General features: G+C 32.7%; 2 protein-coding genes across 2 annotated transcripts; both read right to left on the reverse strand.

The window, feature by feature from the left end:
* Positions 1-20,815: 20,815 nt before the first annotated feature.
* LOC139902085 (uncharacterized) lies at positions 20,816-22,721 on the reverse strand. The gene is made up of 5 exons (XM_071884741.1): positions 22,647-22,721; positions 22,324-22,560; positions 21,943-22,074; positions 21,288-21,392; positions 20,816-21,163 (listed from the first exon to the last, which is right to left on the reverse strand). The coding sequence occupies exons 1-5, from the start codon at positions 22,719-22,721 to the stop codon at positions 20,816-20,818; spliced, it is 897 nt and encodes a 298-aa protein (XP_071740842.1).
* Positions 22,722-23,148: 427 nt separating this feature from the next.
* Positions 23,149-58,083, reverse strand: LOC139898609 (uncharacterized). Its single transcript, XM_071881365.1, has 5 exons — positions 57,731-58,083; positions 57,491-57,624; positions 24,283-24,430; positions 24,060-24,166; positions 23,149-23,590 (listed from the first exon to the last, which is right to left on the reverse strand). Exons 1-5 carry the CDS (start codon positions 57,975-57,977, stop codon positions 23,549-23,551), a joined length of 678 nt encoding a protein of 225 aa, XP_071737466.1. The 5' UTR covers positions 57,978-58,083; the 3' UTR covers positions 23,149-23,548.
* Between the last annotated feature and the right edge of the window lie 14,006 nt (positions 58,084-72,089).

Here is a 72,089-nt window from a genome sequence, read left to right on the forward strand (position 1 = left end):
AGCAAACATCACTAACCAGTAAACATAACATGCTTCTTTAAGTTGCATGTTTGAAGCTCTTTCTAAAGAACGAAGTCCTATGTTGGGATATGTGGAGTCAAAATAGGCTCTCAACCCGTAGCGGAAAATTGCATTAGGGTTTCCCGCACACAATGCCTTAAAGAAAACATGGCATAACTTAAGGTCTCCCCAATGCGATATACCCCATCTATCGAAGGAAAGCCTTTTATAAACCAAGGCATGCCTAGAACGTCTGTCAAATTTCCTACAAACTAATCTCGCCATAAACAATTGAGCCGATGAATTCTGACCAACTTTAGACAAGATTTCACCAATCATATCCCCTGGTAGGTCTTCTAAAATATTCGGTAGTCTATCCTTAACATCCATTTTGTATTTTTATACTGTAAAATAGACGAGGATTAGATTCGTAAAAGATAATTAACAAACAATACAAGCAATTTTTACATATAACATAAAAGTACAAGCACACTTCAATACATATATTACACATCATGATTACTACTCTTCATTCCGACTCACTTGTTTCTTCCTCTTCGGACTTGGTTCGTTTCGCTAATTTCCTAGGGATATATGGTGCTCCCCTAATACGAGCTGTTGTTTTCACAAATGGTTTAAAAAACCTGGTGGTTTAGATGTCCCCGGGTTATAGTTAAAACTTAAGAAATACGGGTGTTGACGGTATTTCCCATCGAGATATTTCATGTTAACATAAAGTTCATCGGGGTTGGAATTAGGTTTCTCTATTTTGATGCCTTTTCCTTTATTGTTTTCTTTTGTTTTTTCAAATTGGGTCGGGTTAATTTCTATAACATCATCGGAATCCCCGGGATCCGATTCATCAGAAAATTGGTAATTTTCCCAATATTTTTCTTCCTCGGCGGAAACACCATTGACGATTTTTAACTTTGGTCCATTGGTTGAGGATTTTTTTTTATTTATCTGTTTTTCTGTGGTTCCTAATATTTCCTCCTCCGGAACCTCTTCTTCTGGTTCCTCTTCTTCCGGTTCCTCTTCCTCCGGTTCCTCTTCTTCCGGTTCCTCTTCGGGAATTTGTGAATCTTCCCAAAATATATTCGACTCTTCATTATTATTAGGTGAGTCGATGGGATTTGTACTAGAGGTAGACATCTATAACACAATATCAAACATGTTAAGAGATTAATATATCACATAATATTTACATGTTAACAATATATAGTTTCCAACAAAAAATGTTAAGCAATCGTTTTTAAAGAAAACACGGTCGAAGTCCAGACTCACTAATGCATCCTAACAAACTCGATAAGACACACTAATACAATTTCTGGTTCTCTAAGACCAACGCTCGGATATCAACTGAGATGTCCCGTTCATATCGATTATAAACGTTTCATATTAATTGATTTCCTTGCGAGGTATTGACCTCTATATGAGACGTTTTTCAGAGACTGCATTCGTTTTTAAAACAAACCATAACCTTATTTTATCGATAAAGGTTTTAAAACCATAACATAGATTATCAAGTAATGATAATCTAAAAGATAACATTTTTCACACGATCATTACATAATGGTTTACAATATTATTACACATCGATTTAAATCTCCGAATGCAGTTTTTAAACAATATATTACAAGCATGCTGACTCCAATTCTTGTCCTTAAATTAGCATGCAACAGCGGAAGCTTTTAATAATCACCTGAGAATAAACATGCTTAACACGTCAACAAAAATGTTGGTGAGTTATAGATTTAACCTATATCATAATAATTATAATATACCACAAGATTTCATTTCCATTTCTCACAAATATATATCCCATACATAGAGATAAAAATCATTCATATGGTGAACACCTAGTAACCGACATTAACAAAATGCATATAGAATATCCCCATCATTCCGGGACTCCCTTTGGACATGATAAAATCGAAGTACTAAAGCAGTTCAAATTCTCTGACTGGGGCTTGTTAGTGCCCATAGATCTATCTTTAGGATTCGCGTCAATTAGGGGCCAGTTCCCTAATTCTTAGGCTACCAAGCTAACAGGGGCATATTCGATTTCGATAATTCAACCATAGAATGTAGTTTCAAGTACTTGTGTCTATTTTGTAAAAAAATTATAAAACTGCATGTATTCTCATCCCAAAAATATTAGATTTTAAAAAGTGGGACTATAACTCACTTTCACGTATTTTCACTTCGTCGGAAAATAAGACTTGGCCACGGGTCGATTCACGAACCTATAACAAATATATACATACATATCAAAGTATGATCGAAATATATTCACAATATATTTTTTTACATTTTATCGATTTAAATTTGTTTAGTTAACAGTCCAACGTTAGTAGTCCACAATTAGTTATCCACAGTTAGTAGTACAGAAATAAATCAATATATTATCTCGAATCAATCCATGACCCAGTGTATACAAGTCTCAGACTCGATCACAACTCAAAGTACATATATTATTTTGGAATCAACCTCAACCCTGCATAGCTAACTCGAACATTACCGCATATAGAGTGTCTATGGTTGTTCCAAATAATATATATAGATGATGTCGATATGATATGTCAAAACATTGTATACGTGTCTATGGTCTATCAAGGTTACATAATATATGTTAGACTACATGTATAATACAATATAAGTTAGTTAAGTTATGGTTAGTATAGATTTTTGTAAATTCATCCCGTAGTCAAATTAACCATTTTTAACCAATTTTGTTTTACCCACCATTTCTTCGTTTTAAATCCGTTTTGAGTGAATCAAATTGCTATGGTTTCATATTGAACTGAAATTTATGAAACTAAACAGAAAAAGTATAAGTTTATAATCGGAAATATAAGTTACAAGTCATTTTTGTAAGAGGTAGTCATTTCAGTCGAAATAACGACGTCTTGATGACTATTTTGAAAAACATACTTCCACTTTGAGTTTAATCATGATTTTTGGATATAGTTTCATGTTCATAAGAAAAATCATTTTCTCAGAAGAACAACTTTTAAATCAAAGTTTATCATAGTTTTTAATTATCTAACCCAAAACAGCTCCTGGTTTAACTACGACGGCGTATGACCGGTTTTACGGTGTTCTTCGTGTTTCCAGGTTTTAAATCATTAAGTTAGCATATCATATAGATATAGAACATGTGCTTAGTTGATTTTAAAAGTTAAGTTAGAAGGATTAACTTTGTTTGCAAACAAGTTTAGAATTAACTAAACTATGTTCTAGTGATTACAAGTTTAAATCTTCGAATAAGATAGTTATATATATACATGAATCGAATGATGTTATGAACATGATCACTACATCAAGTATAGTAGGTAAACCTACTGGAAATGATGAAGAAATAACTTGAGCTTCAAAGGATCTTTGAGGGCTTGGAAGTTCTTGAAGTAGAATCATGACACGAAAACAAGTTCAAGTAAGATTACTACTTGAATTAAAATAATTATAGTTGTAGAAATTGGATCAAAGTTTGAATATGAGTATTACCTTGAATTAAAATGATAACCTACTGTAAATAACAAAGATTTAGTGAGGTTGGATGATCACTTGAAATAGATTTGCAAGATTGAAAGTGAACTAGCAAACTTGAAAGTATTTTTGATTTTATGAAACTAGAACTTATAGAATTTATGAAGAACACTTAGAAATTGAAGATAGAACTTGAGAGAGATCAATTAGATGAAGAAAATTGAAGAATGAAAGTGTTTTTATGTATTTTTGGTCGTGACTCATGGATTAGATATAAAGGATATGTAAGTTTGTTTTCTTGTAAATAATTCATGAATGATTTATAATATTTTTGTAATTTTGTGAGATATTTCATGCTAGTTGCCAAATGATGGTTCCCACATATTTGATGATTCACTAAGGGCTACTAAGACCTGATCATTGAGTGTATATACCCATAGTATGTACATCTAGGAGTTGTGTATTGTACGAGTACGAATACGGGTGCATACGAGTAGAATTGTTGATGAAAATGAATGAGAATGTAATTGTAAGCATTTTTGTTAAGTAGAAGTACTTGGTATACATCATGAAGTCTTTCAAAAGTGTAACAATACATCTTAATACACTACATGTATATACATTTTAACTAAGTCGTTAAGTCATCGTTAGTCGTTACATGTAAGTGTTGTTTTGAAACCTTTAAGTTAATGATTTCGTTAAATATAATTAATCCCATTATTATTATATCTAATGAGATGTTAAATTATTACATTATAATGATAACATTATGTACTAATATATCTTAATATGATATATAAATATTAAGACGTTATTACAACGATAATCGTTACGTATAGATAGCGTTTTGAATTTCTTAAGTTAGTAGTCTTGTTTTATGTATAAGGTTCATTGTTAATATACATAATGAGATACTTACTTATAATTTCATTACGTTAAACATATATATATGTTAATATATATAATATCATATCATATACAAGTTATAACGTTCGTGAATCATCGGACAAACTGGGTGGTCAAACGTTAACACAAAATCCGTTTCAATTAATCAAGTCTTAACAAGTTTGATTGCTCAACATGTTGGAAACATTTATTCATGTAAATATTAATCTCATATAATATATAATCATGGAAAAGTTCGGGTCACTACAAAGGTTGATTCATACGAAAAGTCGAAGTTGACTTGCTGGAGCTGTGACAAAACTGGCTATCTCGAACAGGAGTTGCAAAGTTATTTTCGGTAATAATAACGCTAAAGGAATTAGCACAAATACGTGTTAAACGTTTACTCAGTTTCCGAGAGTTTTTCAGGTGCATAACTATATGCATAAATCTTTCCTTCCGTAGATGAAGTGCGTTTGGTTCATCCTATCGATTGAGGTATTTTCAAGAATCATGAAAGGTTTGAAGGCAGATTGTAATCGTCAAGATACAAATGAGGTTTAAGATGAAATCAAGTGGCAAACTTGAAGAAATGTTTAGTTTCATATGTTATAATCAATATTTTAATTCATTTTAATTATCCAATGTTGGCAGTCCACTATTAGTAGTCCACAGTTAGTAATTCAATAATTCATATGTAGTTTAATATATAATATTCGAATTAATTAATACGTATCGTGACCCATTGTATACATGTCTCAGACTAAATCACAACTCAAAGTATATATATTATTTTAGAATCAACCTCAACCATGTATAGCTAACTCGAGCATTACTGCATATAGAGTGTCTATGGTTATTTCAAATAATATATATTGATGACGTCGATATGATATATCAAAACATTGTATACGTGTCCCGATTTATTCGACGATATTTAAAGTGCGCAAAATAAATAACAGAAATTAAATGACGAGAATTAAAATTGCGAGAATTAAAATTGCGATAAATAAATTGCGATAAATAAATGTAATAAAGAATTAACAGTTAGCTAGGAACAGTTAGCTAGGATTTTGTTAGCGTGAATTCTTAACAAAATTTCTCATGGTTAATTTGTTTGTTTCTAACAAATTTTATTTTTGTCTAATGTTTTCTTCATTATGCCACTTGTTGGATTCTGATAGGTAAAAATCCAAATATGAAATTGAATGAAAATGGTTATTCTGCGGTGAACGGATACTTATATCTGTGGATGTAAGTAGAATAGTAAATGACTGTTGAATCAAATTGAAAGAATGTACAATGTAACTTATTAATGTGAAATCTAAATATTTCTCGGGTATTACCTACCCGTTAAAATATTCTTATCATTAACAGTTTGTACGAAAGAATTTTCAATTACAATCTTTATGAAAACATATATACATATATATTTTCTTCAGATGTAATCATGGATTTAATAAGTTAATATGATATTAATCTCATTTGGTTTTCGATTTGAACTAGAATGAATAATCTCCAAAACTTTAGAGATTACATAATCGCCGCCTAATATTTCTCCAATGAAGTTATGAATCAATACTTCATCGTTGATTTTTATTAGTACTCCTTGGTATCTATGGTGCGTACGACGTTTATGCTCGAGGTACAGATTGTGATGTCGAGGTGTGGGATACGGATGTTGTTATTGGTGGTAATGGTACTATTAGTGTTGTTGTCGGTGGTATAGTTGGCGTTTGTGGGGCTTCTGATGCTTGTAAGTTGTGTATCATATTCTCCAAAGTCACCACTCGAGCGCGAAGCTCATTGACTTCTTCTATTATTCCAGGATTATTGGCGGTTCGGACGAGTGGATGAATAAGATCTAGAACAGTAGATATTACGTAATCGCTGCGAGATATTCCGGGAAATGAGAGTGAAAATGGTGTTTCGGACTGGTTTGTCGGTAAGTGCTTCAGGTTCTTCGTCAAGAGGTGAATTCAGTTGGTGGAAAGGGACTTATTCTCGTCTCCATTGATTAAGTCGACTACGAATACATCCCCAATTCATCCAGAATTGATGATGGCTGATTGGTTGATCCATTCCGATTACACTGCTTTCGGAGCTCGAGTGGAAATCTATATCGGAATAGCTGTCGAAATTTGAGGAATTTGAACTAGTTGCGAGTTCCATCTTGCACGGTTAGATAAAGGATTTTTCGATATGAAATGATTTCCGGCTATCGGATGGTATTCTAATTACATAGAATATCTATATATATATATATATATATATATATATATATATATATATATATATATATATATATATATATATATAGAACAAAAGATTTCGTAGATTACAGAGGGATTTATAGAATATGCCAGGCAAAGTTTACAGTAACAGATACGCTAAGATATGAATTAGCAGATATGCTAAGATATGAATTTTTGTCTATACACTATTCATGCAATCAATGCAGAAAGATGTGTCTAGACTAAGAATGATAAGCGGGTAATTTTCGACACGAAATGATAAGCAAAACTTTTGACATGCAAACACGGTCGAAGTCCAGACCCACTAATGCATCTAAACAACTACTAGTTAGACACACTAATGCAAGACCTAGTTCACTAAGACCACCGCTCTGATACCAACTTTAACGACCCATTCATATCAATTGTAAACGATTCATCTCAATTGATTTCATTGCGAGGTATTGACTTCTATATGATACGTTTTACAAACATTGCATTAGTTGAAAGACAATTCATTTCAAAATATAACCTTTTGATACAAATGATATATGATTCTCCTAATATGAATGACTAATCTTTTATAACAGTTTTTTTGAACTCAATGACTTGAATGCAGCATCTTTTGAAATATGTCATGAATGACTCCAAGTAATATTGCTAAAATGAGCAAATGCACAGCGGAAGATTTCTTTCATACCTGAGAATAAACATGCTTAAAAGTGTCAGCCAAAATGTTGGTGAGTTCATAGGTTTATCATAACAATAATTTCAATATTTTAATAGACCACAAGATTTTAGATATTTAATTGTACATGTAACCCGAGTACAAAATAGTACGCATAACCTACGAATTAAAAATCATTCATATGGTGAACACCTGGTAACCGACATTAACAAAATGCATCTAGAATATCCCCAATATACAGGTACACTCATCTGTATATAAAAAATCGAAGTATTAAAGCATCCATAACCTGGATGGGGTTCGTTAGGCCCATAGATCTATCTTCAGGATTCGCGTCAATTTGGGGGTCTGTTCCCAAATTCTTAGGCTACCAAGCTAAAAAGGGTGATATCCGGTATAATAATTCAACCATAGAATGTAGTTTCAAGTACTTGTGTCTATTTCATAAAACAGTTATAAAAGCAGCGCATGTATTCTCAGTCCCAAAATATATATTGCAAAAGCATTTAAAAGGGGAGCAAATGAAACTCACAATACAATATTTTGTAGTAAAAATATTCATACTACGATACGGAACAATGCAGGGTTGGCCTTGAATTCACGAACCTATATCATTTGTATATATATTAACACACATAATTGTAATCGAATAAATGTATATATTATTATTATTAATGATGTAATTTATAAGTTTTATTATTTATTTATATTTTCATTTTATATACATAAATATTGATATAGTTAAGTTATGCTTATTAAATATATTCATATATATATCTATGCAATCTTTATTTTTATACTTACAACCTTAATAACGTCATCAAAACTTTTATTTTCAAAATCAATATTATTTTAATAATAATGATATAGATAATAATTGATAATAATAATAATGATAGTTTCGATGATAACAAAATAATAATTTTAGTAAAAATGATAATAATTTTTGATAATAACAATACTAATAGTGATAATTATACTAATAACAATAATGATAATAGTATTTATGATAGTAATAATAATTCTAATATTTATGAAAATAATAATTAATTATTTTATTTTCATAATAATAATAATAATAATACTAAAATGGTAAAATTAATAGTAATAATAATATTAGTAATACTTATAATAATACTAATGATAATATTAATAATAATAATAATACTTAATAATAATACTAGTAATGATAATAATATTAGTAATAGCAATATTAATAATAATAATAATCATAATTGTAATTATAATTATGATAATAATAATAAATGGTAACTAATACTTTCATTGGTAATAACAATAATAATAACAACTATAATACTAGTGATAATTATAATACTTAGTAGTAATAGCAATAATTAATAATCAATAATAATAATAACAATAACAACAACAACAACAACAACAACAACAACAATAATAATAATAATAATAATAATAATAATAATAATAATAATAATAATAATAATAATAATAATAATAATAATAATAATAATAATAATAATAATAATAATAATAATAATAATAATAATAATAATAATAATAGAAATAAAAAGAAATAAATGAGTATACCCTTTAAAATCTCCTCTAAAAAGAATTGCCCAAGACGGGCTCGTACCCGAGACCTCCCGCTCCCCAACACAACACTCAAACCATCCGAACCCATCTGCTTTTCTGACTATATACAAACCTTTTATTTATTTACCCCTATGTATCTGTTTTCCCTACTTCTTCTTCTTCCCCAAAAACTAGTCGACCAGTGAAATCAATTTTAACATCAAATTGTTTTTGATTTAACATTGGAATTTAAACAGAAACAACGTGTTCATACGTTTGATAATTAATCAGTGAAAGAAAAATAAATAAAAAAAATTTAAAATTGAAAAATAGCTCACTGTTCATCGAATGAAACTCAAACCTCAATTTCGATTTCAAGTTCATTTTAGACCACGCGTTCTTCATGAATTAGATTGAAAATCATTCCTGGAAACTTTATGAACTATCAATTAAGCTTAAAACGTCACAGAAATTTCGAATTTTACCAAGAACAGATTCGTTGACTTTTGAAATCGAAACTTTGACTCCAAAATTTGAATTCAATACGATAAATTGGCATTTGAAACTTTACAGAAAGTTTGAATGAAGAATTTATAACAGCTTTGCATTTATAGATTTTGAAATGGGTTTCAAATTCGAGGTTTTGATAAATTAGTCAAGAACAGAGGTCGACGCTTATTTTCTTTAAAATTCAGTTTTAATTTCCAATTGTATTGTAATGATAGAATTATATATAGTTAGAAATCAATTATTTGATGCAGTAACTTAATTGTTTGTATTATAACTTGATTTGGACTCGTAACAAAATTGGGACCTGATTAATACGATCAGAAAGAAAAATAATAAACAGCTATCTAATTTCCAACTGATTTGTACGATTTACTGCAGGTGATAACTAGCAATTTGGAGACAAAAACAAAACGAATAAAGTTTTGATGTGGATATGTAACAAATTCGATCTAGTAATCTGATTCTTATAAATTATACTTTATTAATATTATTAGTTAATTAAATATATATATATATAAATAATTATAATCCTGTTAATGAGTTAGTAATAATAATAATAAAATTTATTAATGATAGTAATATCAAATAATACTAATAATAATTAAATAACTAAAATCATAATTTTTATTAATGATAATATTAGTAATAACAATATAAATGATAGTTTTTATAGTGATACTTATATTAATACTGAATAAATAATATTAATAACAAGGATAATGATAATACTATAACTATCTTAATGATAATAATTTTAATGATCATGTTATTAATAATAATAATAGTGATAATAACTAGTAATACAATAATACTAATAAGTAATAATAATAATAATAATAATAGCATATCAATAGCAATTATAATTCTACTGCTAATAATAATAATCATAAGAATAATAATAATAATAATAAGTCACAAAAATAATAATTTTAGTGAATCTGATAATAATAATAATATTATTAATGATAATTATAATAATAATTATATTAATATTGATAATAATATTTATATATATCAAATTTTATATTTATATTTTTAATATAATAATATTAATAATACTCATATTGATATTAGATGTAATAACAATATAACAACTTTATTTAATATTTTGGTATTACATATTATAGATTATGTAATATAACTATATAATATATATTATATAAGAAAATTTTTATACATTTTATATATTACCATAAAATAATAATTATTAATAAGAATCATATATACATATATAGATTAATATCATATATATATTTATATATATTCACTTTAATAATATTTAATTATTCTGCTTATTATCTTACATTTTTAATTCTAATTGATTAAAGTGTATTTTTATTTATTCAAAAATATTTCATGTACACTTATATTTATATTCATATATATATATATATATATATATATATATATATATATATATATATATATATATATATATATATATATATATATATATATATATACATACATACATTTTTATTTACACACAATTGTTCGTTAATCGTCGGGCATAGTCAAAGATTATATGAATTCTTGAAATCAAATTCAGAAATTTTGAGACTCAGTTTAATAGACTTTGCTTATCGTGTCGGAAACATATGAAGATTAAGTTTAAATTTGGTCGGAAATTTCCGAGTCGTCACACATACAACACAAGACAGCCATGCTCCATTACAAGCATGGTGGTTTCCTGAGTGGTCTACATCAATTGTACTATTCAACAGAAGTCAAAGACAAAGTTGAACAGTAAAGGACACGCGTCGGCGGCTGACAAGTGACCTTACAAGACCACGTGAAAATGCAGAAGTTTAACGCATGTGCAGACATGTGCTATACTTTGTCAATGCCTAGGGAACACAACATTCTATTTGTTTAAACGAATAGTGGTGCAAAACCAAATTGGGGTGTTCATGCAAATAGCTACCAAAGAGGAAAGAGGAGAGCACGCTCTCTGATGCAGTTGTCCCCACAAGTACAGATATCCTATGTACAAGTGGACAATAGAACCATTACACGGTAAATAGAACTACTATAAATTGTTGTATCCACTATTGTAACAATGTGTGGTGTGGGTTTTATTATTTAGAGTCCAAAACGTGTAATAGCTTTAAGTTTATCCTCATAGCCAAGGTTGTAAAAGTCGCGAGTCGGGGACGCATCGGTCAAGACCTAAAAAGAACGCGTCGGCCGAGTCAGGGACGCGTCGGGGACGCATCGGTCGTTGACCAACGTTGACTTTATTAATAATTTCTTAAATATATATTTATATATGTATAAAATAGTTGATTGTGTACCATAAATTTCTTAAATAAGAACTTGAATTTGAATACAATCAAACTTCAAACTCAACTAATGTTACCGAGTACATAATCAGTAAGAACACAGAAAAAAGAGCGGCCCAAAAAATGAAAACAAACCCTAAATTTAAAGCATATCACATTTTGACGAAAATTTGACTGATTTTGACCGTTTTTGACCAACTTTGACCGTCTTTGACAGACTTTGACCGAATTTTTAGCTTTAACCATCTTTTGAGTCGTTTTCAGAAAAAACGGGACGGAGAACCTAAAAAAATGACGCATCAGTCGACGAAACCAATTAACCGAAACCAATTAACGCAATTAGATCAAGGATAGCGAACCTTTGCTCATTATTATCAATTCCAATCCACATAATGTTATCATCTTGTATTGAAAAATAGGCACAGGAATCTGCATCAACAGAGTGTATTTTAAAGCCCAAAATTATGGCCACACCCACATTGAGTTACACACAATATCATTAACCTTCTTGTTTAAACCAACCTCACGAATATCAATAACAGAGATGAGGTTATCGAGCTTACCCAGATTGCTCCAAGAATCGTTAAACTTTCGTTACCAATACGATGAAGGAGAAACTGTGTAATAACCAGTCGAATACGCAATATATTCCTCCAACTCTAACTAGCATTAGCTATAATCGGAACCTCCCTAAAGTGAAAAGCAATCTTCTCTTGAAATAATTAGACTTTTTATTTTTTAAGCCGCTTTCTAACTAAAAGAGTTCTAATCAATCTAGGCATATCAGCTTCACAAAATTATATGTTACGCATCCGATATATCCATTTACCATTTTTAGTAAATTCACTACATATACGCAATAACAAATTACGGAGTGTTATAAAATATCTAGATTGGATGTTAATTTTATTATTATTATATTTCTTGCATAGTAATATTTTATGCTATAAATATACATGTATGGTAGCCATTTAAGGTGCACCATTTCTCTTGAAATATCAATATCAACATTTCTTCTCTCTTTCTTCTCTTTTTTTTTCTCTCTTTGTTCTTATAACCACTAAAGGTAGTTATAAGCCTACTGAATTATAACACGTTATCAGCACGAAGTGCTCCGTATAATCAAGGTTTATCTAAGCAAACACACGTCACTAATCAAGGTAAGAAATTATCTAACTTTTATTAACTTCACTAACATTTATATTTATGTTATTTAAGTTATATATGGTCGGTTATACCGCCTGAATTATATTTCTGTAATCTAACTTATATTAACTTCACAAACATTTATATTTATGTTATTTAAGTTATATATGGTCGGTTATACCGCCTGAATTATATTTCTGTAATCTAACTTTTATTAACTTCACTAACATTTATATTTATGTTATTTAAGTTATATATGGTCGGTTATACCGCCTGAATTATATTTTCTGTAATCTAACTCTTATTAACTTCACTAACATTTATATTTATGTTAATAAGACCTCATAATTGTACGCAACACGTCATTTGACAACACGGTACTTTATGTACGCAACACGTCATTTGACAACACGGTACCATGGGTCGAGATTAATTCCGATCAATACGAATACGATGGGGTCTTTATATGTTATCTAACATTTATGATTACTTATGCAATTAATCATTATTTATTTCATGCATACTAATGTTTATTCTTAAAAGTAAATCTTAAAAGTTAAAATAAGAAAAAAATAGTTTGTATTTTTATTAAAAGTAAATCTTAAAAGTTAAAATAAGGAAAAAGTAGTTTGTATTTTTATTAAAAGTAAATCTTAAAAGTTAAAATAAGAAAAAGTAGTTTGTATTTTTATTAAAAGTAAATCTTAAAAGTTAAAATAAGAAAAAGTAGTTTGTATTTTTATTAAAAGTAAATCTTAAAAGTTAAAATAAGAAAAAGTAGTTTGTATTTTTATTAAAAGTAAATCTTAAAAGTTAAAATAAGAAAAAGTAGTTTGTATTTTTATTAAAAGTAAATCTTAAAAGTTAAAATAAGAAAAAAAAATCTTGTCCTTTATATTACTCATACGCGTTTTGATATAGTGACTTTATTCGTTAACGTCAACTAACGACGTTACAACGGTCATATATACATAACGGTTGTTAACGTCAACTGACGACGTTACAACAACTATATTTTTCAAATATAAAATAAACATCTCCGTTTTCACATTTTCACATATCAATCTTCATTTTTCAGATTACTACTCTCAAAAAGTTTTTGTAAAAATGATTCACACAAGGATGATTTTTCCTATTGTATTGGTCATATTAACTATCATCATTGTTGCTAATATACCACCGGGTGAACCTATATTCTATCCTGCCCTTGTAGTTTTATTATTTGTAATCATACCATTATTCTGTTGTCTGCTACTTATGAATTTAAAATGATTCTAATTTCATTTTATTATTTGTCTATGAATAGAAGTTGATTATGATTATGATTTATGTTATTCATCTTTTTGATAATAGAAAATGTCGAATTTGAAAAGGCTTAAATTTGCTCATTTAGAACAAGTGGGAACAACTACTTAACATGGGTTATGAATGTAGAAAAACATCTCGAATCAAATGGTATTTTAGAAACCCTGAATGAAAATAACAATTATTCCGAACAAGAGAAAGCAATAGTAAGTATTTTTCTTAGCAAACATATTGACGAGTCCTTAGAATCTACATATTATATGATCGAAAATCCAAGTGTATTATGGAAAATACTCAAAGATAGATACGATATTAATTATCAAAAAAATAATAATAATAATAATAACGGTGATCCATGAAAGAATAAAATTAAAGATATTAGTAGACGCTCTTATAAGAATTCCGGAGATTCTTATTAATGATCTGGTAACGTGGATCATCAGTCTAGTATTTCTTGAATACATGAACATCTTGTTTAGCTCTACAAATAAGTCCCAAAAGAAAAGAAAACGAGAGTGAATCTGTTGACAAATCTTGATTAAATTAACCCTGAGCTACCTTGAGACTTGAATGGTTTGAATTTTCTAAGATGCCTAGTTTTTTTTATGTATCACTCATAAATAAATGGTTTTAGACCATAACGCATATGTTTTATTAAGTGTTATCTTTTATGTACTTCAGATTATAACTTGTTTGCAGGTAATATAATTTGATTATCTTGCTGAAATATAACTCATTATTTGCTTATCTTATTTGAAGTTTTAGTATGAATCCTGCTGAAATACAACATCAATTAAATGGTAAAGACCTATGTATTGCAGATAGTAGTAACATACACACTATGATCAAATCTAAGAAATATTTCATTGATTTAAATCAAATGAAGGAATTATAAATACTATATCAGCTCCTGCAAACTTGATATAAGGAACGAAAAAGGCAAAATTTCATATTACCAAATGGTACGAATTTTTTGGTAAACAATGTCTTGTTTTCTCCCAAATCAAAGAGAAATTTGTTAAGTTTCTCTGATATATATCATAATGGATATGATTATCAGTCAATGATAATCGAAAATGAGAAATATCTATGTAGCACCGAAAAGCGCATATGATGAAAAGCGCATATGATGAAAAGCGCAGCGCATAGGATTAAAAGCGCATATGATAAAAAGCGCATATGATGAAAAGCGCAGCGCATATGATTAAAAGCGCATATGATAAAAAAACGCATATGATGAAAAGCGCAGCGCATATGATGAAAAGCGCAGCGCATATAATTAAAAGTGCATATAATGAAAAGTGCATATGACGAAAAGCGCAGCACATATGATTAAAAGCGCATATGGTGAAAATGATATATGATGAAAAGCACATATGGTGATTAATGAAAATCACATATGGTGATTAATGAAAAGCACATATAGTGATTAATGAAAAGCACATATAGTGATTAACGAAAAACACATATGGTGATTAATGAAAAGCATATATGACGATTAATGAAAAGCACATTGAGAAATAATCACCAATATTTCTTGAAAGAATTCAAGGGTATATATATGGACCAATTCATCCATCATGTGGACCATTTTTCTAATAGACGCATCTAACGCATGGTCTCATGTTTGTGTGTTATCAAGCCGTAATATGGCATTTGCAAAGTTTCTTGCACAAATTATTAAATTAAGAACACATTATTCTGATTACACCATTAAAAGGATGAGACTTGATAATGCTGGTGAGTTAACATCTCAAGCTTTTAATGATTATTATATGTCTACAAGGATTGTTGTTGAACATCCAGTTGCTCATGTGCATACACAAAATTGGTTTAGCTGAATCAATAGATAAACGCTTACAGCTAATAACTAGACAATTAGAAATGAGTACAAAACTCTCAATATTTATATGGGGACATGTAAATTTACATGATGTGACATTAATTCGCATTAAATCAAGTGCAAGTTATAAATATTCTCCATTACCAACTTAATTTTGGTGGAGACCGAATATTTTCCATCTTAGAACATTTGGTTGTGCAGTGTATTTTTAATTGAACAATCACAACAAATGGTTCCTCAAAGAAGGATTGAAATATATGTTAGATATGCAACATCTTCAATCATAAGATATATTGAACCCATGACGGGTGATGTTTTTACAGCAAGTTTTGTCAATTGTCACTTTAATGAAACATTGTTCCCTATATTAGGGGGAGAAATGAAATATAAATAAAATGATGTTTCATGGTGTGAACATCAATTAAGGAATATTGATCATCGCACAAAAGAATGCGAAAAGAAAGTTCAAATATAATGCATATGCAAGAACTTGCAAATTAATTACTTTATGCATTTAAAGATACAAAAAAATAAGTGACTAAATCATATATACCAGCAGTAAATGCTTCAGCTAGAATTGAAATTACAAAAGCTGGCAATAATGTCACTTATGAGTCTTTGCTACGGCAGAAACGTGAGAGACCAATTGGTTCCAAAGATAAAAATGCTCGAAAAAGAAAATCAGCTGATAATGAGGTAAAAGAAAGTGTTCAAGAAGAACCACAAATCAATACTCCTTCTGCAGAGGATATTGATAAATGTAAATACATAAATTGCAATATATTATGCAATATTATGAAACTGAAATGAAATGAAAAATCTTGATGAGATATTTTCATATAATGTTACAATGACATCATGAATAAAGATGATGATCTGGAACCAAAATCTGTCATTGAATATCAAAATAGACGTGATTGAACTCAACGAAAAGGAGCAATACGAGCTGAATTAGAATCGCTCAATAAAAGAAAAGTTTTTGGATCAATCGTTATCACTTTTAAAGATGTGAAACAATGGGATACAAATGAATTTTTATCCGAAAAGAAATGTGCAAATGAAGTTACAAGGCAAAACTTGACTTGTAACTCAAGATTTCTCACAAAGACCAGAAATGAATTAGGAGAAAAACTTATCCTCCTATAATGAATACAATTACTTATTAGATACTTAATCAACCTGGTAGTTATTTAAATGCATCTCATGGATGTTGTTACTACTTATCTGTATGGATCACTTAATAATGATATATATATATATATATATGAATATACCTGAAGGGTTAAGGTATCATAAGCATCTAATGCAAAACCCAATGGAATATATTCCATTAAATCACAAAGATTTCTAAATGGGTTTATACAATCGGAACGTATGTGGTATAATCGATTAAATTACTACTTGATAAGAAAAGGGTATACATATAAACTTATTTGCACGTGTGTTTTATAAAAACAATGTTCGAATATGTGATCATAGCTGTTTATATCAATTATCTTAAATAAAGAAATCTATGAAGTCATTCAACTTCTAAAGAAATATTTTAAAATAAAAAAAAAAATCAAGTATTACGTTGATTTACATATTGAGCATATAACTAATGACTTACTTATACATCAAACAACTTATACCGAAAAGATTTTAAAATATTTTAATATAGACAAGACAAAAACCATTAAGTACTCATATGGTTGTTAGATCTTAATATTGATACTAATCCATTTCATCCTCTAGAAGATCATGAAGATCTTCTTGGTTCAGAAGTTTCATATTTTAGTGCAATTGGGGCTCTTATGTATCTTACAAATTATACAAGATCTGACATTTCTTTTGCAGTTAATTTGTTGACAAGGTTCAGCTCAGCCCCTACCAAAAGACATTGGAATAGGATCAAACAAATAGTTTGATACCTTCTGGGAACTACTGATTTATAATTATTTTATTCTAACAACTCGAAACAAGATTTGTTTGGTTATACAGATGCAGATTATTTATCTGATCTACATAAAGCTAAATCTCAAACTGGATATGTATTCCTAAATGGAGGCACCGCAATATCATGACGTTCTCAAAACAAACACTTGTTGCAACATCATCAAATCATGCCGAAGTGATTGCATTACATGAAGCTACTCGGGAATGATTTTAGTTAAGATCAATGATACAAATCATTATTGATTCTTGTGGACTAGAACGCTATAAAAGCCCAACAACTATCTATGAAGATAATACAGCTTACATAGTACAAATGAAATAAGAGTATCAAAAATGACAGAACAAAACATAAATGCTGACGAGGCGCTAAAGCTATAAACGGTCTTAACGGTCATAAGTTTGATGGAAAAGAATGGTATATTGGTAAGGCTCAGAAAAAGACTGAAAGGGAATAGGAATTGAAACAACAGTTTGAGCAAACCATGAAGGAGACTGTAGACAAATCACATGGGTCAAACTTGTACATAAAAGATTTAGATGATACAGTTTCAGATGAAAACCTCAGATTCTTCTCATATACTCAAGATCTCGTAAAAGACAACCAGATTAAAATGAGATACGTTCAATCAACAACTCTGCTGATCTTTATACCAAAGCACTGTCAATCGCTGTTTTCAAAACATACGTTCACAATATTGGCATGAGGCAAGTTCAAAAGATGTGACGACTCAGCGTTGTCTACTTGAGGGGGAGTCAACTCTATGCTGCACTCTTTTTCCCTTAGCTAAAGTTTTTATCCCACTGGATTTTTCTTTAAGCAAGGTTTTTAACGAGGCAGTACTAATTATTCTCTAATAAAATTGTCATCCAAGGGGGAGTGTTATAAAATATCTAGATTGGATGTTAATTTTATTATTATTATATTTCTTGCATAGTAATATTTTATGCTATAAATATACATGTATGGTAGCCATTTAAGGTGCACCATTTCTCTTGAAATATCAATATCAACATTTCTTCTCTCTTTCTTCTCTTTTTTTTCTCTCTTTGTTCTTATAACCACTAAAGGTAGTTATAAGCCTACTGAATTATAACACGGAGTATATTGTATAACTTTTTAATTCATACATAAGATGAATTCATGATAGTGAAATTATCAAAGCTCATCATTCTATATTTATCTATATCTATCTCCTCTCCTTTCTTATTATATAAAGAGCATAAATGTGAAATAAATTTCTAAATTTAGACCTCAAACCAAAACCCATCCATTAAATTAAGATTATACAATCAAATCTAACCATGCATTTAATTCACGAAAAACAATTACTATTCCGTAATATTTTTTAGAATTCTTAATGCTAAGACATTTATACCCTTATAACATATTAATATAACAATTAACACCAAATAACATCAAAAATTTTGAATTTAGTTACAATAAATATGAAATGAATTAATCATGAATCTATTATTATCTAATAATATATATATTCAGTTGCAATCTTGAATTAAGATTTTTTTGTTTCTAGATGTTATACTAATTCAAATCATATCACAGCTCATTCTTCTAATCAAGTCGATTCATACACTTCTTTCATTCAAGGGATGATATGCAAAAAGATACAAATTATTTTTTCGATTTTAAATATATTCACTATATATCTCTGATATGAATTGATGTATTTCTTGATCAGTGATAATACTTATTTTCGGTTAGCGGTTACAGGTATAAGTGCAAGTTTAGGATTACTTAGCGTGGAGGGTATATTGTCGATTGATGTTTACTCTCGGAAAATAATTTCTGCGGACCTGGATCACGGTTAAGATGCCGTGGGGTGGCTTTATCAATCTTCCCGAACCAAAGTATGAGTTGGTCCGACTAGCGCTCTTTGGCTAAGCGTTAAGATTCTAGAGTGAGAAAGTTCTGTGTGAGAGAGAAAGTGTGTTTTCCTCCACAAGTTACTGAATGATGTAAAGTAATGACCCAATGGGTCTATTTATAGGTATGAATCCTCCATAATGTTTGGAGACACATGTCACATTGTCATTGGTCGACTTAAGCGTATAATGTGTGGTCAGTGAGCTCACGTTGCATATGTGTTTCTCACGTGTTCATTTTAAGACTTAAACATAAAAAGCTACCTTCAGGGCTTATGTGAAACTCTGGGCGGTCTGCGTTATGCTTTAATGATACTTTTCTGTACGCAAAGCGTTGGCCGACTTTATTATAAAAAATGTTTCTGGTGTTGTTTTTATGCTTTTTAAACGATTTTTCTTGTCTCATGATGGTTTTTTATGCGTGCAAACTATAGGGCGCATCATTAAGTCCTCACAGTTTGATTTTTTTTTATTTTGTAAAAAAAACATTAATCTTAAAAAAGAAATAGAGTGTTTTTGCATTGGGAAGGTATTTCACAAATATAAACATTAAAATTAAAAAAAGAAATAGAGTGTTATTGCATAATTCTGATCTTTTTTTTTTTTTTTTACGAGGAACCCCCTAAGTGACGAGCCATAATGGCTCCCCTCTAGTTGGTAAACCCCGGGTAAACGGCAAGTCTTTCACTATTTTAAAAGTATTTTTTGAATTTGAAATTAAAAATAAGCGCTATTTTTTAAAAAAAATAAAAATGTTTATAGGAAACCATCCTCGTGTACGATTATCATGAAAACCCCTAATTTTAAACGCCCTTTTAAATTCTTCTTTTACCTTTATATATTTTTTAATTTTTTGATCTTTATCTCTTCGTTTTTATCTCTTGTTTATTTTTCGCAAAGCCACTTCTTCTTTGTATATCTACACCTTCACATACTCGATAGCATTATTAAATGTTACTTTCACCTCGTTTGAATCAGTGTGCAAAACATACATTCTATTCGTAGACATGTTTAAGCTCACCATTTTGCCCTTTTTGGATGGTACACAACACACAATACATCCTTAAATAGTAACAGTACACATTTTTTCTTGCAACTGACCAATGCTAAGAAGATTAATACTCGACTCTGGTACATAGTAAACGTCAGTTATGGCAGAACACGAACCATTTGCCACAAGTTTCCCTTTTCCTTTTCCAGCTACATCCATTTTAGTGTTGTTTCTCAATTTAACAGTATGAGAAAAAGATGAATCGAGTGTACAAAATAACTTACGATTCCCACACATGTGATAGGAGCAACCGAAGTCCAGGAACCAAGCATTGCTACTGTTTACAACACGATGACTTGTTTCCTCATATGTCATTAACAACAACTGATATTCTTCCTCCATTTCTGCAAAATTAGCTTCCTTGGGAACAAGGGACACTCATATTGAAAGTGTCACAAGTTTCTACACTTGTAACATTCCACCATTGCCTTATCAATGTTAACCTTCCACGTCCTCTTCCTCTTCCACGATATGAAGATCTAACCCTGCCTCTACCTCTAACATTCGAATATTCTTCAATCTTGAGTGCATGATCTTCACCTTCTAGGTTGGATTGCTTGAACTTCTGTTCATGGACAACTAGCGGACTCTGGAGGTTATTGTTGGATGTGAAGAATATCAAAACACAGGGGAGGCGCGCCGCGGCCTTGGAAGGTGCGACGCGGCCTAGCACTTGAAACCTAGAGCATCAGATTTTGGAAAACGACTGTCCGGAGTTTAGCCTTGGAGGCGCGGCGCGGCTTCGTCTGGCGAGAAGTTTCCAAATTTATGTTTTTCTTGTTCTCCAAGGTGTTTTTGGCCTATATAAGCATCCTAATGTAACCCTCAGTTGTATCTACGAATTATATCAATAAAAATCTCTCTAGTTGGTCCGTGAATTAAAGTAATCGATATTCGATTACATATAACCACGTTAAATCTGGTGTTATTTAATTTTCTTGTTTTATTGTCTTTCGTTTGTCGAAGTGGGTGATTAATCTCAGTGATTAATCTTATTGTTTGGGTCCTATAATCCTTACAGTTATCGATAATCATTTTCTCCGTGTCTTGTGTGTTAGTGATTTTAGTGTAATCCAACAATCATTTTAGGTAGTTGCTATTTATATGTAAGAAAGGGTTATTGAGTTATACTTATTAACGGGTTTGGAGAGTAGGGAGTGCACACCGTAAGACTTGACTCGATAATGCGACGAAAAGGCGAGGGTCAACGCGGCTGCGCCCCCTTGCGGGGTCCAAGGGGCAGCACCCCTGGCTGGGGTCCCAAAAAGGCACTATACGTGATTTGTGATTTCATTGCCAAAAATACATATTGCATTCTTGTCTTATCCCTGTAATGATTTCGTGAAACCAAGACAATCATTGGGTCGAAATACTTTATAGTGAAAGTGAATAAACGATTCAAGGAACAATCCGGACACTCAAATCATACTCTATTTCTAATATTGTGACTCTTCAATAGACACTACAATGCAAGTAAATTTCTACATTAGTGTATGAAGGATCTTCTTAACGATTTTTGCCTCATAAATTGCTTCTCCAATACTCCTCATTTTGTTTGAAACCGCCAATACTCTTGCAAAGTAATCGGTTATGGTTTCAGCGTTCTTCATTGCCAAGATTTCAAATTCCCTTCGTAAAGAATTAAGAAGTGCCTTCTTAACCTTTACATTTACTCCGAACTTGAGCCTCATGGATTCCCATACAACTTTAGACGTTCTCCTGTCCAATATCTGTTGAAAAATATCTCGATTCAACGCCTGAAACAATTAATGCTTAAATGCTTTACCTGATGATCTTTCATAGGTGCGCTATCCAGTTATTTCTATTCAATTTCATTCAGAACTGCATCTTCTTTTGGCTCATCAATTCGTTGCTCGATAATGTGCCACAAACCTTTGGCTCTTAGCAGATTCTCCATAAGCTCACTTTAAAGATCGTAGTGTCCATCGTAGTGAGGTATGTGCGTTAATGTTCTCTCTTCACTCATTTGATTAATTTCTTAATGTAGGTGCTGCTACTGCTCTTTTGATGAAGAAAGGCTCCTGATACCAAATGTAATCTATATATGCGTATATGTAAACACAAATGGCTAAAAACCCTCTTAGCTATTATTGAACAATTAACGGCTATATAAAGCCTTGCAAGACAACTGCAATGCAATCAACAAATAAAAAGGCCTTCACAACTTCACTAACAAGTATGTGGATACATGAATACATGATAAAATAAAAGATAACTAACTAGCAAATAAACCGGATGACAAAATTTGGACTCCTCCATGCACGTGCCATAAACCAAATAATAAGCCCAATTATTCCAACACAACAGCAGGAAAAAATCAAAACGATACAAAAATAGAATGAGACCAAAAACCCATGAAAACTTCTGTTTCTAGCTTCTCGCCAGTTTTAATAAATTCTACCAAAAAAATAAAAAGACGACCAAACAAACCTACAAAACAAATCGCCTCTAATACAAGACTTACCCCTCATCATTCTAGCCATTTAAACCGAGTCAAAATTGGTATAATGTACCACTTTTATTACATCATATACAACTATGCACCTTCAAAATGATTCACCCAAATTTGATCTCATTTGAGCTGACAACAAACAAAAAAAATAAACTTCACAAGGGTTAAGAACAAAGACCAAACTACATGTTTGAATTTGCATATGCCATCTTCAACTCCCTTTACAATATGAATCCTATCCAGTAGGCCAAAAAATGTGAGTTTCATTACTCTTAGAACTTGACATTGTCTTTCAAGTAACAGACCACTTCTTGCTGCAATTATTGTCCAATGTAGAGCAAAAAAGTTAATTAATGGTTATTGCATTAAAGCTCATGAATCGTGTTTTTGCCAATATGTACTTGTTAATTCAAATATGTCCACCTTACTATTTATATTTGGTTCAAAATAACTGTCTACTTGAAAAATATTTCATACAGTAGTAAGTAATATTATCATTAAACTCCCAATTTACTCTCATTATTACACTCAGACATTTAGTTTTTAAATAAATTCAGTCAAATTTATCTTCAATATAAGGGTAACATTTATCACATCTTATCTCAAATAGGGGACACAATTTCTTTTGATAATATTTGACATTTGAACAAAAGTTGTTTTCAATAAATACAACTCGACCCATTTCAACAAGTACCAAAATTACCTGTTTGATGATCCATTAGAGCATTACCCAACCCATTCATTTTACCACCTCAATGTTTTGTTTTCCAAAAAGAAACTTACTATCAAACAGAGAAGAAGACAACCAGCTGCACCAGGGAACAAAACATACCAAAACTTCAAGTGGTGAAATTTCGCCCCATCGATAAATAATAAAGGCAAACTCGCAGCTGCAATCACGTGAATTAAGTAATTAAATTTTAAGATACAAAATGTGTTACTCTTTTTTTTTTCATTCTAGTTGAATGACTGAAACTTGCCTTCATATATGGTTTGTCATAAGTACCTGGTGGATGAATAGATCGAGTATAGATCATGAAGGCTAGTGAAGCCGAGAGGGCGGTGCTCCTAGAGAGCCAGCCAGGCCCAAAAAATGAAAACGCTGCGACACCAATTGCTGCACAACCCATTTGAGCCATAAACATATTGTACTTCTGCAGTTTCGCATTCACAAAAAGAAAATGTGCTTGAGTTTTTTTCTTATTATATTATGTCCTTCCATACAGAGAGGGAGGTGATATTTCCATCAAATTATTTAATAAATAAATCTACTAATATTGTGCATTAAATAGTGTAATAATGCACAACAATGGTGGATGAATCAATTGTATAACGAACTATATATGTATATATTATGTATATATAATTTAAAAAATGTATTCATATAGTGAAAGGCCAGTTAAAATTCGCGAACTTTTTCAATAAGTGATACATTAGCAAAAGAGTAACGCAATGGAATAGTTGGAATAGAAGGAATTGAATAGTTAGAAGGTTGACATACACCTTTGCTTATAGAGTATGTTTTTGTTCTAAACTAAGATTTCTTTAATATCAAAGCTCATTCATAAATATTCATATAAATTATAAATAAATAAAATTATAAATAAGTTATACCACTGTAGATCAAAACTTATCTATATTCATACTACAACAACAATACCCAATCCCACAAAAGTGGGGTCTATATTCATACTATTATTATTATTATATAATATATAATATATAATATATAATATATAATATAATATTATATATTTTTTGAACAACAATGTACAAATTAGAATTATCAGCAGCCAAGTGCGCCGCACCAGCTTAGTCTGCACCTGTGTCTGGAAAAGGGTGTTGTACAGTTTTGTTTATTTTTTAAGTAAGGGGTGTTAGGTGTAAATATTGCATGGACAGGTTAAGACCATAAAGATTAGATCTAAAGGTCATTTTTCTTCATCTTCAAACACCTAACTTAGTAAGAGAAACAAAATCTAGAGAGAGGAAGCTCAATTCGTGAAGAAGGTGTTGCTTCTCACCCAAATTGGAACTCAATCCTTGTGTTGCAGCCATCTAGCTCGATTCTGCACTTAAGGTAAAATCCTAATTCAAATTTTTAGTGTTGTTTTGATCTAGGGTTAGGGTTTGGGTTGTATTGGGTTATAAACTCCATTCCTTGAGAAATTTGGGGGTTTTAGTGTGTAATTTCGGTATGTAAACTCTAATGTTGTGGTTTAGAGTTTAATGACGAATTTTAACTATTGTAAGTCTTGAAATTGGGCATGATCACTGGAACACTTGTGTGATAGTGATTATGTTGTTGTTTGAGCTAGTTGTTAACCTAAATTTAGGTGTTGACCTTGAAATGGGTCAAATTGTGTTTTGTGTGACTTTGATTTGAGAAGTAAGGAGGTTAATACTTGAAAATTGCGTAAATTTGTGTATTAGAGACATAATCACCCGCCATTAGTGATTATGGGTGTTTTGGCTTGTGTCAAGTTTGGTCAAGTGCAAAATGGGTAGAAATCTACACTTGAAAGCCTTAGTGTGTTTGTTATAGTCAACTTGGTGCTTAGTTGATTTATATGGATTGTAATAGATGTTTTACATCCTTGAGCGTCGGCTTTAAGTGCTGCTCTCATCAAGCGGTTAAGGTGAGTAGAATTATTATATATGCATGTATATAAGTTGCGGGTGTTGTGGTTATAGTGTTATCCGTGCGTTGGATTCACTTAATTCTATGCATTGGAAACTACATAGTGTAATGGTGTATACCGTGCGTTGGCAACACCGTATGTCGTTTATTCGACAAGTGCGAGAATGGTGGTTGTGACCGATTGTCAGATCACTTCACGTCGGGCGTTGACGGACACTTCGGGGATTAGTGCTATACCGTGCCTTGTGTATACACTATTGGTTGTGCGTTTACCATCCCCTAGTGTTTATGGTTAACCATATTTTGTGTGTTGTTTATTTAGCATTTTATATTGTGATTACATGCTAATTGTGATGCTAGCTTTGTATGCGTTATATTTAAATTGTTTGCAACAAAGGTGACTTATGTATGTATGTATATAATTATTGCATTCACTAAGCGTTATGCTTACCCTCATTGTTGAAGATTTTTTATAGATTCGTGTGCGGACAAAGGAAATGGTAAGATTTTAGGCTAGCTTGACTTGGTGGATTGTGCCTTACAGGATTCTTTTGGATGTTTTGTTAGTTTGGGTACCGAATTCCTAAACGCCATGCTCGGTTCCTTATTTTTGTATTAAAACTCAAATGGATTCAATTTGTCATTTTGATTTGTAATGGGCCGTATAATGCCCAAGAATATGGTTGAACTAACGATGTTGTATTCTGAAGTGTTATTTGTTATCAAAACAGGTGCTAACTGAAATGTGCAATTTGGTGTCAAAAGTATACTTGGAGATGAGTCAAAATGGGTTTTAAATGTTGAAACTGAAGTTTCAGCACATGGTGCGCCGCACCATAAAGTGGATTTTGCTACCGACATTGAGGTGTCAAAAATCAGTGTTGTGATGCGCCGCAATGGGCACCTGGTGCACCGCACCAGTGTTGAGGTGTGTCGCACCCGTGATATGGTGCGCCGCACCTGTTGCCTTGTATTAAAAAAATTATATGTATCGGTTTTTAATAAATGGGTTTGAGTCGTTTCAAGCAATTCGGGATCACCCAGGGAAGACTAAACCACCCACGCGTTTGTTTCTCGCAGTTGCATAACCCGCCCCCAACTGCTTCCTAAGAAGAAACCCAACAAAATCCGAGGGAATGGGCGGTAAAACCCCCTCCCCACTGCCTCCGCAATGTGACGCGTTCATCTCCCGCATTTGCATAACCCGCCCCCAACTGGTGTCTAGGAGGAAACCCGACACAATCAGAGGGCATGAGCGGTAAAACCCCCCTCCTCCACTGCCCCGCAGCGCGATGTGCGGAAGGTACCCTTCGGTATAATTCAAGGGTTAAGGGGCAACCTTGTGTGCAATGTTGTACCTCACGAAAGTGACATCTCGTAAAGAGAGGCAGACCACTACCACATGAGCTACAATACAAGGGGCAACCTTGTGTGCAATGTTGCATCTCACGAAAGTGACATCTCGTAAAGAGAGGCAGACCACTACCACATGAGCTACAATACAAGATTTTATTATATATTATATATTATATATTATATATATACACACACATTAGTAAATTATTTAACCCGTGCGATGCACTACTAAACATCTTGTTGATTGTTACTCTTGTGAAATTGCAATTAATTGATAATAGAATTAAGACAATAGAAAATAGAAAATTAGGCATGTAGGTAATTGAAATTGCAATTAATTATAATAAAATCTTTTTGGTGAATGGAACAAAAGGAATGGAGGTAACCTTTATAAAGTACTATCTTGCTATGAAGTTTTCTCGGGGTTGAAGGTTAATGTTTCAAAGAGTTGTCTTTGTGGTATTGGTATACAAAACAATCATATCGAATCGATGGAGAACCAGAACGGATGTCATGAAGGAAGCTTTCCATTTACCTATCTAGGTCTCCCAATTGAACAAAAGATGAACAATATTCGGGATTGGAAGTCAATAATTGAAAAGTTCCATAATAGATTATCTGATTGGAAAGCTAAATCGTTGTCATTTGACGGTCGTCTTACCCTGATTAAAGTGGTGCTTACTAGTCTTCCATTGCATGTCTTCTCATTATTCCGTGCTCCTACGTGTGTCATCAACTCACTTGAATGTTTGAGACATAATTTCTTTTGGAGTGAGTCGAGTGATAATTTAAAATTTTCATGGGTTAAATGGGATAATATTCTTTTACCTTATGCAGGTAGGGGGTTGAATATCGGGTCACTTAAAGCAAAAAAATTGGCTTTATTAGGAAAATGGTGGTAGCGGTTCCGAACAAAAAAAATGCGCTTTGGGTAAAAGTCATTCGATGTGTTCATGGAAGGGATGGGGGGTTGGGTTTTAATGATTTAAATCAAAACAACTTCAAAAAAACGACATGGAATTCTATTCGAAACATTAGGCATGAAATTGAGAAGCTTGACATTGAGTTTTCTAATTCTTTTGTGATAAATGTTAGCAAAGGTGATAACACCCTTTTTGGAAAGACAGGTGGCTTGGAGACAAGATATTTAGCGATAAATTCTGAAGGCTTTATAAACAAAAACCCTCTAGTCATGGATCGTGTGGTGAAACAGGATACTAATTGGTCTAACATATGGTATTGGTCCCGTACTCCTACCGGTAGAACTGAGTTGAAGAATTGTAGAATCTCCTTGAAAACTTCAGTTTTGGGCATAAAGATATCGACTATTGGACTTGCAATTTGCAAACAAATGGAATACTATCTACATTCGTCTTTGCGCAGAAGATTGATGAAAAGCTCCTTCCATCTACAAATCCTAGTAAGCCAACTATGTGCAACAACTTAGTACCACAAAAAATTGGTATTCTTATTCCGCTCACATTGTTGGGGAGAATTCCGGTTTGTATTGAGCTCGACAAACTGTGGTATCGATCTCAACACTCTAAAGTGCCCCACTTGTGATAATGACATTAAAACAGTTGACTATCTTTTTGAAATGTTCCTTTGCAAATGATTTATGGGATATGTTTAATCCATGGTGGAATAAAGGTCGCATGGCTCACTCAAAAATGGAAGAAACTTTCATCACCAAGAGTAACTCGGCTGCATCGTCATCCTCCAAACTATCGCAAGCCATTGAATGGACATGCGGTTACATGATATGGAAGAACAGATCCTCAATTGTATTTAGAGATCATAAAGGAAACGCGCCAATGATACTTAATGAGATCCAAGTTAAAACATTTGAATGGATATCAAAACGCTCGAACATATTCAAGCTCGATTGAAATTAATGGCTCCTAAACCCCAACTCGGTTGATGATCATGGTTGAGCTATGGACTTCTGCCAAACATTCGTTTGGTGTAGCAAAGTAGCTTCGTTTCATCTGATGTAATTTAATAATTTTGGCATTTCTTGTATTGCCGCATCATTTGGTATCTAGCATGCTTCTTGCAGGCCTTTGTACTAATTATTTTTTAATATAAAATCTTGCTTGCCTTTCAAGGGGAAAAAAAAAAATGTAAACATAGAAACATGTAAAAAGTAAATTGTTCAAATGAATTACAAATCTTGTAACTCTTCTTTAAAAATCACACTTATTATATGTTTGGTAATATTAACATTATTGTCATACAACACTTTCAAATCACTCGATGATAATATATACCCGTGAAAAACAACCCGACCATTTGTATCTAATATTTTACTATTATATATTATATAGTATAATAACTTATAAAAAATGTATTTACCACAAAACACATACGAAAAATAAACTTTCAAACTACTCCCCGGTACTCCTTTAGAAAAAACCTATGTACAACTAACCATCTGCATCTAACAAATTACTATTGTATATGTATACCTTATAAAAAATTGTATCTATCAAAAAACACATATGAATATGTACTTTTAAATGGTAGGTACGTACAATAACTTTAGCAATGCACCATACTGAATAATATTTCATATTTTATACGTTTCGAACATAATAAACAAATTCAAAATACTCACACTCGTAATATAGTTGCATATATACTACAAGAAAAAGATATTTTTTTTGACAAGTATCTCTTAATATATTTGATATTAAATATAAATTTCCATTTAAATAATTATATAATTTATTTGTAAGTTTGGAAAATAATAATTGTATCTACTAAAAAATTGCATTCTAAAGTCTCAATATAATCAATTTGGCATTTAAGGTAACAACCAGTGAAATGGCCCGTGGAACCACGAGTTTGTTTAAACGAAACAGTTTAATGATATGTTTTGGGAGTTAATTGAATGTAAATGCTAAAGTCATTTAGTTTAATGACTCGTTCTTTTCATAAACATATTGATGTACTTAACTTGATTTGAATAAATGATTTATATTTATTCTCCCACCACCTTCTTCTAATTTTCATCACAGTTACTATTTTCATTGTCATAGAAGTTTACATTACAACCTTTTATTGATACATGTATTTTACATGTATAAGTAACGTAATTAATCCCGTAAAATAACTCATATTTGAATAATAATAATAACGATAATAATTATAATAATAAGTAATAAATAATAATAATAAAGTTTGTTTAACATTTGAGTATTTATATTTTTAATACTAATTATTAGTAATAACAAATGCCTTTTGAAATTTTTTCAAAAATTGAAATACAATTATTATATGAAGATTGTACAATATGCTTCAAATTTTTAACATATTTTCATGGTGTGTTTTGTAAAAAATTGTACAAATTGTTTTAAAGTTTGTACATATGGTGATTGAGATATTTTACCATAAGGTTGTACATAATGTTTCAAATATTGTACATATGACCATGAAGGTATTTTATCATAAGATTGTACATAATGTCTCAAATATTGTACATATGGTTATGAGAGTATTTTTTCATAAGGTTATACATAATCTTCATATATTATACAATTAACATGTTAATATTTTTATCAAATACAATTAATTATTTTAATGAAAACATCATTAGGAGGTTTAGAAAATTTTCTCTTTATTTTTGATTTTTCTTAAGCTTGTAATAATTTTTATTTATGATATTATCATTTTAGAGATTTATTAGATACTATCGATAGATTAGGAATAGATATAAAAAAATTGCATTCAAATGTATATTAGGAATAGTCATATACCCGTATCTATTATTATTTATACCCTATCTATTTTTTATTTTATTTGTTTATCTATATGATTTATTTTTTTATATTTATATAAAGTATTTGGTTTAAACTTTTGAATTAATAATAGAATGTCATATAGAATTTTAGCTTATTTGTCAATAATCAAGAGATGACACATATACATGTTGAGATATTTTTTTTTTTAACCTGAGTATCCAACTTTTTTGAACTGACTAATCCCACGACGATTACTCATTTCGCGAACAGTCCAGAGTCATTACAGGCAAACCTCGTGGCCATGAGGGAGAATAATTTGTAATTTCATAGAATCGAACCCTTAATTTCCATATTATAAAGTCAGGATCTTACCATGTCATCACCACCTCCATGATTAGATAGTATTTTAGTTATATAAATAGTTTACAAAGCAATTATGAACGTATTTTAAACTAAAAACTGGATGGATCTTTTCGTTAATCATGAATCAGTAATCAATAATATATGTCAAAGTAAAGTTACTCAAATAATTAATTCATAAGGATCTCATAATTTGGACTCTCACGGTATGGACAAGTTCATTAAAAACCAGTATCATCTCTAATTGGTAATAGTGACGAAGCCTGGGCACTTTGTGGTGATTTCAATGAGGTAAGAAAAGACGATGAGCGGCTCAACTGTGTCTTTATAGAGAATAGAGCTAAACGTTTCAACGATTTTATTAATTCAAACAGTCTCTCTGATATTCCTATGGGCGGTAGATGTTTCACTCGTGTTAGCGAAGATGGGCTAAAGTTCAGTAAAATAGATAGATTCCTTGTATCAGACAAATTCATGGCCTTGTGGAATAATTTATCTGCTGTGATTACTGCCGGATTTCTCTCTTTGATGAGGTAAAAAAATGTGGTCCAAAGCCCATCAAAGTTTTCGACTCTTGGCTAGACGATCCAGAAGCAGAAAACATCATCTCATCTAGTTGGGACAAACCCCCCCACTGTTCCTCCAGGCCCACGTAAAGACAGGCTCTTTTTAGCCAAACTCAAAGAAGTAAAGGGTGCACTTAAATCATGGAGTGTTTCTAAATTCAGCAAAATTGATCAGGAGATAGATTCAAATAAAAGTAAAGTTATGTCACTAGAGCTAAAAGCTGAATCGTCGAACCTAAATGACAGTGAGTTAGCAGATTGGAAACAAGCACGCAAGTGCTGGCTCGAAAATGAAAAAAATCAAAACAAGTATGCTAAAGCAAAAGGCCCGGGTACGTTGCGCCCTAGAAGGCGACGAGAACTCAAAGTTCTTTCATTCGGTTATCAGGAACAATTACAACAAAAACAACATTCGTGGTCTCATCATCGATGGTTCTTGGAATGATAATCCCGATAGTATCAAAACTGCCGCCGTAACTCATTTCTCAAACCTTTTCGCTGAACCCAACCATAACAGGCCCTCTTTTGAAGACTTAACCTACCCTTCGATCACTACTGATGAATCGGCAGACCTCGAGAAAAACTTCACAGAAACATAAATCCATGATGCAATTTGCGATTGTGGTAGTTCCAAGGCCCCGGGGCCGGATGGCTTCAATCTAAGGTTCTTTAAAAAATATTGGAACATCATTAAATTCGACCTCATTGATGCGATCAATTGGTTCTGGGAGACGGGTGAGATCTCCAGGGGTTGCAACGCGTCTTTCGTCACCCTCATTCCCAAGAAATCTGACCCATTATGCTTAAATGATTATAGGCCGATAAGTTTAATCGGTAGTTACTACAAAATTGTGGCCAAGTTAGTTTCAAACCGCCTTAGAAAGATAATCCCGAACATCACTGATCATGAGCAAAGTGCTTTTCTTAAAGGGCGTTTCATTCTTGATGGAGCGTTAATTGCTAACGAAACGATTGACTACATTAAAGCAAGTAACAAAAAGGGTCTCATCTTTAAAGTCGATTTCGAAAAGGCTTTTGATAGTCTTAATTGGAACTTCCTATTCGACGTCATGAAATGCATGGGTTTCGGTTCCAAATGGAGACAATGGACTCGTTCTTGCCTTACCACGGCCTCGATCTCTATTTTGATAAATGGTTCCCCTCTAATGAATTCACGCTTGGTAGAGGTGTTCGTCAAGGCGATCCGCTCTCACCTTTCTTATTCATTATCGCCGCCGAGGGTCTAAACATCCTTACAAAAGCGGTTATCGATCGTGATCTTTTTAAAGGAATCGAAGTGGGAAAAGATAAGGTGCTCCTTTCCCATCTTCAATACGCCGACGATACTATATTCTTTGGTGAATGGAGTCGCACGAATGCCTACAATCTTCGAAATATATTGAAGTGCTTCGAGTTGGCCTCGGGTCTTAAAGTAAATTTCAACAAAAGTAGCGTGTTCGGGGTGGGAGTAGATCATTCGGATATATATCCGATTGCACAACATCTTGGTTGCCAAATTGGTAATTTCCCATTCACCTATCTTGGTATTCCTATCGGGACAAAAATGAAAAGAATAGGCGATTGGAAAGCGGTGATAGATAAGTTTGAAAAGAAATTATCCGGGTGGAAAATGCGTTCGATGTCATTCGGTGGAAGATTGGTACTCATCAAATCGGTTCTTTCGAGTCTCCCATTGTACTACTTCTCGCTATTCCGCGCTCCACCATGCGTCATCAATATCCTTGAAAGTGTAAGAAACAATTTTTTTTGGGGCGGGACGGGTTCTAATAACAAAATTTCTTGGGTCAAATGGGAGGGTATCTTAAATACTTTCGAAAATGGGGGGTTAAATATTGGGTCTTTAAAAAGCAAAAATCTTGCGCTATTGACTAAATGGTGGTGGAGGTTTATAACCGAAACCGATGCCTTTTGGGTCAAAATTATTCGTAGCATTCATGGGGTTAGCGGCGGCTTGGTGCCGGGAGGTGAAAACTTTCCGGCTACCGGGACGTGGCATAATATTGTGTTAGCAGGTTTAGATATTGAACAGGTCCAGGTTGATTTCAAGAGTTATTTCCATAAGACGATTCGAGATGGTAGCAGCACTTTATTTTGGCACGAGCATTGGATCGGTGAAGACAAGCTTTCCTCACTTTTTCCCAGATTATATAGACTCGACATTGACCCTAATGCAACTGTTAAAGATCGTGTTGTTATTGCCAACAATGAAGCGAGTTTCGCAGGTAACTGGAGGCGATCACCTTCAAGCCGAGCCCTTGACAATTTAAGCTCGCTTGCATCCCTCATCGCCTCTTCTGATCTCCAGGTTGATAATACAGATTCTTGGTCCTACTCGCTAGACTCAGATGGTTTGTTTCGTGTTAAAAATATCTTGCACCATTGATGATCAAATTCTTGGGCCTTACAAATCAGCATTCAGCACTCTTCGAAATAATATGGTCCCGAAAAAGATCGAAATTTTTGTTTGGAGAACTCGTCTCAAAAGATTGTCGGTTAGATCGGAATTAGACAAACGTGGCGTCGACCTCCATACCGTCCGGTGTCCATTGTGCGACGATGATATAGAGACGGTTGATCACTCCATAATTTTTTGCAAGCATGCGGTTGAAATTTGGGATAGAGTCTATAAATGGTGGAATATGGGTTCGTTCTCGAGCTTTAGTATTAATGAAGTTCTTGGGATCGAAAGCTGCTCGGGTTGCTCGGGTTTTGGAGAAAAAATTTGGCTTGCCGTTAGATGAATTAGTGCCTACATCCTTTGGAAAAATAGAAATAATAAAGCGTTTCGTGGCAACTTTTGGAGCACTCCGGTCGCATTTAGCGAAATTTAAATAAAGTCATTTGAGTGGATCGCTTCTAGATCAAAAGGCAAAAGGCTCGACTGGCTAAAGTGGATCTCCAACCCTTCGGAATATTTGTACATTACATAATCGTTTTTTGTGTTGCTTTCCTGCTTTCCTGTTTCGAGTTTATTCGCATAGTTCTGTAGTTGGTTGTAATTTACCTTGCTTGCATTCCATTTCTCTTGGAAGTGCTAGTTTTGTACTCTTTCATGTTTAATGAAAGTTGGCTTTTCAAAAATTAAAAACCAGTATCTTATGCAATTAATTATCTTTGATGTCTCTTGCTACTCAAATCTGCATGTGAATTTAATCTTATCTATTGTCTTATAAAAGTATTACTCCGTATTATATTTAGACCATAGATAATGCAGGCGTTTGTGGCCTCAATCCACCCACAAACGCCCGGAATGGGGCGTTTGTGGGCGTTTGTGTTGGGGCGTTTGTCAAGGAAGCACGGGCATAAAAATGTGCGTTTGTGATTTTTTTTTTTTTTTTAAATTCTTTTCTACCTTTTTCACCACTTTTTAACCCAACCTCCAATCATATTTTGACACATCACCCACAAACGCCCTTACAAAAGCCCCCCATTACAACTCTCCCCAAAATGTCATGGCCCAGTCACAGTTTTTCCCCAAAAAGTGCAACTCTACCACTCCACGTCACAGTCACCATTATCTATGGTCTTAGAGTGCTCTCAATGGTGACAACATGTCTTCCAGGACTAACCAACCATTCAGCGCCACATCAGCACCTCCATCTCACTTCCTTCCCAGGACTAAACCCAGGACTAAACACTCTCAACAAAGACACCTCTCCTTCCATTTTTTTATTTTATTTTTTTATTTTTTTATATTATCAAATAATTATTATTATTTATATTATAAATTTTAAATAAAAAACGTAAAACTACCATTTCATTAAAATAAAATAAAAATACAATAATTAAAAATTAAAACATTACGCCAATTAAAAATTAAAAGATTACAACAATAAAAAAAAAATACTAGAAAGCTAAATAATCAAACTACTCCTCGTCGTCGTCCATGTTTTCCAATTGCTTCGCATATCTTTTTTTAATTTTTTCTCGAGCCCGCATTAACATATCGTATTCATCGGGAGGCAAATCTGGTGACATCGGTTTGAAAAGAAGCTTCAACCCTTTAAACATAGTCCGCATGCTGCTATCATCTTGTAGCTTTTTCATGATTTGATTCGCCACATCTTGTGAAGCTTGGACCGATTGAGCAATTTTAAAGCAAACTTCATCGAAAGACAAACGGCTCGCGGCATCGGATGAGTAAGAGTCCCTTTGACTTTTAGCTCGACTTGGAGGACGTCGGATTGGGTCGGTATCCTTTAATAAATTTTCCATTTGGGTTGGGTCGGGGTGCATGCTTGTGTTCGGGTTGGAACTTCCCTCGGTTAGATCATTAATTGGTATATGATCGGGTTCTTTTCGTTTGTTGCTACTCGAAATACTTTCGCCTTCTAAAAACTTCGGACAATTCCTTAACACTAGCCACGCATCCTCAAACGCAAAGTGTCGGCCCTTTATTTGCGCTTTGAAAGCGGTTCGAGCCGCAGTCATAATGTCGTCGTTATTACAACCACTTTCCCACATTCTCTCGTATTTGTTGTAAATTCCGATCCATATCTTGACATCCCTTTGCATTTTCGACCATTTTCCACTTATTTGATCCGGACGTCTTTTCACCGGAACAATCGAATTATATTGTCTTCGGACTTCTCCCCAAAATGAAATATGACTTTGGTCGTTTCCGACACTCGGATGTTCGGAAACATACACAAAACGCTCGGCTAAAATTTTTGTCTCCAAGTCGGTCCACGCAGTCTTCGGGCACCTCACTTTCTTTTCTTTTCCTTTTCCTTTTCCTTTCGGATCACGTTCGGGTTCGGCTTCGGGTTCGAGCTCGGGATCGGATTCGGGTTCATTTTGGAGTAGTGTTTCGGGAACTCCTTCGTCGGACGATTCGTCACGGAGACTTGGATAATAAGGTGTTTGTTTCGTTTGTTGTTGGTTCGGGTAGATTTGAACATTTTGAGATAGTTGGTTCGGGTAGAATGGAACATTTTAAGATAGTTGGTTCGTGAAGAGTGGAACATTTTGAGATTGTATGTTATGGTAGATCGGAACATTTTGAGATTGTTATTGATGGACATTTCCGAACATACCCGCAAATGCATTATTATTTGCAAAACGAGAAAACCCGGTAGTTTGTTGCGAGTTATCGAGTAGCATTTGCATCATATCTCGACCCACCGCATTTGGATCTTGAACTACCGGACGTTGTTTTGTTTTTCCTTTGCTTGGTGTTTTTTTGGAACTCATTTTTGTGGTGAAAGATGTGAGAAAAATGAATAAAAAAGATAAGTAATATGAAAGTTGTGTATAAAATGAGGTTGAGATATGGGGTTTAAATAGAGTAAAAAAAGAAATAGAAAATTAAAAAAAAAAATAGGCAAGTAGCCGTTGGGAGCCGTTGGGGTCAAGGTAGTCGTTGGAGGCAAAAAAAGGGTCAAAAATTCCCACTTTTCTCGCCCACAAAAATGCTCAACATAGACACAAACCTGGACGAATGGCCCTGGGCGGACCCCTGGGCGGGTTCGTGCCAAGGGCACCCAGGCTGGGCGGACCATTGGGACTGCTCTTATTAAATTATCTTTACTTCTCTAAAAAATTCTTTTTCTTCTATATCTTACATTTCACATATCAAAGTAAAATTAGACAATTGTCCATATTTACATAAAATGACAAACACTACCCTACCAAATACCGTTAAAAAAAAAAACTACACTTACTTAATTCAGAAAGATACCTATACTTTTCAATTTTATCTTATACACGGAGTACTAAATGGTATGAAAAGTTTGGCCGCACAACCCTTCACCAATGTCGTTTTAAGTGTGCATTTGTTATTATAATTATGTTTTTTAAAAATTATAGGTTTTCCATTTTTTAAAATGATTTTTTAATTTTTTTGAAATGTGACTATTTTGACCTTTTTTATTTTTTTTACTTTTCAATACTATTGTACCATTTTCGATATATGTATTTTAATTATAAATTACCCAAAAAATAATGTATATAAACGAAATGTAGTGCTGCAAACAATTTTCGCCACAATATGAGATTCATCTCTATTACTTAAATAATGTGAAATTCATTATCTGTAGCAATGTGCGGGTCAGCATCAGCAACAACAACAAGATGTATTAATTATTATTATTATTATTATTATTATTATTATTATTATTATTATTATTATTATTATTATTATTATTATTATTATTATTATTATTATTATTATTATTATTATTATTATTATCAATATTATTATTATTATTATTATTATTATTATTATTATTATTATTATTATTATTATTATTATCAATATCAATTTCATTGCTTATGGAAATATCCAGCTACTAAAGATTTAATATATACATAAACCAGTTTATATTCATTAATTTATCCAATCAAAAACTTCATGTGTAAATACAATATTAGTATTATTGTTATGGCGGACGCGGTGGCTAAAATTATTCGTTCAAATAGTTTGCATATTCCTTCGCAGAAAGTATATATAACAATTATTAGCTTTTTATAAATAAAAAAACACGTGTGTAAAATTAAGTAACAATATGTGAATGTGGACCACACTCTTAAACTTGTAAAAACAAACACATACATGATACATTTACCCTTTTACTAAAACATAAAGTTCCTATGTACACAACTTCTAAAACCATTGGTCCAACTTCCTAATGCACATTTTTCATTCAACTCCTATGAACCACCACCAGGTACAAGTTTAGGCCCACTTGGTGCAACTTCTAAAGCACTTGTTACTATTATAGTATACATTACTCGTACTAGTAGTATAATACTTGAATTAGCGAGAAACTCCCTTATGAACAAGTACACTGACTCCCTCATAGAAGGGTTTAACCTGAGTAATCAAACCAACTCTTTTACTAAAACATAAAGTTCGTATGAAAAGTAGAATTTTACAACTTCTAAAATCTTCGGTCCAACTTTCTAATGCACATTTTTCACTTACTTCCTATGAACAGTAGAATTTTACAACTTCTAAAACCTTCGGTCCAACTTTCTAATGCACATTTTTCACTCACTTCCTATGAACCACCTGTAGGTACAAGTATAGGTCCACTTGGTGCAACTTCTAAAGCACTTGTTACTACTATAGTATATTGATAATGCTAAAAACGAACATATATTTCATAGCATTATTCCTCAAGAAAGACAAGCTTTTAGTTGCAATTGTTCTATTTACAAGTGATATTCGTTTAAATAATAAAAGGTGAAGACAAAAGACAGATTCGACGAATTGAAGACGCAAACGACCAAAAAGCTCAAAAGAACAAAAGACAATCAAAGAGGTTCCAATTATTGATAAGAAACGTCTCGAAATTACAAGAGTACAAGATTCAAAACGCAAAGTACAAAATATAAAATTGTACGCAAGGACGTTCGAAAATCCGGAACCGGGACCAGAGTCAACTTTTAACGCTCGACGCAACGGACTAAAAATTACAAGTTAACTATGTATATAAATATAATATAATATATAATTAATTATATTAATTATATATATATTATATTTATAAATAAAAACCATCGGCAGAGAAAGACTCCAAGGGACTGAGCTGTAATTTCATTCTCCGCGACTCGCGGAGTTTGAAGGCCAAAAAGGCCGCGAGTCGCGGAGCCCCCAGTTTTGAAACTCCCTATAAAGCAAACCGAATTCTGATCATTTTCATCCATCTTTTTCTTCTTCTTCTCATACGTAAAATATATATATATATATTTATAATTTATATTTTAATTTTAATTATAATTCTAATAATAAGGGTATGTTAGCGAATGTTGTAAGGGTGTAAGTCGAAATTCTGTCCGTGTAACGCTACGCTATTTTTAATCATTGTAAGTTATGTTCAACCTTTTTACATTAATGTCTCGTAGCTAAGTTATTATTATGCTTATTTAAAACGAAGTAATCATGATGTTGGGCTAATTACTAAAATTGGGTAATTGGGCTTTGTACCATAATTGGGGTTTGGACAAAAGAACGACACTTGTGGAAATTAGACTATGAGCTATTAATGGGCTTTATATTTGTTTAACTAAATGATAGTTTGTTAATGTTAATATAAAGATTTACAATTGGGCGTCCCTATAAATTACCATATACACTCGATCGGACACGATGGGCGGGGTATTTATATGTACGAATAATCGTTCATTTAACCGGACACGGAAATGGATTAATAGTTAATAAACTTGTTGAAACAGGGGTGAATTACATTCAAGGGTAATTGGTGTAATTGTTAACAAAGTAGTAAAACCTTGGTTTACACTCAGTCGATAACCTGGTGTATTCATTAAACAAAGTATTAAAACCTTGTTACAATTCGAATCCCCAATTAGTTGGAATATTTAACTTCGGGTATAAGAATAATTTAACGAGGACACTCGCACTTTATATTTACGACTGATGGACTGTTATGGACAAAAACCAGACGGACATATTAAATAATCCAGGACAAAGGACAATTAACCCATGGGCATAAAACTAAAATCAACACGTCAAACATCATGATTACGGAAGTTTAAATAAGCATAATTCTTTTATTTCATATTTAATTTCCTTTATTTTATATTTAATTGCACTTCTAATTATCGCACTTTTATTTATTGTTATTTAATTGCACTTTTAATTATCGTCCTTTTTAATTATCGCAAGTTTATTTTATCGCACTTTTATTATTCGCAATTTCATTATCGTTATTTACTTTACGCTTTAATTTAAGTCTTGTATTTATTTTATATTTTATATTAGGTTTTAACTGCGACTAAAGTCTTAAAATCGACAAACCGGTCATTAAACGGTAAAAACCCCCCTTTATAATAATAATATTACTTATATATATGTTTGTATTTTTATAAAAGTAAATTAATATAGCGTTGAGCTTTGTTTAAAAAAGATTCCCTGTGGAACGAACCGGACTTACTAAAAACTACACTACTGTACGATTAGGTACACTGCCTATAAGTGTTGTAGCAAGGTTTAAGTATATCCATTCTATAAATAAATAAATATCTTGTGTAAAATTTTATCGTATTTAATAGTTTTTCCTAGTAAAATATAAACTATTTCGTATCCCTTAGCTTTGACATCAAGTATTTTTGGCGCCGCTGCCGGGGAACTTTCTAAACGCCGGAAGCGCAACGCTAATAAAAAAAAAAGAGATTTTTTCTATTAAAAGTCGCTTTTGTAAAAATACGTTTTAAATATTCGAAAATATAAAAAGAAAAACAAAAATATAAGTATTTTTAAGATTTTGTTAAATATTTAAGTTGATTAAGTTTCTTTATTTTTATTTTAGTTTATAAAAAATATAAGTTTTATTTAAATATCTTTTATTTATATAAAAATAGAAAAAAAAAAAATAAATAAATAAAGAAAAACGCGTTGAAATTAAACCTGTCAGTTGAAATTCTGAACCCCGCGACTCGCGGGGTTTGATGTTTTAAATACCGCAACTCGCGGAGTGACTCTGACACGAGACAGAACCCTAATTCAGCATTAATTACGGGTTATTTAATAATTATTATTATTATTAACCCTAATTATTATTATTATTATAAAATTATAATTAATTTTATTTTAACTTTTACTTTTTATTTAATTTATGTATTTAGTATTAATTAGTTTTATTAAATTGTAAAATTAATAGTTTTAATAAATAAATAATATAAAAATAATATTTTTATAAAAATTGTAATTTTTACAACTTTTTGTATATTTTTATATTTTGTCCCTTTTTAATCGTTGTAGCGTAATATTTGTATTTTTCGCTCATATTTAATTTTAAACTTAGTTTTTGCCATAGTCATTTTTACTCCTAGATTTTTAGGCTTTGCCGTAGAATTCCTTAAGTGCTTTTTCTTTAGACTAAGATTTAGGTACTCTAGAATTTTGCGACGCCTTTTTAAGTTTTAGTTTCTTTTTAAGTTATTTCCATTTGGGATTTAGTTTTTCCTGTAAGCTTTAATATTTTTAGACACTTTTTACTATGTATCAATTATCATTCCAATTAGTAATATCAATTTGCGATTATAATTTTAAGTTAGTTGTAGTAATAAGGTTAGGTTAGTCAAGTATTTTTAATTTTTTATAAGTTTCTTTTATTTTTCCGTCACCTTTTATTTTTTTCAACCATTTTTCTTTTTCAATTTTTTTTTCGACGAACTCTTTTTCTTTCTTATTTCTCGCTATTCTAGTTTTAGGACATAGATTTTTATTCTACTTCTTATCTAAATTTCTTAAAATTACGAAAATTTATTTTGAGTGGTTAAATTGATAGACATCAAAATTTTCTGGTTCGTAGTAATAGTTGGATTTGTACGTGGACCGGGTTATTGGAGCCAAACAGTCCTCAATTATATTGAGACCAAACGAATCCTGCCCCTCTGCTGCATCTTTTGGCTATTCAAAACGTGGGCAAAATCAGAAAAGTCTATTGGTTGGATAACTTATTATAATTTTTCTTTCCTTTTTAAAACTAATAGGATATTCAGTGAATGCACCGAGCAAGACGTTCATCACCTTTTGTACGTTCACCACCTGTAACTAGATCAAGACATTTAGCAAATATAACCGCCGTTGATTTTTCTTTAGAATCGTCATCCAGTAGACCAAGTACTTCAGTTCAAATTTCCGATAATCCATTTTTTGAACCCAACCTCACAATTGAGAATCCGGAGAATATTCAGGAACGGTTCGTAGATCCTGAACCACTAAACTTTCCTCCGGAACCACCAATCATTCAAACAGAGATTGTTGAGGAACGAACCATTAAATCAGAATCATCTAGTGATACCGATTCAACAAATTCAATTATGGAGAATCTGGAACCTTTAAGTATGGAAGACCGAATGAGAGCTAAACGCACTGGCCAAGGTCACGCAATTACTCATCCAGACATTAATGCGCCAGATTATGAAATCAAAGGACAAATTCTACACATGGTGACTAATCAATGCCAATTTAGTGGTGCGCCGAAGGAAGATCCAAATGAACATCTACGTACCTTTAATAGGATCTGCACACTATTTAAAATCCGAGAAGTGGAGGATGAACAGATATATCTCATGTTATTTCCCTGGACTTTAAAGGGAGAAGCCAAAGATTGGTTGGAATCATTACCTGAAGGGGCGATTGATACATGGGACGTTTTAGTTGACAAATTTCTTAAACAATTCTTTCCTGCATCTAAAGCCGTAAGACTTCAAGCAGAAATTGTTACGTTTACACAGAAACCAAATGAAACTCTATATGAGGCGTGGACTAGATATGGAAAGTTGTTAAGAGGATGTCCGCAACATGGTTTAGACATCTGTCAAATAGTACAAATATTCTACCAAGGATGCGACATCACTACAAGAAAAGACATAGATATAGCAGCTGGTGGTTCTATTATGAAGAAAACCGAAACTGATGCTTACAAAATTATTGATAATACTGCTTCCCACTCACATGAGTGGCACCAAGAAAAAGATATCATTAGATCATCTAAAGCAGCTAGAGCCGATTCTAGCCATGACTTAGATTCCATTTCCGCAAAGATAGATGATGTGGAGAGACGAATGGAAAAGATGACTAAAGATATTCACTCAATACGAATTAGTTGTGAGCAGTGTGGAGGACCACATTTGACAAAAGATTGTCTCAGTATTGAATTAACAATGGAACAAAGAGAGAATATTTCATACATAAACCAAAGGCCTGGAAATAATTATCAGAATAATTATCAACCGCCAAGACCGATTTACAATCAAAACCAGAATTATAACCGAAATATTCCATACAACAACCAACAAGGTCCTAGCAATCAACAAATATCCAATAATACTTACAATCAGCAAAGACCGAATTTTCAAAACAAACCACCACAACAAACCGATGATAAAAAGCCGAATTTAGAAGATATGATGACAAAGCTAGTTGAAACTCAAACACAGTTTTTCACATCTCAGAAACAAACCAATGAACAAAATGCTCAAGCATTTAGAAATCAACAAGCTTCTATTCAAAATCTGAAACAAGAAGTGAGTAACCTAGCAAGGTTAATAGGTGAAAGAAAACCGGGAAGTCTACCTAGTGATACAAATGCTAACCCCCGGAGTGAAACAGCTAAAGCCATTACCACAAGAAGTGGTACAACACTTAAACCACCTGAAATACCTGTAACTTCTGATGAAGCCATTCCTACTCCACAAGAACCACAACCTGATCAAGATAAGGAAAAAGAACCGGTAGTTGAAAAGGTTAATGAAGATAACACAGTTAAGGATAAACCTTATGTTAAACCATATCAACCACCACTTCCTTACCCGAGTAAAATGAAGAAAGAGAAACTTGAAGCCGAGCAATCCAAATTCTTGGATATGTTTAAACAGATAAATGTAAATCTTCCTTTCATTGATGTGATTTCAGGAATGCCTAGATATGCTAAATTCTTGAAAGATCTAATCTCAAATAGAAAGAAAATGGAAGAACTCTCGGCTGTTACTATGAATGCTAATTGTTCAGCAGTGCTGTTGAATAAGATACCAGAAAAACTATCTGATCCAGGAAGTTTCACAATTCCATGTTTTTTGGGTAGTCTTAGTTCAATAGAAGCATTGGCAGACTTAGGTGCTAGTATAAATCTAATGCCGTATTCACTATACGCTAAACTAGACCTTGGAGAATTAAAATCAACCAGAATAAGCATACAACTAGCCGATAGATCAATAAAATATCCTAGAGGGATAATGGAGAACATGCTAGTTAAAGTTGGTACTTTAGTATTTCCAGTAGATTTTGTTGTTTTGGACATGGAAGAAGATTCTCAAGTTCCTCTCATATTAGGAAGACCATTCTTAAACACGGCTAAAGCAATGATAGACGTGTTCGGTAAGAAACTGACCCTAAGTATAGAGGATGAGAGTGTTACCTTTTCAGTTGATAGAGCAATGCAACAACCACAATCTGCAGATGATACATGTTATTATATTCAAACTATAGATGCACATGCAGAATTATTAGAAGAATTTCCAGAATTACAAGGAACAGGAGAATGTTCTTTAGGAGAAGGTAATGAACCAATTGATGAAGCTGAAATGTTAGCTACACTTATAGCTAATGGATATGAACCAACAACAGAAGAAATTCAAATGCTAAAAGAAGAAGACAGATATCGATACAAATCATCGATAGAAGAACTTCCGAAATTAGAATTAAAGCCACTTCCAAACCATTTGGAATACGCTTATTTACATGGTGAATCTGAATTACCTGTAATAATATCGTCTTCTCTTACTGAAAATGAGAAATCACAACTCATTTCTGTGTTGAAAGCTCATAAACCAGCCATTGCATGGAAGATTCATGATATTAAAGGAATAAGTCCTTCATATTGCACACATAAAATTCTTATGGAAGAAGGTCATAAAACGTATGTGCAACGCCAACGAAGACTAAATCCTAATATGCAAGATGTAGTTAAGAAAGAGATTATTAAACTGCTACATGCAGGTTTAATTTATCCAATTTCCGATAGTTCATGGGTAAGCCCAGTTCAATGTGTACCTAAGAAGGGTGGCATGACTGTCATTACAAATGAAAAAAATGAGCTTATTCCTACTAGGACTGTAACAGGATGGCGTGTATGTATTGATTATAGAAAATTAAATGACGTCACCAGAAAAGATCACTTTCCCTTACCTTTCATAGATCAAATGTTGGAAAGATTAGCCGGAAATAGTTACTATTGTTTTCTAGATGGATTTTCCGGATATTTTCAAATTCCAATAGCACCCGAAGATCAAGAGAAAACCACATTCACGTGCCCTTATGGTACTTTTGCTTACAAACGCATGCCATTTGGACTTTGCAACGCCCCTGCAACCTTTCAAAGGTGTATGATGGCGATTTTTCACGACATGATAGAAGAATGCATGGAAGTATTCATGGATGACTTTTCAGTCTTCGGTGATACATTTAAATCATGTCTAGTTAATCTGGAACGAATGCTAATTAGATGCGAAAAATCAAATCTAGTACTTAATTGGGAGAAATGCCATTTCATGGTTAAAGAAGGCATCGTTCTTGGACATAAAATTTCAAAAGAAGGAATTGAAGTGGATAGAGCTAAAGTAGATGTAATTGCTAAACTTTCACATCCCACCAATGTTAGAGGAGTTAGGAGTTTTCTAGGGCATGCCGGTTTTTACCGACGTTTCATAAAAGATTTTTCTAAAATTGCCACTCCTATGAATAAACTCCTAGAAAAGGATGTTCCATTCATCTTTTCAGATGAGTGTATCAAATCTTTTAATATTCTTAAAGAGAAACTCACTAATGCGCCGATCATGATAACACCAAATTGGAATCTACCATTTGAACTAATGTGCGATGCAAGTGATTTTGCAATGGGAGCCGTTTTAGGACAAAGGATTGAAAAACGATTTCAACCTATATATTATGCTAGTAAGACATTACAAGGAGCACAAACGAACTATACAACTACTGAAAAAGAACTCCTTGCTATTGTCTTTGCTTTTGACAAATTTCGATCATATCTCGTTCTAGCAAAAACGGTGGTCTATACCGACCATTCTGCTCTTAGATACCTATTTTCAAAACAAGATGCTAAACCAAGATTAATCCGTTGGATCTTACTCTTACAAGAGTTTGATATTGAAATCCGAGATAAAAGAGGAGCAGAAAATCTCGCCGCTGATCATCTTTCTCGTCTTGAAAATCCCGAATTAGAAGTTCTAAATGAATCGGCCATACAAGACAACTTTCCTGATGAATATCTATTGAAGATAGATTATAAAGAAATCCCATGGTTTGCAGACTATGCAAACTACTTAGTTTGTGGATTCCTTGAAAAAGGATTATCGTACCAAAGACGAAATAAATTCTTCAGTGATATAAAACACTATTTCTGGGAAGATCCACATCTGTTTAAAAGTTGTCACGATGAAATAATACGCCGATGTGTATTTGGAGATGAAGCTAGTAAAATTTTAAACCATTGTCACACAGGACCAACAGGAGGGCATTATGGGCCTCAACTAACAGCAAGAAAAGTTTATGATGCTGGATTCTATTGGCCTACAATTTACAAAGACGCACACCTTCTTTGCAAATCCTGTGATGCATGTCAAAGGGCCGGAAAAATAAGTCAACGTGATGAAATGCCACAAAAGGTCATCCAAGTATGTGAAGTATTTGACATTTGGGGTATTGACTTTATGGGTCCATTTCCAAAATCTCATAATAATCTATATATACTCGTAGCCATTGATTATGTATCTAAATGGGCGGAAGCACAAGCTCTCCCAACTAACGATGCACGAGTTATAGTCAACTTTTTAAAACGTCTTTTTGCAAGGTTTGGAACACCGAAAGCTTTAATAAGTGATCGGGGTACTCATTTCTGTAATAATCAACTTGAGAAAGTTCTTAAAAGATATGGAGTAACTCATAAAATCTCCACCGCATATCATCCACAAACAAGTGGACAAGTTGAAAATACCAACCGAGCTTTAAAACGTATTCTAGAGAAAACCGTAGGATCAAATCCGAAGGAATGGTCCATTAAATTGGAGGATGCACTCTGGGCTTTTAGAACAGCCTACAAAACTCCAATTGGAACCACACCTTTTAGACTTGTTTATGGAAAAGCATGTCATCTTCCAGTAGAAATTGAACACAAAGCATTTTGGGCTTTGAAGACATGTAATCTTGATTTACATGAAGCCGGACGTCTACGATTAAGTCAACTAAACGAATTAGAAGAATTAAGACATGAAGCATACGAAAATTCGTTAATCTATAAAGAAAGAACGAAGAAATGGCATGATAAAAGAATCAGAAGTTCAAAAGAATTTAAAGAAGGAGACAGAGTTCTTCTTTTCAATTCACGATTCAAGCTATTTCCTGGAAAATTGAAATCAAGATGGTCTGGACCATTCATAGTCAAAAGAGTTTTCCCATACGGAACGATAGAATTAATAAATTCAAATGGGATGGAATTTAAAGTTAATGGTCACAGAGTTAAACATTACATACATGGTCCGATGGAAGTCGACAACGAAGTTAATCACAATTTCGACACCACAGCTAACTAAGTGTGGGGAGAATCAAGTCTTTAAAGGATAATATGTATTTCTGTTAGAGTTAGATTGTCTGTTTTCGTGTAGTTCTCGAAAATGGAACCCGAATGGTCTTTCCCTAGCAGACCCTAAAGAACTAGTCTTCTCCCCCCATTCTGAATTTTTATTTTTTTTAGGTTTTTACAAAATGAAGACTGCCTGTGAGCTAAACCATGGTCTAATGCTACACGCTTTGATCACTAAACGTAATAATGACATACTACCGAGTGAAATAGTATCAGTAATCAGAGAAAGAATGGACGGAGTTAGAAAAGAATCCAGATGCGAAGATAATAAGTTACAATTTGGTAAAGGAAAATCAAAATCCGCAGCGAAAAGAAGAGCACGACACCTAGAACGATGTCACAAATGCGGAAAATGGTCACATGGAGGTAAATGTTCAAATAATCAAACCTATTCAAATACCGAATTTGTTACTTTATGCAGAGACGGACCGTTCATATGTTTAGAAGAAAAGACACTGAATGCGCGAGGTTACGCCTATGTAGCCATGGAAAACCAATTAAACCGACTATCTTATGAATGGGATAGATCATATAACTAAGAAATCTATTTCACAGGTATGTCTGTACAGTTTTTATTTTTATTTTTATTTTTAACCTTTTGATAATAAACGCTAATTTGTTCGCTAAAAAGTATTAAATTGGTATTGAATAAAATTAGGTTTGGCGACCGAAATTATTGATATCATTCAAAAATTTATTACATCACTGCGAAATTTAACGTTTATTCTTAAGGTATAAATATCTTTAATCAATCAACCCAAAATATTTCAAAAATTCGTCATGAGTTAAATTAGGTCTTGGAACCGAAATTACTTTACCGAAAAGAGGGGCGCATATTTTTGATAATATTTGATTGATTAAAGTGGGATAAAAAGCCAAAAAGATTTTAAATTTTATTTTTACCATGTTTTTAAAATTAATATTTAAATCTTAAATTAATATTGTAAACTTTGTAAAAAAAATATATTTAAAATTGTAAATATTTGAAAAATTAATATAAGTTTGGTATAAATTTATAATATGAATTTTTAAATTAAGATTGATGTGAACTTTTAATTTTTAAAATATGAATTTTTAATTTTATGCATTTCAAATTTTAAGTTTGGTGTGAATTTTTAATATTAATTTTGAATTTCATATTTAAGTTGTGTGAATTTAAAAACAAAAATTTACTTTATCTCATTAAGTTAAAAATATGATTTTTAAAATTCGTCGTAAGTTGAAGACTAGGTCTTTGAACCGAAATTGCTTTACCCGAGGGAGGGACGAGAACTTTTATTATCATTATTTTTAATCTTATTGAATTAAAGTATGCCAAAAACATTAAAAAAACCCCAAAAATCTTAGCTTTTAAAACAATCGCTACAAAAAGACAAATTTTAAAATTTTGTCGAGGGACGGACTAGGACATCGATCCGAAACGACCTCGTCCTAAATAACAAGGGAAACAAAATTTTAAAATTAAGTACTTAATTGTTTCAAAAGTTAATGATTATAAAAAAAAAAAAAAAAAAAAAAACTCCGCGAGTCGCGGAGTTTGAAGTGCAATTCGCCGCGACTCGTGGAGGAGTCGGATTACAGAAAAAAAAATAAAGAGCTGCAACAGCTCAGTTTCACTCCCCACAACAGAAAATAAACTGCGAAAACCCACGAAAATACCCGAGAAAAAACCCCCAAAATCACAATTTTTAACCGTTAATCACCAAATCTTTTGCTAAAATCATGTTGAGAAGGATGCTATCTAAGAATTACTCAAGAAAAACGGTAAATTTCTACACCTAAACACCATTTAATCCGAAATTTGGTGTTCTTGAGTCATTTTTTTTCCCAATTTGATTTTGATGCTTTTTAGTGTAATTAGGCTTAAATTGTTTATGTATTATGCTTGTATAACCTAGATTGATGCTGTTTAACATGATTAGAAGCCTTAAACTTCAAATTTTGAATAATCTAGGGTTTGTGTTCTTGAGCAAATTTGGGGCTTTTTGATATAAACAGGTTATGGCCGATTTTTGTCATGAATTGTTGCTAAATTAAGTAGTGTAACATGTTTAGGTAGTTAAATGATCCAAACTTTGAGCCTAAACATGATTTTGAGAATTAAAGTGGACTTTTTCAAGTCTAAAATTCATGAACTTGATTTTTGAAAGATAATGCCATTTGAGACTTGTTTAATTGCTAATAATGATTATTTTGACATGTTATTTGAGTTGAATGTTCATGAACTTGGCGAACATTTTCGTATATGCTTATTTGAAAAAGTGTAGATTTGATAAAAATGTGAAAATGAGCTTAAGTTTGATATAAATTGATAATGTCATTGTAATTATTTTGATTGATGATTTTGCTGACACTAATGCATATTTGGATGCACAAAAATTGTGTTTGATGTGTTTTGCAGAATGAAAGGGGTGAATCTTCATCCCAAGCCCGCAATGCTCCTGCTGAGAATTTGGAACAACAAGAGGTGGATAACTACTACAAGCAGGATATACCTCATCCAGTCATGACCTTTTCCGATATGCACTTGGAAGAGTTGCACCCGAACCTGAGATTTGACAGACTTTGGATAGATTATCCAAAATATCAAAGGGGTTTGCATACTCTTCATTCTAAGGTTGTTGAGGTACCGAGGGTCATAGAATGGGGACCCTTAGAAGCTGTAGAATTGGCCGGGCCAATTAGGGAATTACTTGTACAGAGGTATGGTAATTCTTCTTTTAATGACTGGGTACATTTATTCACCATGCGTAGACCTGTATATAAAGTATGGTGTGAAGAATTGTTATGCAGTATAGAGTTGAATGATCGGGTAGCTAGTTTAACCGATCGTTCTTTTATTAGATTTTTGTTAGGCGGTTCGATGCGCCACATGTCTTTACTGGACATGGCTCAGACTTTACGTATATATACGCCTGAGGAGTTAGCGTCTGCCGATTGTAGAGGATTGATACTAAACGGTAGAAAGATAGATGAAAATTTTGATACACACGGTGTGTGGAGTCAAATGACAAGCCATCACCGTTTCAAAGGGGGAAATTACTCTTATTTGGATATAGATAGAGCAGAATTAAGAGTGATACATAGGTTTTTAGCTAATTCGATTACACAAAGGGGTAAGAACAAGGAAAAAGTAAATGAACAGGATTTGTTTTACCATATGTGTATTCGAGACCCACAAAGCGCTGTAAGTATACCATATTGTGTGGGTTATTATTTATCAGCTATGGTTCGGGGGATGCGACCGCATAGCATAATAGGAGGTGGTATTTTTATTACTTTGATTGGTGAATATCTCAGTGTGGATATAAGTCGGGGGGATTATTAGTAGAAGAACCAGAACCCCGCGATACTATAGGTTTAAATGTATACCATGGTGCGAAAGTTTTGAAGAGGCGAAATAACGCCGCAGTACAATACCATGGTAGACATCCACAGGTGGAGAGAAACCAACAGCAAGGTAATGTAGGAGGGGGGAATGAGATGCAAGAAATGCAAAGGTTTATAGCTTCTCAGGAATACGAAAATGCTAGACAGAGAGCATTTGAAGATTGGCAAGTTCATCAGAACCAAATCATAGCTCATTGCCAACATATAGGTAGAAACTATATTCCTACACCGAAACCCATCTTCCCTCCCTGGTCTATAGAGATGCAGCCACCGTATCCTACGTATGACCCTGCCGAAGCATTCTATAGCACCTATGGTTATGCCTGGAACCCCTATTGGTACCAGTATCATCCCTAGTATACTTATTATTTTTTTTTATTTTGTAATTTGTAATGATTGATACGTTTAATACTTTTGTTAATATTGTAATCATTTTTATAATTGTCTAACTTTTATTCTTAGATTTTAATAATTTTTGAATGTGGGGTAATATACCAAACTTCAAAAATATGTATATATGTTTGCAGTTTATCTTATGTACACAACAGGGTAAAACAACGCATTTTCAAAGACTGGCATTAAGTTCAGCAAAAGCAACTAATTTTGACGACAAGATGCAAAATATATGTGAAATAACAACAAGACGGAATGAACAAATGATGTGCACCATTTATCATTCAGCAAACAAACGCCAATATATTTGGAAACTTTGGTAAAATTTAATCATTTTCACACAAATCACCCTCAATAATTTAAATTGTTACTGATTTCTTGCAAATGAGGGCATTGCAAGATCTTAAGTGTGGGAAGGGGTTAAATTCTTTCGGATTTTAAAAATTTTTACTTTATACACTTGGTTACCATTAAAAATACTAGTAAAGCAGTAGTTGTATTAGAATCTAGTGCTCTCTGATAATAAAGAACAGCCCTGGTCTTATATACTGACTACCCAATTCTAGTAAAATTTTTCAAAATTTTCAATTAAATGAACTAAAAATCATGTTTATACATATTTATGAACGATAAAACTAGGTGTTAACACCGAAATTATTGTTACCTCAAAAAGGACATAAATTGAGAAACAAACCAAAATGTTAAAATTCATTTAAAATGGAATAGAGGACGATAAAAAGGAAAATAAAAGCCAAGTGTGGGAAAATTTACCAAGTTATCTTAAACATATGTCACATATATCTGTAACAAATAACTGAAAATACTTTTGCTTTGGACTAAACTAAACTGTTTTTACCCGATGAAAGAAAAGAAGAGATGGATCTACACGATGAATCAATTCCATCATTAAAAGGAAGTAAAGTCTTCCGAAAAAGAAACGCGCTTCTTGATTTAGGTCATGAAGTTGTCGTCCAGACCAGCTGTAGGTTGACGAAAAATCTAGAAAAGTCATCACTAAAATCAGCAGGAAATCCACGGACCTCAGCATTAAACAGGGTCGCCAAGTGGTCAGATTTATCCTAACCATGAGAAGGATTTATCTCGTACAATGGGGGGCACCATGCAAATTAGCTGGATAAGACTAATGAATCAGATCCCCAGAAAGGATAATCTCCTTAAAGATTAAAAATCAGCTTTTAAGACTGATATTACTCAATCCTTGAGATTGACTTTAAAGATTGAGAATTACAAACTCATGGAATTCAATGATATCTAAACTCGAGCTTGAACGAGAAAATATTTTGATCAAAATTACAAACCGATTTGTTTTCTGAAAACCCTATTTTCAATGCGTTCATTACCATTGAACGTAAAATCCTAGGAATTCACCTGGAATTCATTAGGTCACCTGAACTAAATCGGGTGTCAACCGTAAGAACGGTGGTTGCATAGCATGGTCAAAGACAGGACCTTGTGCCATACCGAAAAATTATAAGGGTGAGCTTTACTATTGCTCCTACCAAGGATAGTAATTGCGTCCGACACGTTACAGACCATAATTAAAAGCATGTCAGGGGACATTGCCTTAACAGTTGCTTGTTCAACGCTTTCCTTTACAACCGGACGGTAGTTTACCGAAAGGTAATATACGGAACAAGTAAACTGGACGTGTTGCTTCCCAAATACAAGGTTAGCAAGTGGGTGACACAAAACCGCAAGTTTTGAGCTAAAATTTTCAAATCTAAAATCCACCAAACCCACAAAAATATTTTGCAAACACCGGTAAAGGGTTATTCCGGAAAACTTATCTAGGGTAAAAACTAAATTTTCAAAAGATCAAATGTTTTCATAAAGATCCAATTTCCTTAATGGATCTAAATTTTTATAGTCATATGGGACTGTAAACCATATCGTTACTACCATTGTTCATACCACCGTATAGAAATCACTGATGTACAAAGTGTGAAGAATAAAGAAGTGATTCTAGTATTTCAAGACGATATTGCTTGAGGACAAGCAACGCTCAAGTGTGAGAATATTTGATAATGCTAAAAACGAACATATATTTCATAGCATTATTCCTCAAGAAAGACAAGCTTTTAGTTGCAATTGTTCTATTTACAAGTGATATTCGTTTAAATAATAAAAGGTGAAGACAAAAGACAGATTCGACGAATTGAAGACGCAAACGACCAAAAAGCTCAAAAGAACAAAAGACAATCAAAGAGGTTCCAATTATTGATAAGAAACGTCTCGAAATTACAAGAGTACAAGATTCAAAACGCAAAGTACAAAATATAAAATTGTACGCAAGGACGTTCGAAAATCCGGAACCGGGACCAGAGTCAACTTTTAACGCTCGACGCAACGGACTAAAAATTACAAGTTAACTATGTATATAAATATAATATAATATATAATTAATTATATTAATTATATATATATTATATTTATAAATAAAAACCATCGGCAGAGAAAGACTCCAAGGGACTGAGCTGTAATTTCATTCTCCGCGACTCGCGGAGTTTGAAGGCCAAAAAGGCCGCGAGTCGCGGAGCCCCCAGTTTTGAAACTCCCTATAAAGCAAACCGAATTCTGATCATTTTCATCCATCTTTTTCTTCTTCTTCTCATACGTAAAATATATATATATATATTTATAATTTATATTTTAATTTTAATTATAATTCTAATAATAAGGGTATGTTAGCGAATGTTGTAAGGGTGTAAGTCGAAATTCTGTCCGTGTAACGCTACGCTATTTTTAATCATTGTAAGTTATGTTCAACCTTTTTACATTAATGTCTCGTAGCTAAGTTATTATTATGCTTATTTAAAACGAAGTAATCATGATGTTGGGCTAATTACTAAAATTGGGTAATTGGGCTTTGTACCATAATTGGGGTTTGGACAAAAGAACGACACTTGTGGAAATTAGACTATGAGCTATTAATGGGCTTTATATTTGTTTAACTAAATGATAGTTTGTTAATGTTAATATAAAGATTTACAATTAGGCGTCCCTATAAATTACCATATACACTCGATCGGACACGATGGGCGGGGTATTTATATGTACGAATAATCGTTCATTTAACCGGACACGGAAATGGATTAATAGTTAATAAACTTGTTGAAACAGGGGTGAATTACATTCAAGGGTAATTGGTGTAATTGTTAACAAAGTAGTAAAACCTTGGTTTACACGCAGTCGATAACCTGGTGTATTCATTAAACAAAGTATTAAAACCTTGTTACAATTCGAATCCCCAATTAGTTGGAATATTTAACTTCGGGTATAAGAATAATTTGACGAGGACACTCGCACTTTATATTTACGACTGATGGACTGTTATGGACAAAAACCAGACGGACATATTAAATAATCCAGGACAAAGGACAATTAACCCATGGGCATAAAACTAAAATCAACACGTCAAACATCATGATTACGGAAGACGGAAGTTTAAATAAGCATAATTCTTTTATTTCATATTTAATTTCCTTTATTTTATATTTAATTGCACTTCTAATTATCGCACTTTTATTTATTGTTATTTAATTGCACTTTTAATTATCGTCCTTTTTAATTATCGCAAGTTTATTTTATCGCACTTTTATTATTCGCAATTTCATTATCGTTATTTACTTTACGCTTTAATTTAAGTCTTGTATTTATTTTATATTTTACATTAGGTTTTAATTGCGACTAAAGTCTTAAAATCGACAAACCGGTCATTAAACGGTAAAAACCCCCCTTTATAATAATAATATTACTTATATATATGTTTGTATTTTTATAAAAGTAAATTAATATAGCGTTGAGCTTTGTTTAAAAAAGATTCCCTGTGGAACGAACCGGACTTACTAAAAACTACACTACTGTACGATTAGGTACACTGCCTATAAGTGTTGTAGCAAGGTTTAAGTATATCCATTCTATAAATAAATAAATATCTTGTGTAAAATTTTATCGTATTTAATAGTTTTTCCTAGTAAAATATAAACTATTTCGTATCCCTTAGCTTTGACATCATATATATTACTCGTACTAGTAGCATACTATTTGGATTAACAAGGAACTCCTTTATGAACGAGTACACTGTCCCTCATAGAAGGTAAACCTCGGGTAATCAAGCCACCTTTTTACTAAAACATAAAGTTCCTACGAACAATAGAAATTTAAAACTTCTAAAACCTAAGGTCCAACTCTCTAGTGCACAATTTTAACTCAACAGTAGGTACAAGTTTAGGTCCACTTGGTGCAACTTCTAAAGAACTTGTTACTACTATAGTTTGTATTACTAGTACTAGTAGCTGTAGGATCGTTTAAGGTCCACCACCATGTACAACATATAAGCTCATGAGTTCCACATTACTCTAAAATCAATTGGTTTTAGAGTAATGTGGAACTCATGAGCTTATATGCTGTACATGGTGGTGGACCTTAAACGATCCTACAAATGGTATCAGAGCCTGGTTATAACCCAGATGTGTGGACGGTGCAGAATGGTAACAGAGGTTCAAACCGAGATGACTATGGACGTGACCGAGGAGGAGGTTGGGTGTCCGGGAAGAGTCGAGATGGTATTGAACGTGTCCGTGGAAGTAGCATGGAATGAATCGATTAAAGGGGTGATTGTTGGAGCTAATCGGTTCATTGTGTCCCACATCGGAAAGTGAAAGAAACAAATGTGCATATATAAGCTTATGGGAACCTCTCTCTATCACCAATTGGTTTTAGAGTAATGTGGAACTCATGGACTTATATGTTGTACACGGTGGTGGACCTTAAACGATCCTACAGTAGCATAATATTTGGATTAGTGAGGAACTCCCTTGTGATCGAGTACATAATATTTGGATTAGTGAGACCTGAACCGAGTAAATTGTGCACAAGGTGCAAACTCTAATCACACTCCCTTTTACTTTCATTCATTTATTTATTGTACTAGTAGTATAATATAGAAACCGATACTTCTTTTACTTTCTTAATTCTATTTTAGCTTGTTACTTTGTCATTAATTACTTCTAAGAGTTTATTATTTATTAAATTCTACTGATAATTCTCGTGATTTAGATTTATGTGAAATTATTACAATCTTTATTTACACTAATCGTCCTTTTCTTTTAGAAATTACAATGATAGTCCATGACTTAAATAAAATGTATTGAGGGTCTCTGATTTATTTTTTATACATGTTGATCATCCATCCTATTATAGTGCATTTTAAGTAAGTTAGGTACTATCAACATTTACTTTTATAAAAGTCAGGGACTGTTGATGCAATTTTTGAAAATAAAAGACGATTAATAAATTTCATAAAAACCTCAAGGACGACATGCATTACCTAATCAATCATGGACTATAGGTGTAATTTACAATAGATAAGAACGATTGAAAAACTGTATTTATTTACTTTACAACTTTAACCATTACCTTTTGCCTTTTTTTATTTATTTATTTATTATAAATGCATATATTAAAGGCATAAAAGACATTTACCTCTTTTTTATTGTTAGTTTGAAATTGAAACAAGTAAAAGGAGTATTAAAAAAGGTAGTATTTCCTAGTATAAAAAAGGGGAGTACATTCCTAGTATAAAAAGGGGAGTACATACCCTAGCTCCAGGGGTTGAAGGGGTGGCAAAAAGGACCGCACAAACAGCTCCAAGTGGTGCAATCGTCATTGAAACCCCTTTCTTAACCAACATCTCATCCATTTTCCCCAAAACAGCCATGGCTGCAAATGCACCTATTCATCACAAACAAAACAATGTACACTTACATTATACGTTACTCAAAAATATATAACATTCGTCTAAAAATATGTCCAACTTAACAATCTGATCATATCAAACCTGCAGACGGCCAAAATATATCACTAACCGAAGGAGCCTTAGAACCCAGATCAGGTTTCCAATTTGCATCCCAATTAGGTGCCAAATTCCCAACAGATTTTATACTAAAAAATCTTCTTCTTTTGATCCCAAAATTAACAACATTTAAACCGACACTTGGTGGCTTCCGTAACCGCAATGCATGGTGGTTTTCATGGCGGATCTTTACAAAATTATATAAATAAGAAGATGAAGAAACTGCAGCCATGAGAATTAGTATTGTTGTTAACGAGGTTTAATTAAAAGGGTATTTATGTGTGTGTTTTTTGGGTGAAAAAAGGGGAAAATAGTGGGCTGACAAGAAATAGGACAAGTGTTTTTTTTATGTGTGTGTATATGTGTTGGCTGTTAAAGGGTGGGAAGAGCCAATTGGATGATTGAGGGGGCAATGTAAGGCGAGTTTTATTTTGGATTATTAAGTCAACTTGATATGTTTTTTTGTTAATATAATGTTATTCCTTGTCATTTTTCTCAATTGGGTTGCTTCGTATCTCATTGTGTGCTAATCATGATTGTTTATACATTAAACATATATTATCAATGTGATAAGATAAGATAGTTAATCATGCATGTTGATCTAGTGGTAAAATGATCATGTATAGGTGAAAAGAGGTTATGAAATTCAAAAGAATTGAATAAAAAATACTCCGTATAATTTACTGTCTTAATTGTGTGTTTGATGAAACTAACTTTTAAAGCGGAAAACTTGTATTTTGACAACATCAAGAACAACAACAAAATCCAATACCAGTGGTGTATACAGAGGTGAGATGTAGACAATCCTTCTCATATCCGAGAATTAAAAAAAAATCATTTTTCCAACCAGAGTAAAAACTTGTATTTTGACTTTGGAGTTAAACATATACATGTGTAACTTATTTTTTATTAGTGTACGACCAAAATTGATTGGAGTTTAAACATGTGAAGTAACATTAAGAATAAAGAAACACATGTGATCGGTCCTTATTTGACACGATCGTTTATGCTTAACAACGTGAAAGTAACCATATTTGAGTGGAAAAGGAGATACTTTGATGTGGTTTTGTGTTTTATAGGTGAGAAAAGAGATTAGTGCAAAAAGGTGTGAAAAACGGCATTTAAAGTCGAGTTGTGGAAAAAGTTGAAAAAATCAGAATTTTTACACTGGAGTAAATTACGCCAGCTTTCAAGTTTTTACGCCAGCTTTTTACGCAAGTACAAATATGGGTGTAAATTACGCCAGCCCGGCATAAATTACGCCAGGCAAACTTCAAAAGTCAGAAAAAGTCACTTTTTGGAGTACAATTACGCCAAGTTTTTACGCCAGTGCAAATATGGGCGTAAATTACGCCAGCCCGGCGTAAAATACGCCAATGCAATTTTGCTGATTCCAGATTTTGAGAGATTTTTGCTTTGAGAACAAGTTATTCACTCCCTATATAAGGGAAACCCTTAGCCACGATTTGGGGACCTTTTTTCTCCAGTTCTTAAGCCCCAAACATCAACTCTAACATCAAAATCATTAAAGTTTCAAGGATCAAAGGCGTGTTCATCATGGTTCATCAAGGATTCATCATGTTCTTCATCATCATCGTGCTCGGCTAAGTGCTATTCTTTATTCCTTCCATTGAACAATTGTGTATTTATGAGTTCATTCAAGTATTATGTGATTCATGAATTGTATCGAGATTGATTTATGATTTGTGAATTGATTAAGTAATTGTTTAATGAAAGTTTATTGATCTTTATTATTACAAGACAAGTTATTGTGATTTAACAATTCTTCTAAGTCCACATAGTGTTAATTTAGTTAGGGATAAAGACTTTTGTATAAATTGCATAACTTGTGCTCATGATAATGTTTTTAATGAACCTAAGAACTCATGTCTATGTTTTCATGACCCGTCCTAATCCATCTGGACGAATACATTACATTTGGTTACATCGCGAGGTACTTGACCTCTATATGATACATTTTACAAACATTGCATTCGTTTTTAAAAGACAAAATTTCTTTACATTGAAAGTTGACGGCATGCATACCATTTTATAATATATCCAACTATAATTGACTTAGTAATAATCTTGATGAACTCAACGACTCGAATGCAACGTCTTTTGAAATATTTCATGAATGACTCCAAGTAATATCTCTAAAATGAGCAAATGCACAGCGGAAGATTTCTTTCATACCTGAGAATAAACATGCTTTCAAGTGTCAACCAAAAGGTTGGTGAGTTCATTAGTTTATCATAAACGATCATTTTCATCATTTTAATAGACCACAAGATTTTCATTTCTCATAAATACACATCTCGTATCAGGCATTTCGCAAACTGCATAGAGATAAAAATCATTCATATGGTGAACACCTGGTAACCGACCTTAACAAGATGCATATAGAATATCCCCATCATTCCGGGACACCCATCGGACATGATAAATTTCGAAGTACTAAAGCATTCTAAATTCCAGAATGGGGCTTGTTGGGCCCAATAGATCTATCTTTAGGATTCGCCTCAATTAGGGGTGCACTAATTCTCAAAATTAGTGATGTTCCCTAATTCTTAGATTACCAGACTAAAAAGGGGCATATTCGGTTTAATAATCCAGCCATAGAATATAGTTTTAAGTACTTGTGTCTATTTCGTCAAACATTTATAAAAACAGCGCATGTATTCTCAGTCCCAAAAATATATATTGCAAAAGCATTTAAAAAGGGAGCAAATAAAACTCACTCTACAATATTTTGTAGTAAAAATATTCATACGACGATACTGAACAATGCAAGGTTGTCCTCGGATTCACGAACCTATATCAATTGTATATCTATTAAAACATATAATGAAAATCACATAATTTCATTATATATTATTTATATATTAGTAGTTATATAGAATTTATAAAAAAATTCCATTTAAAATGTATACTTATATTATATTTTAAATTATATGTTATATATTTATTTTGTATATATATTTAAAGTGATTAATATAGTTATATTAATATCTATGTATATTTAGTATTATTTTGAAAATACCTAATTTGTTGTATGTAAGTATTTATATAAGTAATGTTAATATGTTGTATATATAATCATATGAAATATTAATATAATTGTAGTATATGTAATAAGTATGTTTTATGTACAAAATATTTATTTGTTAAAATGATAATAATACTACTAATAATAATAGCTATATAAATAATGATTTTATTAATACTAATAATACTAATATTTATATTACTAACTATAATGATAATAATACTACTAATAATAATACTAATTCTAATACTTATAATAATAAAAATAATAATAATAATAATAATAATAATAATAATAAATAATGATAACAATAATAATACTAAGAGAGGGCTTCCTTTAAAAGTTTTCCCAAAATAAAAATGCCCCAAACCGAGTTCGAACTCAAGACCTCTCGTTCCTCGAATACACCCTTAAACCATCTGATCTATCATGTCTTTTCGTTTTAAATTTATAGTTTATTATTATATAACCATTACTTGTACCATTCTGATTATAATTATCATTATTATAACCTTATCATCATCATCATCTTTACATCATATTATTCACCTCTTCATCATCATGTTAATTGTTATGATTTATGATCCCGTTCATCGTCATAGACCCATTTTTGTAGTGACCCGAACTTTTTCATGTTTATATATATTAATTGAGATTGATATTTACATGATTAAATGTTTCCAACATGTTAAGCAATCAAACTTGTTAAGACTTGATTAATTGAAATATGTTTCATATAGACAATTGACCACCCAAGTTGACCGGCGATTCACGAACGTTAAAACTTGTAAAAACGACATGACGATATATATATATGGATATACATATGGTTAACATGAGATTATGATAAGTAAGTATCTCCATAAGTATATTAACAATGAGTTATATACATATAAACAAGACTACTAACTTAAGGATTTCGAAACGAGACATATATGTAACGATTATCGTTGTAACGACATTTAAATGTATATATATCATATTAAGATATATTAATATATCATAATATCATGATAATATAATAATTTAACATCTCATTAGATATAATAAACAATGGGTTAACAACATTAATTGAGATCGTTAACTTAAAGGTTTCAAAACAACACTTACATGTAACGACTAACGATGACTTAACGACTCAGTTAAAATGTATATACATGTAGTGTTTTAATATGTATTTATACACTTTTGAAAGACTTCAATACACTTATCAAAATACTTCTACTTAACAAAAATGCTTACAATTACATCCTCGTTCAGTTTCATCAACAATTCTACTCGTATGCACCCGTATTCGTACTCGTACAATACACAGCTTTTAGATGTATGTACTATTGGTATATACACTCCAATGATCAGCTCTTAGCAGCCCATGTGAGTCACCTAACACATGTGGGAACCATCATTTGGCAACTAGCATGAAATATCTCATAAAATTACAAAAATATGAGTAATCATTCATGACTTATTTACATGAAAACAAAATTACATATCCTTTATATCTAATCCATACACCAACGACCAAAAACACCTACAAACACTTTCATTCTTCAATTTTCTTCATCTAATTGATCTCTCTCAAGTTCTATCTTCAAGTTCTAAGTGTTCTTCATAAATTCCAAAAGTTCTAGTTTCATAAAATCAAGAATACTTTCAAGTTTGCTAGTTCACTTCCAATCTTGTAAGGTGATCATCCAACCTCAAGAAATCTTTGTTTCTTACAGTAGGTAATTATTCTAATACAAGGTAATAATCATATTCAAACTTTGGTTCAATTTCTATAACTATAACAATCTTATTTCAAGTGATGATCTTACTTGAACTTGTTTTCGTGTCATGATTCTGCTTCAAGAACTTCGAGCCATCCAAGGATCCGTTGAAGCTAAATCCATTTTTCTCTTTTCCAATAGGTTTATCCAAGGAACTTAAGGTAGTAATGATGTTCATAACATCATTCGATTCATACATATAAATCTATCTTATTCGAAGGTTTAAACTTGTAATCACTAGAACATAGTTTAGTTAATTCTAAACTTGTTCGCAAACAAAAGTTAATCCTTCTAACTTGACTTTTAAAATCAACTAAACACATGTTCTATATCTATATGATATGCTAACTTAATGATTTAAAACCTGGAAACCGTAGTAACACCGCGGGCTGTTTTGGGTTAGTTAATTAAAAACTATGATAAACTTTGATTTAAAAGTTGTTATTCTGAGAAAATGATTTTTATTATGAACATGAAACTATATCCAAAAATTATGGTTAAACTCAAAGTGGAAGTATGTTTTCTAAAATGGTCATCTAGACGTCGTTCTTTCGACTGAAATGACTACCTTTACAAAAACGACTTGTAACTTATTTTTTCCGACTATAAACCTATACATTTTCTGTTTAGATTCATAAAATAGAGTTCAATATGAAACCATAGCAATTTGATTCACTCGAAACGGATTTAAAATGAAGAAGTTATGGGTAAAACAAGATTGGATAATTTTTTCTCATTTTAGCTACGTGAAAATTGGTAACAAATCTATTCCAACCATAACTTAATCAACTTGTATTGTATATTATGTAATCTTGAGATACCATAGACACGTATACAATGTTTCGACCTATCATGTCGACACATCTATATATATTTCGGAACAACCATAGACACTCTATATGTGAATGTTGGAGTTAGCTATACAGGGTTGAGGTTGATTCCAAAATATATATAGTTTGAGTTGTGATCAATACTGAGATACGTATACACTGGGTCGTGGATTGATTCAAGATAATATTTATCGATTTATTTCTGTACATCTAACTGTGGACAACTAGTTGTAGGTTACTAACGAGGACAGCTGACTTAATAAACTTAAAACATCAAAATATATTAAAAGTGTTGTAAATATATTTTGAACATACTTTGATATATATGTATATATTGTTATAGGTTCGTGAATCAACCAGTGGCCAAGTCTTACTTCCCGACGAAGTAAAAATCTGTGAAAGTGAGTTATAGTCCCACTTTTAAAATCTAATATTTTTGGGATGAGAATACATGCAGGTTTTATAAATGATTTACAAAATAGACACAAGTACGTGAAACTACATTCTATGGTTGAATTATCGAAATCGAATATGCCCCTTTTTATTAAGTCTGGTAATCTAAGAATTAGGGAACAGACACCCTAATTGACGCGAACTCTAAAGATAGATCTATTGGGCCTAACAAACCCCATCCAAAGTACCGGATGCTTTAGTACTTCGAAATTTATATCATATCCGAAGGGTGTCCCGGAATGATGGGGATATTCTTATATATGCATCTTGTTAATGTCGGTTACCAGGTGTTCACCATATGAATGATTTTTATCTCTATGTATGGGATGTGTATTGAAATATGAAATCTTGTGGTCTATTATTATGATTTGATATATATAGGTTAAACCTATAACTCACCAACATTTTTGTTGACGTTTTAAGCATGTTTATTCTCAGGTGATTATTAAGAGCTTCCGCTGTCGCATACTTAAATAAGGACGAGATTTGGAGTCCATGCTTGTATGATATTGTGTAAAAACTGCATTCAAGAAACTTATTTTGTTGTAACATATTTGTATTGTAAACCATTATGTAATGGTCGTGTGTAAACAGGATATTTTAGATTATCATTATTTGATAATCTACGTAAAGCTTTTTAAAACCTTTATTTATGAAATAAAGGTTATGGTTTGTTTTAAAAATGAATGCAGTCTTTGAAAAACGTCTCATATAGAGGTCAAAACCTCGCAACGAAATCAATTAATATGGAACGTTTTTAATCAATAAGAACGGGACATTTCAGTTGGTATCCGAGCGTTGGTCTTAGAGAACCAGAATTTTGCATTAGTGTGTCTTATCTAGTTTGTTAGGATGCATTAGTGAGTCTGGACTTCGACCGTGTTTACTTGAAAAATGATTGCTTAACAAATTTTGTTGGAAACTATATATTTTTAACATGTGAATATTATGTGATATATTAATCTCTTAACGCGTTTGATATTATGTGATAGATGTCTACCTCTAGAACAAGTCCCATTGACTCACCTAATAATAATGAAGAGTCAAATGTAAATTGGAATGATTCGTGGACTGATTCACAAGTTCCCGAAGAGGAACCGGAAGAAGAGTCGGAACCGGAAGAAGAATCGGAACCGGAAGAAGAATCGGAACCGGATGAAGAAATAGAACCGGTGGGAGAAATAATAAAACGGTTAAGTAAAAGAAAATCCTCAACCAACCGACCAAGGTTAATTATGGTCAATGGTGTTTCCGCCAAGGAAGCAAAATATTGGGAGGATTACCAATTCTCCGATGAATCGGATTCCGACGAGAATTCCGATGATGTTATAGAAATTACCCCAACTGAATTTAAAAAGGCAAAAGAAAATAATAAGGGAAAGGGCGTAAAAATAGAGAAATCTAATTCCAACCCCGATGAACTTTATATGTATCGTCAACCCCCGAAGTCCTTAAGTTGTAACAATGACCCGGGAACCTCTAAACCACCAGGTTTTTCTAAACCAATGTGGATAACGACGGCTCGTATTAGGGGAACATCATATATATCTAGAAACTTGGTAAAACGAACCAAAACCGAAGAAGAAGAAACAAGCGAGTCAGAATAAGATAGTTGTATTCGTGTGGTGTAATATAAGTAATATAGTGTGCTTATGCTTTATGATATATGTAAAAATTGCTTGTATTAATAAGTATTTTTTTTTATGAATCTAACTCTTGTCTATTTTACAGTATAAAAACACAAAATGGATAGACAACCCAATATTTTAAGAGACCTACCCGGAGACATGATTGATGAAATCTTGTCTAGAGTCGGTCAGAATTTTTCGGCACAACTATTTAAGGCGAGATCAGTTTGTAAGACATTCGAAGAACGTTCCAAGAATGCCTTGGTTTATAAAAGGCTTTCGTTCGAAAGATAGGGGATATCACATTGGGAAATCCATAAGTTACGATGTGTTTACTTTGACGCATATATTGCGGGGAACCCAAATGCTATTTTACGCAATGGGTTAAGAAATTATTTTGACTCAATATATCCGAATATTGGACTTCGTGATTTAGAAAAAGCACTAACATGCAACATAAAGAATCATGTTATGCTTACGGATTAGTAATGTTCGCTTCTCACCAAAGTGAGAACAAGAACATCGGGCTACAACTATTAAACAAAATGTTCCCACAAGTGACGGAGTCGGTAATTGGGGTAAGAAATGAGGTTTTTAGATTGTTACGGGACTGTTGGACATTACGTAACCCTCGTCCCTTTGACAACGTTACAACACGCTGTCTTATTAACGGCCATAATGGTTATGTTCCACAAGACCAAGGATGGGAAGTAATCCTAGTAAAACCAGAATGCATGACTTGTTTCTGGACGTATGAATTACGTGTCTTTATTGCCTTTGCTGAACGACTTGTGTACTAGCTAGAATTATCTTCACAACCATCTTGTATCAAATTTATTGTGTGCTATATTTCATGCTATATGTAAAATAAGCGGTATTGTAAGTTTGTAAAATATTGTGTAAAAGTTTGAACGCGAAATATTATTATAATCAGTTTTTCATATAGAATTGTAGTAGTTGAATTGTATATTAGCTACTAAGTATGAACTTAACGGGTAGGTACTACCCGAATTTAAACTTATAAAACGCTAATATGAAGAAAAAGCTTTTATAAATGAGTTCATATTATCCTACGAAATACTATTAACTACTCTTAATATTTTGTATGATTAACTTGTTCCATTTGACTATTTTGAAGGAAATGGCACCGACTACTCGACACACCGTGAATATGAATGAAGAGGAATTCCGTACTTTTCTAGCTTCAAACATAGCTGCAGTACAGGCTGCGCTACATACCAACAATAACCTTGGATCTAGCAGTACAGGAAATCGTGTAGGATGCACCTACAAAGAATTCACTGCCTGCAAACCTTTAAAATTTGATGGAACCGAAGGACCGATCGGATTGAAACGGTGGACGGTCGAATCGGTGTTTGCCATAAGTAAGTGTACTGAAGAGGACAAAGTGAAGTACGCTACGCATACCTTCACAGGTTCTGCGTTAACATGGTGGAATACCTATCTAGAGCAAGTGGGACAAGATGATGCTTATGCACTACCGTGGTCAGCATTCAAGCACTTGATGAACGAGAAGTACCGTCCCAGAACCGAGGTCAATAAGCTCAAGACAGAACTTAGAGGGTTACGAACCCAAGGATTTGATATTACCACGTACGAAAGATGATTCACAGAATTGTGCCTATTGTGTCCGGGAGCATTTGAAGATGAGGAAGAGAAGATCGACGCGTTTGTGAAATGATTACCGGAAAGAATCCAAGAAGATATAAGTTCACACGAGCCCGCCTCCATACAACAGGCATGTAGAATGGCTCACAAACTAGTGAACCAGATTGAGGAAAGAATTAAAGAACAGACGGCTGAAGAGGCCAATTTGAAGCAAGTCAAAAGAAAGGGGAGGAAAACGGTGATAAGAATCACCAATACAACAACAACAGCAATTACAATAATAATCGCAATAATTATCCCAACAATCGCAACATCAATCGCAACTACAACAAACGGCCCAACAACAACAACAACAACAACAACAACAGCAACTACAACAATCATCCCAACAACAATAACAACCGCAACAACAACAACAACAATCAGAAGCAGCTATGCCAAAGATGTGAAAAGTATCACTCGGGGTTCTGCACCAAATTTTGCAACAAGTGTAAAAGAAATGGTCATAGCGCGGCGAAGTGTGATGTCTACGGACCAGGGGTTAACAGAACGAAAGGAACAAATGGTGTCGGAATGAGTAATGGCGGAGCAAGTAGTGTCGGAGCAAGTTATGCCAATGTAGTTTGTTATAAATGTGGAAAACCGGGCCACATTATTAGAAATTGCCCGAACCAGGAGAACACGAATGGACAAGGCCGTGGAAGAGTTTTCAATATTAATGCGGCAGAGGTACAGGAAGACCCGGAGCTTGTTACGGGTACGTTTCTTATTGACAATAAATCTGCTTACGTTTTATTTGATTCGGGTGCGGATAGAAGCTATATGAGTAGAGATTTTTGTGCTAAATTAAGTTGTCCATTGACGCCTTTGGATAGTAAATTTTTACTCGAATTAGAAAATGGTAAATTAATTTCAGCAGATAATATATGTCGGAATCGAGAAATTAAACTGGTTAGCGAAACATTTAAGATTGACTTGATACCAGTAGAGTTAGGGAGTTTTGATGTGATAATCGGTATGGACTGGTTGAAAGAAGTGAAAGCAGAGATCGTTTGTTACAAAAATGCAATTCGCATTATACGAGAAAAAGGAAAACCCTTAATGGTGTACGGAGAAAAGGGCAACACGAAGCTACATCTTATTAGTAATTTGAAGGCACAAAAACTAATAAGAAAAGGTTGCTATGCTGTTCTAGCACACGTCGAGAAAGTACAAACTGAAGAAAAGAGCATCAATGATGTTCCCGTCGCAAAAGAATTTCCCGATGTATTTCCGAAAGAATTACCGGGACTACCTCCACATCGATCTGTTGAATTTCAAATAGATCTTGTACCAGGAGCTGCACCAATAGCTCGTGCTCCTTATAGACTCGCACCCAGCGAGATGAAAGAACTGCAAAGCCAACTGCAAGAACTATTAGAACGTGGTTTCATTCGACCAAGCACATCACCGTGGGGAGCTCCTGTTTTGTTTATCAAGAAGAAAGATGGTACATTCAGGTTGTGTATCGACTACCGAGAGTTGAACAAACTTACCATCAAGAACCGCTACCCACTATCGAGAATCGATGACTTATTTGATCAACTACAAGGCTCGTCTGTTTATTCAAAGATTGACTTACGTTCCGGGTATCATCAAATGCGGGTGAAAGAAGATGATATTCCAAAGACTGCTTTCAGAACACGTTACGGTCATTACGAGTTTATGGTCATGCCGTTTGGTTTAACTAATGCACCAGCTGTGTTCATGGACCTTATGAACCGAGTGTGTGGGCCATATCTTGACAAGTTTGTCATTGTTTTCATCGATGACATACTTATTTACTCAAAGAATGATCAAGAGCACGAAGAACATTTGAGAAAAGTGCTAGAAGTATTGAGGAAAGAAAAACTGTACGCTAAGTTTTCAAAGTGTGCATTTTGGTTGGAAGAAGTTCAATTCCTCGGTCACATAGTGAACAAAGAAGGTATCCAGGTGGACCCGGCAAAGATCGAAACCGTTGAAAAGTGGGAAACCCCAAAAACTCCGAAGCATATACGTCAATTTTTAGGATTGGCTGGTTACTACAGAAGATTCATCCAAGATTTCTCCAAAATAGCAAAACCCTTGACTGCATTAACGCATAAAGGGAAGAAATTTGAATGGAAGGATGAACAAGAGAAGGTGTTTCAATTATTGAAGAAAAAGCTAACTACGGCACCTATATTGTCATTGCCTGAAGGGAATGATGATTTTGTGATTTATTGTGACGCATCAAAGCAATGTCTCGGTTGTGTATTAATGCAACGAACGAAGGTGATTGCTTATGCGTCTAGAAAATTGAAGATTAACGAGCAAAATTATATGACGCATGATTTGGAATTAGGCTCGGTTGTTTTTGCATTAAAGACTTGGAGGCACTACTTATATGGGGTCAAAAGTATTATATATACCGACCACAAAAGTCTTCAACACATATTTAATCAGAAACAACTGAATATGAGGCAGCGTAAGTGGATTGAATTGTTGAATGATTATGACTTTGAGATTCGTTACCACCCGAGAAAGGCAAATGTGGTAGCCGACGCCTTGAGCAGAAAGGACAGAGAACCCATTCGAGTAAAATCTATGAATATAATGATTCACACTAACCTTACTACTCAAATAAAGGAGGCGCAACAAGGAGTTTTAAAAGAGGGAAATTTAAAGGATGAAATACCCAAAGGATCGGAGAAGCATCTTAATATTCGAGAAGACGGAACCCGGTATAGGGCTGAAAGAATTTGGGTACCAAAATTTGGAGATATGAGAGAAATGGTACTTAGAGAAGCTCATAAAACCAGATACTCAATACATCCTGGAACGGGGAAGATGTACAAGGATCTTAAGAAACATTTTTGGCGGCCAGGTATGAAAGCCGATATTGCTAAATATGTAGGAGAATGTTTGACGTGTTCTAAGGTCAAAGCTGAACATCAGAAACCATCAGGTCTACTACAACAACCTGAAATCCCGGAATGGAAATGGGAAAACATTACCATGGATTTCATCACTAAATTTCCAAGGACTGCAAGTGGTTTTGATACTATTTGGGTAATAGTTGATCGTCTCACCAAATCAGCACACTTCCTGCCAATAAGAGAAGATGACAAGATGGAGAAGTTAGCACGACTGTATTTGAAGGAAGTCGTCTCCAGACATGGAATACCAATCTCTATTATCTCTGATAGGGATGGCAGATTTATTTCAAGATTCTGGCAGATATTACAGCAAGCATTAGGAACTCGTCTAGACATGAGTACTGCCTATCATCCACAAACTGATGGGCAGAGCGAAAGGACGATACAAACGCTTGAAGACATGCTACGAGCATGTGTTATTGATTTCGGAAACAGTTAGGATCGACATCTACCGTTAGCAGAATTTTCCTACAACAACAGCTACCATTCAAGCATTGAGATGGCGCCGTTTGAAGCACTTTATGGTAGAAAGTGCAGGTCTCCGATTTGTTGGAGTGAAGTGGGGGATAGACAGATTGTAGTGACCCGAACTTTTCCATGTTTATATATATTAATTGAGATTGATATTTACATGATTAAATGTTTCCAACATGTTAAGCAATCAAACTTGTTAAGACTTGATTAATTGAAATATGTTTCATATAGACAATTGACCACCCAAGTTGACCGGTGATTCACGAACGTTAAAACTTGTAAAAACTATACAATGACATATATATGGTTATATATATAGTTAACATGTTTTTATTATAAGTATGTATCTCATTAGGTATTTTAACAATGAGTTATATACATAAAAATGAGACTATTAATTTAAGAAACTCGAAAACGATATATATAACGATTATCGTTATAACAACGTCTTACTAGGTACATATGAATCATATTAAGATATTGATACACTTGGTTAATTATGTTAAATGATAAGTAAATATATTATTAAGTGTATTAACAATGAAATACATATGTAAAAATAAGACTACTAACTTAATGATTTCGAAACGAGACATATATGTAACGATTATCGTTGTAACGACATTTAACTGTATATACATCATACTAAGATATATTATATATCATAATATCATGATAATATAATAATTTAACATCTCATTTTTTATAATAAACAATGGGTTAACAACATTCAACAAGATCGTTAACCTAAAGGTTTCAAAACAACATTTACATGTAACGACTAACGATGACTTAACGACTCAGTTAAAATGTATATACATGTAGTGTTTTAATATGTATTTATACACTTTTGAAAGACTTCAATACACTTATCAAAATACTTCTACTTAACAAAAATGCTTACAATTACATTCTCGTTCAGTTTCATCAACAATTCTACTCGTATGCACCCGTATTCGTACTCGTACAATACACAGCTTTTAGATGTATGTACTATTGGTATATACACTCCAATGATCAGCTCTTAGCAGCCCATGTGAGTCACCTAACACATGTGGGAACCATCATTTGGCAACTAGCATGAAATATCTCATAAGATTACAAAAATATGAGTAATCATTCATGACTTATTTACATGAAAACAAAATTACATATCCTTTATATCTAATCCATACACCAACGACCAAAAACACCTACAAACACTTTCATTCTTCAATTTTCTTCATCTAATTGAACTCTCTCAAGTTCTATCTTCAAGTTCTAAGTGTTCTTCATAAATTCCAAAAGTTCTAGTTTCATAAAATCAAGAATACTTTCAAGTTTGCTAGCTCACTTCCAATCTTGTAAGGTGATCATCCAACCTCAAGAAATCTTTGTTTCTTACAGTAGGTTATCATTCTAATACAAGGTAATAATCATATTCAAACTTTGGTTCAATTTCTATAACTATAACAATCTTATTTCAAGTGATGATCTTACTTGAACTTGTTTTCGTGTCATGATTTTGCTTCAAGAACTTTGAGCCATCCAAGGATCCATTGAAGCTAGATCCATTTTTCTCTTTTCCAGTAGG

Source organism: Rutidosis leptorrhynchoides, chromosome 3, assembly GCF_046630445.1.
Source record: "Rutidosis leptorrhynchoides isolate AG116_Rl617_1_P2 chromosome 3, CSIRO_AGI_Rlap_v1, whole genome shotgun sequence".
NCBI classification, from domain to species: domain Eukaryota; kingdom Viridiplantae; phylum Streptophyta; class Magnoliopsida; order Asterales; family Asteraceae; genus Rutidosis; species Rutidosis leptorrhynchoides.

Excerpts from the sequence above, each read along its gene's own strand:
- LOC139902085 (XM_071884741.1), bottom strand. The coding sequence starts at position 22,721 with ATGGAGAATCTGCTAAGAGCCAAAGGTTTGTGGCACATTATCGAGCAA. Across the intron at positions 21,393-21,942 it reads ACTCCCTACTCTCCAAACCC|AGTCCGCTAGTTGTCCATGA; the intron begins GTTAATAAGTAT and ends AATAACCTCCAG. Across the intron at positions 21,164-21,287 it reads ATGTTAGAGGTAGAGGCAGG|GAAGCTAATTTTGCAGAAAT; the intron begins GTTAGATCTTCA and ends CTTGTTCCCAAG.
- LOC139898609 (XM_071881365.1), bottom strand. The coding sequence starts at position 57,977 with ATGGCTGCAGTTTCTTCATCTTCTTATTTATATAATTTTGTAAAGATC. Across the intron at positions 57,625-57,730 it reads TATATTTTGGCCGTCTGCAG|GTGCATTTGCAGCCATGGCT; the intron begins GTTTGATATGAT and ends TGTGATGAATAG. Across the intron at positions 23,591-24,059 it reads GTCTTCTTCTCTGTTTGATA|CAAGAAGTGGTCTGTTACTT; the intron begins GTAAGTTTCTTT and ends CAATAATTGCAG.